The sequence below is a fragment of the Hemicordylus capensis genome, chromosome 2, assembly GCF_027244095.1.
Source record: "Hemicordylus capensis ecotype Gifberg chromosome 2, rHemCap1.1.pri, whole genome shotgun sequence".
NCBI lineage: Eukaryota > Metazoa > Chordata > Lepidosauria > Squamata > Cordylidae > Hemicordylus > Hemicordylus capensis.
Window position 1 is genome coordinate 260,066,778 of NC_069658.1, and position 65,032 is coordinate 260,131,809.

Genomic DNA, 65,032 nt, shown 5'->3' on the forward strand with positions numbered 1-65,032 from the left:
ATTTGCAGGCTGGCATGCAGTAACCGTAGCAGGCTGGGCTCAGGCTGGCAACAAGGCATCATCATGGCAACTTGAGGTATGCCATGCAATGCAAACTAGTTCTCTCTCTCTCGCTTCAATGAGGAAGAATGGCGAATGAGTAACTAACTTGCTGAATGAATTGAAAACCCCTCCTTGAACTTCCCTCACCCTTGTCCCTTTTCGACCCCCTGGCCCATGTGGAGTCAGTAAAGAGTGGAAAAAGGCAAAAGAGCCAATGGGGAACAAGGAGGAAATTGTCAGCAGGTCAGCCCTTGCTTTAGGTCACCGATTGGAAGGCTGGACGGGTGGGATATTCAAAGCGATGTCAAACACAAAATGGAGACTGATTCAGAGATCGCCACAAAATGGAGGTCCGAAACAAGCAAACATTTTATAGCCAAAACAGGGACGTTTTATTTTGTGTCCAAAACTTTCGGATTTGGAAAATGGGCATTTTGTTTTGTCTACAAAACACCCAAAAAGGTCCGTTTTGAGTACAAAACATTTTGTACCCGAAACGTTTCGCACATCCCTACTCTTTGTTGATTACTTTTCAATTATCAGAGCTGGAATATATGCCCATTGCATGTGTGTGCAATTCTCTGCATGTCCTGAGAAGTTTATTAGTCAATAAATCCTGAACTTTCATTATAAGAAAAGAGCAAAATTATATCATTTTATTATGAAACAACCTTATGTTAGAGACATCAACTGAGATAAGGAAGAAAGAAGAACTCTTCACCTTTTTCCTGCAAGAGTTTGTTGAAGGGTGGTGAACCTATGCAGATGAGTTATGCTATATTAACGATAGCACTTCCTGACTGTGAATTGCATTGATAGGTCAGATTGTTCCCCATACACTTGCTAACCACAGCTTGTTGCCCCTTATAACAGACAATTGCTTAGTCTTATTTCCTGCTCACAGCATGGCAGATGAACTTTTCTATGCTGACCTCCATCTGCCTTCTCAACCCAACTCTGAAAGGCAACTTCACTCAGCTGACCATTTCAGTAAGTTTTAATATTATCGCAAAATGTTAATGATGCGAAAAGGTATTGATATGTGTTTCTGTGATTAATTGTAGCATGAAGGCCTGCGTAGGATGAAATGGTTTTAGAGGAGACGATGGGTGTTCAGCTGTTTTGTATGACTGTGGACTTATTAAATGATTATGTTTAATCAAACATGAAAACGGATTCCACAGCTACATTTTAAGGAAAATGTTGAAAAACTGGAAAGTGGTAAAAGCAGTGCTTAATGTGAACCAGAGCTTGCTGGTATTTAAGCCTTGAATATTTTTCCCCCCAATGAAAAAATGAATTGCATTTTCATTACATTTTTCAATGCAATGAAAAATGAATGAGAAATAACATTTCCCACTCACTTTACAAAAGTATTAGAGGCTTAAATGTGTAAAGGTAGAGAGTCCTAAATGATTGAAAAGTGGCATATTGACTGCTATCAAATATTTCAGAGAATGTTAGAAAGAGCAAGAAGAGTAATTGTTAACTGTGTTTATTGAGATAGGACAAGAAGTAATGGGCATGATGCAAAGATCTGTTTTTAATGTGCCCAAGGTTTTGGAGATGTCTAGCATGGTTTTGGTTCTTTTTTGCTTTGTACAGCAAAGTATTTCATAGCATATCATAAACTACTTTTGATGTGACTCTGTTTTAAAACTGGTTTCTCATGTAGCACGTGGGTCTATTCTTCAAGAGAAAAGAGTCCAGATGCTACATGATCTTCTAGAACCACTTACATATTTCTTTGATCCCCACACCCAGAGGACTGTAATTGCGGAAAAGCTATTAATTAAAAATGGGGGAAATGAAAGGCTTCCTAATTCAAGACCAAACTAGATGTAACTTTAAATACATTTAGGCTATTCTCACGATGGGAAACCGGGCTGGGACCGGTTTTCCCCCATCATGAAAACCACCGGACTAGCGGGCGAGCCCAGTGGTTCTCTGGTGGCTAGCCCACCAAAATAGCCTTCCCCTTAAATGAGGTTAGTGGAGCGAACACTCCACTAAACTCTTTTTGGCAATTGTGAGTTGCCACGGTGCAGCTCTGCACCATGGCAACTTGCAAGGAGACCCCCACCAGGACACTAAAACAAGCCTCCCAGTCTCGGGGGTCTCCCCACGATGCCCCGCGCACTTGCACAGGGCATCCTGGGACATCCAGGGCCCGGGTTGCCCCCGATCCCTGCCACCCTACTGGCTCCATGGCAGAACTAGTAGTTGTGTGGGCGGCCGATCTGGCCGCCCAGTAATGAGTGGTTGCTTATCTGGCTAAGCTCACTCTCCCTGCAGAGCCCAGTAAGGCTCTCCACACTTTTCATGTAGAGAGCCTCATTGTTTAGCCTTGTATATTTATTTCTTGTTTTGGTAACATGCAGCTGTGAGCCCCCCCTCCCCCGCCATCTGGATTGGGACCATGGCACAGGGGCAGTTATTAGTCTTTCCTGCCAGCATTTGTTTGTCTCTCCCTAACTCCTGCCCTCAGCTATTATGTACGGCAAGCAGCAGCTTCAAGAGCAACTAATAGCTTTGGCGGGGCAGTGGAGAAGAGATAGGCTATTTGGGGTGGAAAAAATTGAGTTGGAGCAAAGATTTAAAACTATCTGCGTCATAGTTTGGCTCTGGCTGTTTTTGGTTTGAAAAGATACAGTGGGTCCCAAGGATTTTACTCAAAAGTGCATTTAAAGTCACTTCAAGTAAAGGGCATTTGTGAACATACATTTCCATTCCAAGGAGGGTTTCTACTAAGACCCACCATCTATGCACAAACTGCTATCTAAACATGCCATGTGGATGATAGGTTATTAAGGCAAACTCAGTTTACTGAGATGAGGCTTCACTGAAACAAGGCTAGATCCGAGAATCTTGGAATCATTATGAATCTGGCTCAGTCTTTGGGAATCATTGAAAGGGCAGCACTTGGATGGAATCCTTTATGGTCTAATCTATTACTCAATGGAAAATGGGTGTTGTTATTTTAAAAATAAAAGATTAAAAAGAAAACAGAGGCTTTTCATCAGGAGCAAAGCATAGAATCTTGTACAGTGAAAACAGATCTTTCCTTCACTGCTTCATAGCTGAATGAGAAAAACTTCATTGTGTTAAGAGTTCAGCAAGTCTTTTTTTCCCCTTCAAAATTCTTACCCACAAAATGAAAAATATGAAAATAATTTTTAAAACATTGCTTGTATAGCATTAAATAAGCATTTTGTCTAATGGTAGCAATTCTATTGATTATAGAGCTAGCAACAAAATAATGTTACAGTATGTGTTTTATGGTTTTACATCTTCTTTAGTGCTTGTAATATTTTAAAAACTACAGAACAAGAAAGGCGAAGATTAAACATTTGAGGAAGTTTACATATTTGAGAAAAAATCATTTGCATTTATGTATAGATTATACCCAGCTGTTTTTTGTTTTTTGTTTTAAAGTCATATAGGTTAACAACATTACTTAAAGGTTTGATGTGTATTTCCTGCCCACCCATGCTTGAATATATTTAGAAAGTTTTGCCATTTGGTACATTTCCTGGAGTTCCACAGAGCATTCTCCAACAGAGAATACTGCTGCCATGTGCCATTTATTAGTAACTAAAATTTTGACTAAAGGTTCTGATAAAAACTGATATTCCTTGAATGCAGACTTGAAGGTTGCTCACATAACCTTTTACTGGGCTAGGGAGTAGGGATGTGCGAAACGTTACAGATAAAAAATGTTTTGTACCCCAAACAGTCCATTTTGAGTGTTTTGTAGACAGAACAAAACACCAATTTTCCAGATCCAAAAGACTGGTATACAAAACAAAATGTCCCTGTTTTGGCTACAAAACATTTTGTTGTTTTGGACCTCCATTTTGTAGCAATCTCTGAGTCAGTCTCCATTTTGTGTTTGACATCTCTTTGAATTTCCCACCCTTCCAGCCTTCTGATTGGGGACCTAAAGTATGGACTGACCTGCTGACGATTCCCTCCTTGTTCCCCATTGACTCTTTTGCCTCTTTCCACTCTTTACTGACCCCACACTGACCAGGGGAAGGGTCGAAGGAGCAAGGGAGGGGGGAGTTCAAGGAGGGGTTTTCAATTCATTACGCAAGTTAGTAGTCGCCATTCTGCCTTTCTGCCTCATTGAAGAGAGAAAGAGAACTAGTTTGCAGCATTGCATGCCTCAAGTTGCCATGATGCCATGCCATTGCCTATGCCTGCCTTGTTGCCAGCCTGAGCCCAATGGGTGCCTGCCAGGCTGCTACAACCCAGATTCCAAAGGAATTGGGCAAAGGGCTGATTATCTGTGATTTGTTGAAGTTTACACGTCTTTAAGATTTCCTCCCATAGGGAATAATGGAGGTTTCAGCAGCCCCATAACTCCACTTGGGGGGCATCGGGGTGGCCCAGAGTGAGTGGTGGTGTAGTGCACATAGGGTGCCAACCACCCACATGGGTTGCTAACCAATGAAGTGCTGGGTTCTGTTGTTTCTGAGGTGTCCTGAGTGTAGATTCTCTGGTAGCAAATGAGATTCTCAATGACAAACCATGAATCCACTCTCATATTTTTAGATTGTGAGCCCTTTGGGGACAGGGATCCATCTTATTTATTTGTTATTTCTCTGTGTAAATCACCCTGAGCCATTTCTGAAAGGGCGGTATAGAAATTGAATTATTCATCATCATCATCATCATCATCATCATCATCATCATCCCCCCCCCCCAGTGAGGCACTACCTTGGCATGGTTGTGGGGCTTGTGTGCTCTGAGGAAGGTGAGAGCTATGCTAGAGGTCCAACCATACTGGACAGGTCTCACCAGAGGAGCCAGACAAAGAGTGCCTCTCCCATCAACAATATGGTGAGACGTAACTTTAATAAATCTATGCCGGATCGGTCATCGCCCGGGTCAACAAGGACCGCACCAGGTGCTATAGTCCCTGGACATCTGGTGGCAAGTGGGCAACAGGACTCAGGATCTTCAGGTGAGCAACCAGGGCTGAAGACAGCAAAGTTACTGGAAGAAACATCGCTTAACCGAAAAATATATACGAAAAATGCCAACAAGGAAATAATGATCTGCTATTACAAGTCTAGTTCAACTAGAAGAGGTTATTTTAAAAGAATGTACCAAATTTGGAAAGAGAAGCATCCAGATACAGAAATAACACAACAAAGGCTAGCAAACCAGAGAAGATACAGAATAAGAAATAAAGTATTCACAGGAGTTGAGCTGGAAGAACTGCAAAGAGCAACACAGGCTCAAGATATGGAAGAAGAATTACCACCAATTGAAGAAGTTGCTCAGGCGCAGGTGGAGGAAGTGTTGGAAATCGAGGATGCCACTGTTACAGAACTGTTTCAAAATCAAAAACAGGCAACCTCCCCTTTGCCTTCACCTCAAAAACCCAAATGCCGTTTAACAGAAAAGCAACAAGAACTCAAGCAAAAAATAACTGAGCACATGAATCAAACAACCACCAGGGTTCGACTTCCAGCTCTAAAAACAGTTGCCATAAAACAACTCGCTCAGGCATTAAAAGATGTCAATGCTGCACTTGCAGAGATAACCAAGAATTTGCAAGAAACAAACCAACTAATGTACAGTGCTGAAACAATAACAACACAAGAGCTTGGATATAAGATCAGTGGACATGTAAAAAAAGAAAGCAGTACATCACCTAAATGGAAGATTAGATTAGAAAATAAACTCTCCAGGCTTAGATCAGATGCTAGTAAATTGAAAGATATGAAAGAAAAGAAGCTGAAGAATGAAAACACCAAACAGTATCTGATCCAAAAATACCACCTAGATTCAAGGAAAATTAGAGAAGTCCTGGAAATAATAAAGCAGCAAATAACAGCAGTGTCAAAGAAGATTAGCAGGTATGAAGCCAGAATTACACAACAAAGGCAGAATCTCCAATTCCAGTCGAATCAGAGACGTTTCTACCAAAGCATAGAAGGAGAAACTGCAAGAAACCTAGAAACACCAAATGAAGAAGCAGTGCAATTCTGGGGGAAATTATGGGACAATCCAATAGATTATAATAAAAAAGCAGGCTGGATGAAAGAGGTCAAAAAATGTAACCAACAAATGCAAGCTCTAATAATAACACCAGAATTAATAAGTGAAAGAGCAAAGAAAATGAAAAATTGGACTGCGCCAGGCGATGACAAACTGCATGGCTTTTGGCTTAAACACCTAACAAGCCTTCATAAACAACTATCAAAACAGTTCAATCACATTATGAAAGGCGGTGATATTGAACAATGGCTAACAACTGGGATAACTTATCTCATCATGAAAGAACCAGCAAAAGGTGCAGTTCCAAGTAATTATAGACCGATCACCTGCCTGCCAACCATGTTGAAATTATTAACTGGAATAATAGCAGATGAAGTGATGCAACACTTATTAACTAACAAACAGCTTCCAGTTGAACAGAAAGGAAATTGCCCGAACACCAGAGGCACAAAAGACCAGCTGCTGACTGACAAAATGATTTTAGAAAATTTTAGAAAATTTATTTTAAAAAAGCAATGAGCATGTGGAGTACACAGTTAACAATCAATAGCGAGACACTTGGACAGGTTAGCATTAGAAGAGGCATTTTCCAAGGGGACTCACTATCCCCTCTGTTGTTTGTAATTGCCATGACCCCACTTTCACAAATACTAAACAAAACAGGCCTTGGATACCAAACATCTAAAACAACAAGTAAAATCAACCATCTGCTGTACATGGACAATCTGAAGTTGTATGGAAAGTCCCAGTCAGAAATCGAATCACTGCTAAACACTGTCCGTATATTCAGTAGCGATATAGCAATGGAGTTTGGACTAGACAAGTGTGCTGCATTAATAATGAACAGAGGAAAAATAAGAAAAACAGAAGGAATAGAAGTGCCCAATGGAAGCAATATCAAGAACCTGGAAGAGAAAGAACGTTACAAATACTTGGGCATTCTCCAGGCTGATAACATTGCACACACTGAAGTTAAAAGAAAAATTGGAAGTGAATACATCAGGAGAGTTAGAAAAATCCTCAAGTCCAAACTCAATGGCGGGAACACCATACATAAACACCTGGGCTATACCTGTTATCAGATACACTGCAGGGATAATAGACTTGACCCAGGCAGAGCTAGAGACGCTAGATCGTAAGACCAGGAAAATAATGACCATCAACCATGCTCTGCACCCCCACAGTGATGTAGATAGGCTATACCTCCCTCGCAGCTCAGGTGGAAGAGGAATGCTACAAGTCCATCAAACAGTAGAGGAGGAGAAAAGAGGCCTTGAAGACTATATCAAGGACAGTGAAGAAGATGCACTTCAAATCGTCAATAATGAGAAACTATTCAACACCAATCAAACAAAACAGGCCTACATGAAAGAACAAAAGAACCGAGCAGAAAAATGGAAAAATAAGCCCCTGCATGGTCAATATTTGCACAATATAAGTGGAAAATCGGTCATCACCAAGACCTGGCAATGGCTTAAGAATGGCAACTTGAAGAAAGAAAGAGAGGGTTTAATACTGGCTGCACAAGAACAGGCACTAAGAACAAATGCAATAAGAGCACAAGTCAAAAAATCCACAACAAACAGCAAGTGCCGCCTTTGTAAAGAAGCAGATGAAACAGTGGACCACTTAATCAGCTGTTGTAAGAAGATCGCACAGACTGACTACAAACAAAGGCATGACAAAGTAGCAGGGATGATACACTGGAACATCTGCAAAAAATACAAGCTACCTGTAGCCAAAAATTGGTGGGACCATAAAATTGAAAAAGTTGTCGAAAATGAAGATGTAAAAATATTATGGGACTTCCGACTACAAACAGACAAACATCTGCCACACAATACACCAGACATAACTGTAGTTGAGAAGAAAGAAAAACAAGTTAAAATAATCAACATAGCAATACCAGGGGATAGCAGAATAGAAGAAAAAGAAATAGAAAAAATCACAAAATACAAAGATCTACAAACTGAAATGGAAAAGCTGTGGCAGAAAAAGACCAAAATATTCCCAGTGGTAATTGGTGCCCTAGGTGCAATTCCAAAACAACTTGAAGAGCAGCTCAACACCACAGGGGCCACAGAAATCACCACTAGCCAATTACAAAAAGCAACTTTACTGGGAACAGCCTATATTCTGCGACAATATCTATAATAACAACAACAACAACATTGATACTAAAATTCAGCCATCCCAAGTCCTTGGGAAGGACTCGATGTCTGGGTAAAACAAACCAGTCAATAACACCTGTCTGACTGTGTAAATAAATAAATAAATAATACGCTACTAGAGAATCTATACTCAAAACATCTCAGAAACAACAGAACCCAGTACCCCATGGGTTAGCAACTCATGGGGGTGGTGGGCACCATATATGCTCTACACCTCCACTTGCTCTGGTCCACCCCGGTGCACCCCAAGTGCAGTTATGGGGCTGCTGAATCTTCCATCATTCCTTATGGGGAAGAACCTTAAAGACACGTAAACTCCGTTCAATCTTTAAAAATCAGACCTCTGCCCAATTCCTTTGAAATAATTCTGGCAGCTTCCTTGCCCCCACTGGGCACTACCATCCACCCTAACCTACTCTGGGCCACCCCTTTCCCCCCCGACATGAAGCTATACTTTTGCTGAAACCTCCATTATTCCCTATGGGGAAAATCTTAAACTTCCAAAATTCACCAAAAATCAGTCCTTTGCCCAGTTCCTCTGAAATTTTTGTGGTAGCTTCCAACATTGAGCACTACCCCCCCCCCCCACTCACTAGTTTTGCCCTTGGTCATTTTTAAAAATCCAAAACATTTAGGATTTTGCAATTTTGAACAAAGAACAAAATTGGAGTGTTTCGGATTGGCTGATTTTGAACAAAGAACAAAATTGGAGTGTTTTGGATTCAGGCCAAAAATAAAACAGAAAACAAAACAGAACGCACAACCCTACTAGGGAAGGCAGGGTGGAAGGTAGGATAGCACCTTTCTTCCACTCAGAAGATCCAGCACTGATCCAAGCTGTGCAGCTCATGCGCCCACATGACGGGCTCTGCCATGAGCCTTGTGGTGTTCTGGAGGCCAGGAAAATGCATCCTCTTCTCCAGATATCCCACAATGTTCCACACAACGAGCACAGTGTATTAGGGGATTCTTCCATGAATCAGGTGCTCTGGGCGCCCAGCTCTGTTTCTGCTCAGGCTGCAAGCAGCCCGAGGAGACACATGCTTGTGCCCTTTTACCCTGGTAAAAGGCCAGGGAAACATCCTGGGCTACCCAGGGAGGCAGCACCAGGATTGGCCTCAGTCTTGGCACTTCACACGTAGGCAGGCCAAACCTGGGTAGGGCTGCTCATGTGAACAGCCTCTTGTTTAGGTAAGGTAACCGAAGATAATATTTAGCGTAGATTATGAACGAATTCAGATGGTTATGTGTTTCCCCTCCAAATCCACTGTTTTTAGGGCAAGTTCACCAAACATATAGAAAAATTGATCATTTACTGCCACAGTGCCAGCTAATGTTGGCTGTTTTTAGCCTACTTTCCTAAAATAATCGTATGAGATAACCCAGTTTTCTGTCTCTCTGTGTGTGTCTGTCCGTATGTGCATGTGTCCCTACCAACTTTGCAATGCCTGAACCAATTAGAACCAAATTTGGTACAGTTGTAGGGTCACATAGGGACACCTCAATGGCATAGTTTGTGATGATGTCATGCATCCCAGTTTAAAATGTCTTATGCATGAATGTTTGAGGTGCAAGTAGGCTAACATCTGAACTGCCTAATCAATTTTAGCCAAATTTGGAACAGTTGTAGGGACACTTCAGTGGTGTAGTTTGTGATGTCATCTACCACAATTCAAGATGTCAGATGCCTAAACATTTAAGGCAGAAGTAGGAACCTATTTGAATCAAACTGAGAACAGTTGTAGAAACACATAGGGACACCTCAATAGCATTGTTGTGATTATGTCATCCACCCCAGTTCAAGATGGTGGATGTGTGAAGGTTTAAGGTCGAAGTGGGCTAACTTGTGGACCACCTGACTGATTTGAACAAAATTTGGTACTGTTGTAGGGACACACACTTCAATGGCATAGTTTGTGATTATGTCATCTATCCCAATTCAAGATGGAGGATGGATGAACATTTGAGGTGCAAGTGGGCTATGTAGGGGAGTCCTGAGGAGGAGCTGATTACCACAGGTAAATGTGGCGACGAGCTTCATGTTGGGGCTTCCTCTGCCTGGGTCTTGAGGGGGGACGCTATCAGGCGGGGGAAGAAATAGACATCAGTATGCCCACCTGGAAACATTCACCCTGGCCCCAGCAAGGAGATGTTGCCTCGCTGTCAACAGACAGCGTAGCTTTGCAGGACTGGGAGGGGCTCTTGCAAGATCTCAAAGCAAGATCTTGCAAGATTTGCCCCAGCTGTCAGGAGCTATATAAGCAAGGACTGGCCAGTGATAAGGCGCCGTGTTGGGATTCTGGCTGAGCCTTGTGCATAGCAACACTAGGACAGGGCTGGTGAAAAGAACAAGCCCTGCCTGTAAGCCTTAAAGCTCCCACAGCTGAAAACTCTGAGGCAACCTCAACCTCCTTTGGCAGTGGAAGGATGGCTGTACCAAGAGCCTGACAGGCTAACTTGTGAATATAGTAATTATCAATTAAGATTATAACAAAAGGGAAGCAGACAGATTAGTTCTTAACAAAACTTATAGTTTCTATTCAAAGGGCCAGTTGAGATTATTCTTTCAGTGCGTGATAAGATTCCTCTACCTGTGTACATATGATCATCAGAATGGAAAATCATACATTCTCTACTCTGAATTTAAATACTAGATGTAATGTAGGATTTAGAATGTCACTATCATGTGATTAGATGATAGTATGAACTGAAATGTGGTGTTTCCCCCCACTTAACCATAGAGTTTGCATTGTAAACACTACAGTGCCCCAGAATTGGATCATGCAGTTGTTGTTGTTATTACATTTATATCCCGCTCTTCCTCCAAGGAGCCCAGAGCGGTGTACTACATACTTAGGTTTCTCCTCACAACAACCCTGTGAAGCAGGTTAGGCTGAGAGAGAAGTGACTGGCCCAGAGTCACCCAGCAAGTATCATGGCTGAATGGGGATTTGAACTCAGGTCTCTCCGGTCCTAGTCCAGCACTCTAACCACTACACCACACTGGGACTTAATTTTGGCATAATGTTTTTCTTCCTGCCTGAGGCGGAGAGTTGTGAGTGAATTTTTAATCTATGTCACATTGACTGACATACATGAAATAAGTGCTGTTTACAAAGACAAGTGTGCTATTTACAAGTTTCACCCACTATCTGGTATAAAATGTGAAAAACTCTGTGTGTGTGTGTGTGTGTGTGTGTGTGTGTGTGTGTGTGTGTGTGTGTGAAACATGAATTTATATTTTTTTTTAAATTTTGCTGTGACAAGAAAAAAGGGGCAGTTTTATCAACCAATCCTTAAGGGTCACCCCTGATCCCTTGTCTTCGCTCCCCATGTTCCAGAGCCCCATTTAGAGCCTCTTCAGTCACCCTCCCCTCATATTTCTTCCTGCTGGGATCCGTTAGAGCATTTTGCCAAGGAAGATCCCAGTCTGATTGGGGGTGAAGGGTTGACACAGAGAGGTTGCAAGAGGAGAGAGCTCAAGGTGGGGTGGGGGACGTCAGACCACACGGCAGGTCTCTTAAGGCACAGGAGTCACCCTTGCATTCTCTTCCAGCACCCCACTTACAGTTCAGTATCATTGAATCGGCCCAATATTTTGTGATGTGAAGTGCTAGCACATCATAATGAATAAATGAGTAAATAAATCTTAAGGAAAGCAATTTCCTTCAGGGTTTCCTGATTTATATATTTATTTATTGTCAGATTTGTATAGCACTCCTCATTAAAATAATTCAAGGCAGTTTACAATATATTTACAAGTTGTTCAAGTAAAGACTAATCTGCTTAGTTTCCTTTCATTATCCTTACAACTGGACTAAATTTGGTTCAGATCAGTTAGGTGGTCCACAAGTTAGCCCACTTGGACCTCAAATGTTTACACATCCGCCATCTTGAATTGGGCTGGATGACATCATCACAGACTATGCCATTGACGCATCCCTATGTGTCCCTACAGCTGTGGCAAATTTGGTTCAAATCAGTTAGAGATGGTTCACAAGTTACTCCACTTGTGCCTCAAAAGTTTACACGTCCGCCATCTTGAACTGGATTGGAAGACATCATTACAAACTACGCCACTGTGGTGTCCCTATGTGTCCCCACAACTGTACCCAATTTGGTTCATATTGGTCCAGGTGTTGCTGGGATAGTTGATAGTGGGGGACACACACAAATGGACATGTGGAATGCTGGATGATCTCATAAGCCTCCTGGAAAGTAGGCTAAAAATAGGACAAATATATTAAAACATTACAAATATTAAATATCAACTTAAAAAATAATATTAATGCAGGGGGATACTGCTAGACCCTTTGAACATTTTTGCCTCGAAGTTTTCTTTAATATAGAAATGTTCAATATTTTTATGTTCATTATTAGCATCCATGTTCTGAGTACAAATTCTACACCAGCCATCAAGATAAAAAATACCCTCACAAATATCTCTTCACATTACTAATTATTATATGGATCTCAAATCTACAGTGGCCTGTGAGTAGAAAGAATATGGGCTCTACTTGTGCTAGATTAATTGCTTTTAGTATCTACAGATGCCTTTGAGGGTTCCTGCCGGCACAAGGCTGCCCTATGGATTGGATGGGCTGGAAACATCATCCTGCTGGTCACTGTGATAGTGCTGGGTAAGTGTAAAGGTACATAAATGTGTAGAGGTTTTATCAGAACCATGGGTAGGGTAGACATTAATCTGATGGGCCAATTTCCACAGGATCCCTGGAATGACTGATTTAGGCAGCTGAATATTGCTTTCCTCTTGCATTCCTCTTTATAATTGGTTGAATATATTTTTTTTATTTAACATATTTGTAAACCGCCCAAACAAACCAGAAGAATATGTTCCTCTGGCTCATAATAAAAGATAAAGCAAAATAAATAAATACATTATTTTAAATTCTTGAGATTAGGAAGTAGTTTTGAGTTTAATCTCATGCATACGGATAAATTCAAGGGGGAAACAATTTATCACATTCTCTGCAATAAATCCCTTGGAAGGCAAAAAGACGTCTGTGAAATTATTGGCCAATACATTGGTTTGAAAATAACTGCAGATGTGCATGTTTACAATGTTGTCAGAGTCAGATAGTTTTATTAGACCCATGTCTTCCTCTTGCAACTTTTCCCGCTACTGAGATCTGTTATATATTTTGAATAATGCAAAATAAAGTCATACTTCCCAATTACCTACAGATACCAAATTTTGCATGAACAATCCTGCCATTTAAATTAGCTGAATGCAGCACTTTTCACACTGGAATATGCTGGGGTGGTGGTGGTGGTTGTTTGTTTGTTTGTTTGTATTTTTAGAAGAAATATTGAATACAAACATTACATTTTAATTGTTGTTGTTCTCAACAGATTTAACACTCAATAATTAGATCAATAATTTCAAAATGACACAATGTCCAAGGAAAAGCAGGAGATCTTTCTCATATTCAAATTTACCATATATGTTAATTAATTATTCAATAAAATGAACAATGGGCGAGTTCAGATGATACATTCAACGTGTGGTTAGATTATTATAATATCTATTTATTGGATTTATATACCGCCCTTCCTGAAGAGGTTCAGGGTGGTTTACATTAAAATCAAAAACACAGAATAAAACAATTTTTAAGAACAATCATTTAAACAGAATCTAATTGAAATTAAGATTAAAACGAGATGTCATTAAAAGCCAGGTTGAAGATATGGGCCTTTAAGCCTCTCCTGAAGGCCTCCAAAGAAGACAATCCTCTTATATCCACGAGGATATAACCTAGGGGAAACAAATGAGAAGGCCTGATGCAAGGTAGCCACCAGATTCCTCTACTCATGTGCCAATAATAATCCAAATGGAAAACAACACATTCCCTACCCTGGATTTAAATACTGGATGTAATGAAGAATTTACAAGGAGTAGTCACAATCATGTGATTAGATGACCATCCATATTGCAATGTGGTGTTTCCCCCCATAAACATAGAGTTCAAATTGTAGACAGGACAGAGCACAGGACTGGATCATCCAGCTATGTAGGGGGGACTGACTTTTGGCAAAAAAATGAAATAAAATAAAATCCCTGCCTGAAGTGGAGAGTTGTAAGAGAGTTCTTTTATTTTTCTTTTATTTATTTATTGTTAAATTTATATACCACCTTTCATTAAAATAATCACAAGGTGGTTCACATAGAAAAAATTAAAACAAGACTATAAAAATTACACAAAATATTATGCTAAAATATAAAAACAGATCTAATTATTTTTTTAAAAAATACATACATTAAAAATACCATACAATATACAAAGAAGCAGCAATGGAGACAATCACATAAAAGCCTGAGTAAAAAGCCAAGTCTTTTTTGAAAAGACATGATGGAGACCGAGGAGCGAATAGCCACCGGGAGAGCATTCCAGAGTCTGGGGGCAGCAACAGAGAAGGCCCTGTTCCGCATGCATGACAACTGAGCCTCCTTCATTGTCGGCACCCAGAGCAGAGCCCCCTCAGATGACCTCGTCAAGTGGGCAGCAACCCTTGGGAGCAGGCGGTCCCTCAGGTATCCCGGGCCCAAACTGTTAAGGGCTTTAAAGGTCAAAACCAGCACCTTGAATTGGACCCGGAAATGAACTGGTAGCCAGTGCAGCTCTTTCAAAAGAGGTGTGATGTGCTCCCACCAGGCAGCTCTAGATAAGACCCTAGCTGCCGCATTTTGGACTAGCTGCAGTTTCCGGATATTCTTCAAGGGCAGTCCCACGTAGAGCGTGTTACAGTAATCCAGCCGTGATGTGACTAAGGCATGGGTAACTGTGGCCAGATCTGCCTTTTCGAGAAATTAGACGAAACCATGCAAAGGCCACCGCCTCCACCTGAGCTTCCAAAGGCAGAGCCAGGTCCAGTAATACCTCCAAGCTGCTACCCCCATCTCTGCTACACTAACTAACATGGATGGGAAACTTTTTGTACTACATACTTAGGTTTCTCCTCACAACAACCCTGTGAAGTAGGTTAGGCTGAGAGAGAAGTGACTGGCCTAGAGTCACCCAGCAAGTATCATGGCTGAATGGGGATTTGAACTCGGGTCTCCCCGGTCCTAGTCCAGCACTCTAACCACTACACCACGCTGGCTCCGTGAACAAGTGATTGGAAGAATACATTCTACCCACATTGATCTGTTCATCTTAATCTGTTTTCCAAGTGGATATATAAAAAAATAATGATATACTTAGGACAGGGATTCTCAACCTTGGGTCCCCCAGCCCCAGCTGCCTTTGGTTTGGGATTATGGGAGTTGAAGTCCAATAACATCTGGGGACCCAAGGTTGAGAATCCCTGACTTAGGACATAGTATATAGGAAGCTACCTTATATGGAGGCAGACCATTGGTCCATCCAGCTCAGAATTGTCTACACTGACTGGCTGTGGCTTCTCCAATGTTGCAGGCAGTCTCTCTCAGCCTTCTCTTGGAGATGCTACCAGGGCGGGAACTTGGAACCTTCTGCATGTGAGCATGTAGATACTCTTCCCAGAGTGGCTCCATCCCCTGAGGGGAATATCTTGTGCTCACAAAATGCAGTCTCCCATTCAAATGCAAACCAGGATGGACCCTGCTTAGCAAAGGGAACAATTCATACGTGCGACCACAAGACCAGCAATCTCTAAATTGTGCGTTTAAAAGTTTCATCCTAACTGGCCCAATGTCTGAAGTTGAAATCCTACAAATTTCAAACTGTTATTTTATACATTAAAAATAAAATTCTATGACATACACAGGAGCCCTCAAATATACTGCCCTCAAATAGTAGTTTTGCCCATTCATGGGCCATCTGCCTGTATACCAATTTAATTATAGGAGGGGTCGTTTCAGTTATTCACAGTTTTCTATCCCTCCTCCTCCCCCCCTCCAGTTGGTATACAATTTAAATAGAACTTATCAGCTGGAGTGTGTGGAGTTTTAAAGAAGCAGCACAAGATGCAACTTGCTTCTTGGGCCACTTCTTTAAACCTCCTTGTGCATCAGCTGAAAAGTGGGGCGTGGCCATAGATGACTTCAATAACGGACCATTGGGCCCAAGTCCAGCCCCCCATGCTCTGCCATCATATGTGGAGGGCCTCCGGCAGTGCTTTTAGGAATCTCCTCCCTTCCCCCACAGCATTCTGGCAGGTCAGAACAGCTGGTGCACAGGCCCTTTAAGCAAACACTAGAGTGCTGGCAGCTAGCCTGAGCTGTGGGTGGAAAAGGAGAAAGAAGGAGCCTGGAGAGAATGCTGGGGGGGGGGGAGTAAAAAATAGCTAAGGTGTGCACTCCATTCTAGCCGTTCCAGAAAGCTCCTCTGGTCTGGAAGTGTGTGAGTGTGGGTGTGGGTGTGTGAGAGAGATCTTCTCACGTACTTTCAAGCATTGGATGTGCACGGGGTGGATTAATCTTTTTGCCACCAATAGGCAGCCAAGATTTGCTGCTGGTTGGGGAGGAGTGGGGGAGTTAAATCTTTTTAAAAACTTTTAAAAATTGCTGCTGCACAGGGGAGACCAAGGCGGGGGAGGGGGCAGCAGCAAGAGCTCCCTCCCTGAGCCCGGCTGCCTCCCAAATGACAGATAGGGCCATTTTCGGCCCATCTAGAGGCTCTCTGCACACACATGCACAGAGGCCCAAAATGGTTAATTTAAAAAGTTAATCCAAACGTTTAATTTAAAATTAACTTTAAAAAGTTAATTAAAAATTAATTTTAAAATTAATTTAGAAGTTGATTAGGATTTGGGAGGTAGGCACTGGGGGCTCTCACCGCTGCACAGTGGCAGTCTTAAAAGTTAAAAACAAAAAATTAAAAAAAGATTTAACTTGCTGCTCCTCCAGGATTTGTCTCCATAGGCTATTGCCTCTGCGATAATCTGCCTTTGGATGTGCAGATCCTCTCCCCCACCTTTCTTTCTGCCTCCCACCTCCCCCTTTATTTTTTTCTCTCTCTCCCTCTTCTTTTTCTTCTTTTTCTCCTCAGTTTCTTCTTTCCTTTCTTCCCCCTTCCATTTCTTTCTCTCTCTCCTCTTTCTCTCATTTTCGCTCCCACCTTTCTTTCACCTGTCTTTTTTCTTTTTCTCCTTCCTTCCGCCTTTTCTTTCTCCCTCCCTCCATCTTTCTTTTATTTTTTCTCCCACTTTTCTTTCACTTGTCCATACTCCCCTCTCCTCTGTCCCTCATATATGTACACTTAGCAAGGAAGTTGCCCCAGAATCATGTAAATGCTCTGCAAATAACATAGTTGCTTACATCTTCCTCTTCTTCTTTTTCTTCTTCTTCTTCTTCTTCACCACCTCTATCCTGAAGGCCCCATAAGACCATTAGGTCCAGACTTTGCAATTACCTAGCTGTGCCACTGGCAGATACTCACCTAATGGTGCAGCGGGGAAATGACGACTAGCAAGCCAGAGGTTGCCAATTCGAATACCAGCTGGTATGTTTCCCAGAATATGGGAAACACCTATATCGGGCAACAGCAAAATAAGGAGATGCTGAAAGGCATAATCTCATACTGTGTGGGAGAAGGCAATGGTAAACCCCTCCTGTATTCTGCCAAAGACAACCACAGGGCTCTGTGGTTGTCAGGAGTCAACACCGACTCAACAGCACACTTTACCACTGGCAGTGGCTATTTAAACTTTACACCTCCTGCATTTCTTAGCTGATGCATGGGGAGGTTTAAAGTTTAAATAGCCACTTTCCCAACACAGTCTGCTCCATCCACTCTCTAAGGATCTAACTCCATTGTTTTAGGATAGGGCAAGCACTCCTATATTGTGCTATCCATGAAAGTTCCCCTTGTGATATCCTCCTGAATTTCATTTTTTGAAGTTTGCTAGCAGTGTAATCTACATGAAATGACTTTGCTCAGTCAACAACAGACCTTGCCTACTAGTATCATATATTGCTCTGGTGCTTTCTTATACAAGTTTTTAATAGAAAAAGGGGCCACTACCATTGGAGTTAGTCCATCTCTCTGGTAGGACTCATGTATTCCTCCTGTAACTTTGAAAACATCCAGTAATTTGCAGTTGAGTTCTGAGGAAGACACAGTCCTGTTTCTGCATTAAAGTTAATAGTCATGACTACTTTAAAATGGGTTGACTTTTCACAGTCATTTTGTCATGATCCTGGACCCAGGACCACCACCACTCCACAACTGGGAAACGAGGCAGAGAGGTTCAAAGGATAAAAATCCTAAGACTACACCCCGGGGCAACACTGCATTGCCAAGACCCCACCAGAAAAACCAGAGCCAGCACCCTTATCACAGAATGAGGACATGGCTTACCTTCATCCTCTGACTCAAAGATGTCCCTTGGAGAACTGGCAGTGAAAGTATAGATCTGCCTGAGCTACTGGAGCTAGTGCCTACAAAATTGGGCAAGACCCCTTTAAAGACAGATGGGTGGGGCTAATCTACCCCAGGAAATGGGTGGGGCCAATCTACATCGTCAGCACCCATAAAAACCAGCAATCATCTCCAAGCTTCTGCTGGAACAGCTCTATCTTATGCTGTTTTACCTCGCTTTTTCACTCATAGCTTTTCAAAATCATTTTTCCCTGAAGAAATCCCTCCCACATCCAGATCCCTGCATCAGCAGAAGTCTTGGTTCAGCCATTCACCTTTCAGCCTTTCAGAAATAGGGTACATTTTAGCATAGTGAAATAGCAGAGGGAATCTTCTCCAACATGCTAGAATTGGATCACCTTTCATCCTTTACTATGTGCTTTTCATGCTGTTGTAGAATTGTGTCTTGTTTGTTTATTTATTTTTATTTATTTATTATAAATATAATTATTTAATTTCTTTTCCAGTTAACAGCTCACACAAAAATATGCCTTTCCAATTCTAACACATGATGAAAGGAGTTCACTCTCCACATAAAGTTATTGAAAAATGTAGCTTTATCAACACATTTTGTCTCTCAATATGTCCATTTCTTTGCTTTCCCACTTCTTAACAGCCATTCTTTAATTTGTTGCAATAGTCACAACCTTTCAGTGCTGAGCCCAGACCATTTTTACTAGGACTGAATCCTGATTACCTATCCTGGTTAAATTCTGGTTAAACAGAGTCAAAGGATTGCCCTGAAATTCTGTGTTCACATGATCAGCTGTGATAGGCTCACTAAACCTGATTAGTGATCCTTTTAACCAGGATCCTTGTGACTGTGTGAATGCAGCCTCAATGAATTTGTGAATTTGTGAAATTGTTAACCTGCCTGTGCTGTCCTTGGATCATCACCACAAAACCATGTTTTAAAATTGTGGAATAAGTTATCCCTCAAAATAACAGCTGAGGTGGCTCCTGAGAATTCCTTTTGATCGCTAGGACTCTTGAGAGATAAGGAAGGCCTTGTAGTCAGCCTGTGAAAGATCAGATCCAGTAACCTTAGCTAAGTTCTTTAATGACCAAATAGTGGGCAGCAGAAAAGCTATTGCCTGCATTTTATTTCCTGTCATCCAACCACACTTTAACACCTTCAGTTGTTCTAGCAATGTCACAGGAAAGTAAGTAAAGGTTATGTTCTCTAGATCCACACAACATGACATTCCTGTAAACTTGAGCCTAGTGAAGCTGTCTTCTTCACAATTTCACAGTTTGTTGTACAAGAAAGTCAAGTTATGTCCAGGGTAAAAAATATCCACTCTTTGCATTGGTGCTTTTGGGCAAATTTGAACATGCAGTAAACCCATGGTAAAGCCTGCTGTCTGATAAAGCTCCTGGTGCTGGCCTTCGCTGGTCTCTGCAGACCCCACTGACCATCACTATAGCAGGCTTGCTTCCCATTGCTGGCCATGATGCAGTATAATGACATCACTGCCTGGTGCCTGTTATCCCTGGGATAGGCTTGTGTCAGGGTGGTGACATCATTATACCACATTGCCGCCAGCAAAGGGAAGCAAGCCTGCTTCAGCAGTGAGCAGATGCCAGTGTCAGAGGTGTCAGGTAGAGGCCAGCAGAAATCAGCAGTGATGGGGGCTTGCAGCAGCAGTGGCAACTTGCCCCCCCCCCCCAAATTGCAGACATGGGCCGCTGCCAATATTGCTACACCTCTGTGCCAAAACATAGCTCTCCTACAAAGGAAGAGCCGTTTGTAGGAGCAGAATCACCTTTACAGTGAGATAGATGACTGGTTCTTTGGGCACACATGCTGAATTACAGAGTGTGCCCCTGTGATCCAATCTACTTGGAAGTTCTTATGTGCAAGTGTGTGTATGTCTGTGTTACACTGGATTTTCTGCCTTAATCACAAAAAATGGGCTGCTGGGAGAAGAACTTATGATATTCCTAGACCAGTGATTCTCAGTCAGGGATACATAAACCTTCTAAGGGTACTCAGAGTCTTCCCACCTCCCCAGCTCAATTACTAGTGATTAGGACACAACTCTATTGACTTTGATCAGAAGACCTGGCTGTTAAGTTACAGATTAGTGTTACAGAAATTAACTTGTTAGTGTAGTTAACTTGTCCTATTAATTTCAAAGAGGGTATTCATGAGTTACATAGTCCAGATATAAGGTAGTGACTGTAGTAATCTGTCTCATAAACATAATATTTAAACATGTTTCAGACAGAAAGTGCACACTTGTTTTTAAAAGTTTGAAACTCCCTGCTTTAGTCTATGTCACGGGCACCAACCAATTATTGGAACAGAATTTAGATTTGTTAGCAACTGAGATTAGTGGTTTGAGTGTAGTAATCAGACATTCCCTGACTACAGAGTTTTTGCTCAGGGTGCTGTGATGCCATCTATCCCATTCCACCACTACGCATCACACTAAAACACAGCTTCTGGATGAGGCATGTCTTGCCACACATAGGGTGTGTGAGCTGGTTTGAGGTCCAGCAGGCTTGACCTTAAACTGACTTGGCTCAAAGGCTCGACCTCGAGCTGAACCTTTGGAATGCGCACTCTGTTGAAATAAGAGCCTCCTCATCTCTGACAACTTTTTATAAGGAACTGAAGGCACATTTATTCACCCAGGCTTTTAATTAGATTTATAGTTTTAATATTTTTAATATTGGGTTTTAAATGTTTTCAATGTTTTAAATGATTTTAATTGTTAATTGATTTAATGTTTTAAAGCACCTAGAGACACAAGTTTTGGGCAGTATAAAAATATTTTAAATAAATAAATAACCAACTGGGCCGGCTTGGGCCCGGCTCTTGGGGACAGGGAGTGATTAAATTATTTTAAAATATGATAGACTTACCACTACCAAGGGCTTTGGCAGTTTTGAGGGGTGCTGCAGTGGCCACAGGGAGGGGCTCCAGGGGCTCCTACTCCCACCTCTGGCCTCCCCTGAGTCTCCCCAGGGACTTCAGCCCATTTTGGCCCTGTGTGAGTGTATGGTGGACATTTTGGGAGCTACCTTACATGTGCGCTGGCCATTTGTGTGACCCAGCCAGGTCATGCAAATGGCCAGTGCACATGTGCAGCAGACCCCAAAATGGCCACCCTGCATGCACAGAGGGCAAATATGGCCCTAAAATGAGCTGAAACAGCCTGGGGAGACTCAGGGAGGCTGGAGGGGGAGGGGAGCCACCAAACACCCCCCCCCCGAGCCACTGCAGCACCCTTCGATGCCACCAAAATCCTCAGTTATGTTAAGTCTATAATAATTGTTATGAATTTACTGACCTCTGACCCCTTGAGCCGGGCCCAAACCAGTTCAGATTCAAACTGAACCACGCCCAGCTCAACTGTGCACAAAAATGAACTGGACCCAATTTGGCTCGAGTCTGGTTTGATTTGATCCGAACCGGGTTTTCTGGTTTTGTGCACAACCCTAGGCTCACACTATGATTGGTGATTTATGGCTCCTTTATGTCACATAAAACCTGTTGGTCAAGTGTTTCAGGGCAGCTTCCACAAAGGAGAGACTGCAGTATGCACAAATATAACAGAGGATAACACAGGAAACCAAAAAGAACTACCAGTATGCTCTTCCTGTTCTAAGAATATCACTCTTCAAAAATATCGTTTGTGTGGACCCTCAGAAGGTAGGCTCACATTTCTCCTCTTTTCAGTACCTGAAAATTACAGGTTTGGATTAAGTGTTTGGTGTTCTATTTGCTTTAATGTGATAGTCCCTCAGGCAGTGGCTATATCCATCTGGACCCAGTCACTCCTGTATATAAAACCTTTAGCCAAATTTCTCTATCTCCTCCATTAATGAACATTTACAGAGGAAGTTGTTCTGGCTTGCGTTGCCTCTGTCAGCTATAGGTTTGACTATACAATAAGCCTTTTCTTTGGTGAGGTTCTTCTTTAATGTAGGCATATCTGACTTCAATGTCTTCCTTCTAGTCTTTCTTCTTGGATACAAGAAGAATGTAATACAAAGGCAATACAAAGTAAGCTCATTCTCACAACCAGCCCTATCTGGGTGGGCTAGCCCAAGTAGGGCTGGCCATCAGAAGCCCTTGGGTCACTCCTGAACCTGCTGCTCCCCCCATGGGCAGCTCTGGTTTGAAACCCAGGCTGAAAGTGAGGTAGGAGGACAAGCTTGAGCCTCTGACCTCACTTTCCGGCTGAGTCGTCAAGCTGACGGCACCTGCTCTGGCCCTTAAAAGAAGAAAACCCAGATTTATATTACATTCATTATGGTATGAGTTTATTAGTCACTTTTCAGCTTAAAACACCTGACTTCGAAAAGTCACACAATTTTTGTTGGGACTTACAAAAAAGAATAGCTTATTACAAATACTTTTTAAAAATGTATTACTCTTACATAAATTAACACTGAAATAAGTATTGCATTGATTGACATTACTACTTTTCAGCAGCTTCAGGCTGAATGGCTAACTGATTGTTAAAGGATTGAACAATCAGCCTAGTGAATCACTGGCCTTCCTTTAAGTTTCCAAAATACTGGTTAAAGCCTTTTTTTGTTCCACATCTCTCAGTAACTCCTCTGAAATTTGCCCCCTGCTGGTGAAAGAAGTATAACTACTGTTTTAAAGACTTAGGTAGTAGGGATGTGCAAACCACGTCTAACAGAACTGGGTTCGATGTTGAACTGGCCCGGTTTGGCAGGTTCAGTGTCCAACCAGACTGGTTCAGCTGGCCCAGTTCAGAGCTAACTGGTCCGGCTGTTTCTGCATGCTTGCAAAAGGGAATCTCATAAAAATTCCCTTTGCAAGCAAAGTGGGTGCTCTATGGGGTTGGAAATGGTGGGGGAACAGGTGTGTGTGTGGGGGGGGTCAACTTATGCACAGTGGTGGTGTGGCTTCTTGGTGGCAGGTCGACGGCAGCTCCCCAGACCCTGTCAGTGCTTCCCTCCATCAGCGCAGGTTGGTGGCAGCCTGACTCAGGCCTTCGTGCAAACACAGAGGCCCAAACCAGGCCCCCACCAGCACAGACTGATGGAGGGAACATTGGTGGGGCCTAGGGGACCTGCTGCTGTCTTGCCACTGCTGGACCGCTGCTGTTAAGGAGCTGCACCGCGACTGCAGCACATAAAGTGACCTCCCCCCCCGCCCACTATTTCCAACCCCATAGGGTTTCCCCTTTGCAAGCATGCAGAACCAGACCAAACTGGGCCAAACGGTTCAATCCAGTTCTACAGCACAAACTGAACTGCCACCAGTTTTAATGAACCTGGTAAAGGACCAGGCTGTTTGGTTCGTGTTCGGTTCGAACTCAAACCGAACTGCCCAGAGTGGTTCCGTGCACACGCCTGTTAGGTAGACAGTAAGGGAGGCAGTGATGCAGTGAAGACAAAAATAGAGGGACAAACAAGATATGCAGCAAACTGCATTTCAGAGAGGCAAGAATACTATTCAGATATTATGTTCAAGGAATGTGCAATCTCTGTACAGTTTATGCACATAAACTGTAAAGATCTGAATGTATGTATTCATTCACACATCATGTTCAAAGCACATTCAGTAGTGCCTTTCCTTCCTGTACCCTAAATTTGAGGGGGCCTGTACCCAGGTTCTCTTTTAGAGTGGATGCATGAATACAGGTGAACTCCATTTTCTGCGGGGGTTCTGTTCCTGCAGATTACCGTGGATAATGAAACTACGGATAATGGAGCATTAAAGTCAATGGGATGGGGTGGTAGTTATTTTCCCAGAATACAAAAAATCTTAGATGAAAGGGGGGGAATCAAAATGGGTGAAATAAAGTGACCTCCTCTGCTCCGTGGGCCTTCAGCAGTTCAACGATGCCACCCCCAAGTCCCAAAGTCCCCTGTGGGAGGGAGGTTTGCTTTTTTTAAAAGAGGCACAAAATGGCTCCTCTTCCTAAAATGGCAGCCAAAAATGACCTCTGAGGTCATTTCTGGCTGTCCCAAACCAGCGGATATTTAAAAATTAAATCTTTTACTCTGTGTATGCTGAGGTCAGGTGTCAATTACCTGACCACGGATATGCAAAACCCCAGATATGGAATCGGTGAATAATGGGATTTGCTGTAATCACTCACACATAAACAGTTGTGCCAGAGCACCCTTGCACAAAATTTAAGAATTGCACAAGCCTGCATGATCAATGGCCAATGAAAATAATGGCTATAGACTGTGCATCTGCATTTGTGCATTTCTTGTGTTTTGCGCAAGAGTGCACATGTGCAACCATATGCATGGTCCATTAAAAGGCAGACGGAATGTTGCGCAGTATGTAAGGATAGGGTTACTTATGCTTAATTCTGGAAGTGTTTAACTAAAATAAGCCACCAGGGACTTTTACACACAGCATGTTTTACTGAACGTTTACAGGGAGGCTTTACTGCTTATTCGAAGTTGTCCCCGCAAAAATGACACAAATAGTGGATTTTTTTACCCCAGATATAAATCCAGTTACACTCTAATGCAAATGAAAAGCCCAAATTGTGTGTGAACAGCTCCCAGATAATGCGCAGGGACTTTGGGTTAAATCTAGCCGATATGTGAATGCACCCCCTCCATTCCAGAGGAGATGTGAGTTAAAGGGCTACACAAGTCCTGTGTGAAAAGCTTCCAGGGAGAGTGATTCAAATCATGACTGCTGTGCATATAACACTCTTTTTCCTGGTGATGTTTGTTTGTTGAAAATTATCTCCCGCTAAAAGCTGCTATTTGTCCACAGTGTTTCTGTGAAGAAATAGCTACTTCAAGGGCAAGTAGCAGCTTGAGGAAGTAACTTTGGGACTGAAGCAGGCTTTCCAATAGAATGGTTCTGGAAGAAAGGGCTAACCATCTAGAGATCATGGATTCGGGCAGTATAAAAATGTAATGAATTACTAAATAACCCCTCTTTCCCCAAGTGCTGCAATCCTAAGCTGAATGCCCCTTTCCTACACCTGCCTTCAGTTAAATAGTGGGCACTTTTAGCTGCACATATAGTTTGAACCAAAGATTGTCCAGGAACAAATCTGCTGAAATCAATATTTCATATTGTTTTCCTTTAAGAAATCCTTCTTGGCTCTTCAATAAGAAAGATTTCTTAGAGGAAAACAATATGAATTGATGATAAATATGGAAAGAGCTTGGTCTGGGGCATAGGGAATATCATGCCAGAAAAATCTAAGATGAGTATTTGAAAATAAAACCAATGAAGTCAGTAGCTGATGAGCTTGTGCAGAAGAGAAGGGAAGAGAAGACAGAAAAAGCTCAACAGAATGAGAAAATGTTAGATGGTCCGCCTAGAATAACTGAATAATAATTGAGGGAATCTTTTCTCAATCTTATTATAGGGAGCACCAAGTGTAAACTCTGTCCAATGGGCTGGGTGCCACAAAGAGGAAAGTGCTACTGGTTTTCTAAAGAGAAAAATAAGTGGACTGTGGCCCGTGACCACTGTTCCAGTAAGGAAGCCCAGATGCTTATGATCCAGGACTTGGAAGAAAAGGTAAGAGAAACATTATGATAACTGCAAGACAATTATCTTGACTTCTGGCATTGAGGATAGAATTGCTACCTGTACATATGTTCTTAAAGTTCAACTGCAATTTTAGGGGCAGAAATACACACTGCAAGCCATGGTCTCCAAATCTGAGTGGGTGATGATATGGGAACAGGGTCATTTGCAGAGGATTCAGTCCCTGTCCTACTCCCCTCTTCTGAATAGCTGATTGGCAGGATCTCAGATTTCAGAAAAGAGCCTCACATGTAACATCCTGTTTGTTGGTTGGAAAGAGCAGTATACATGCAGCACACCTGTGCAGAAGAACTTCCCTGTGGAGTATCTGTTCATGGTTATGGTCCCTAGCTGGATTGGAGTGATAGACAGATCTCCGGCTGGATGGTTTGTGGGGCAATGAATGTGACTACACTGATGATGTTAGAGGGCAAAGGCTTTGAGGAAGGCCTGCATATTATGAAATATAATCTGATTTTTAAAAAGAAAAGGGAATGCAAAGAGACCCATAATAATGATAATTTCATAATATACTTGATAGGAAGTCACACGGACCATCATACAAGGGACAAGTCGTTTTTGGACTGGGCTTCATTTTTCAGCCTCCAGGAAGCAGTGGATCTGGGTTGATGATTCATTGTTTGATCAAACATTGTGAGTGTTTTCCTTTGTTTACTATGTACAGATCCTTGGGATCATTTTTATAATTTTATTCACTATGATTTTAATGAAGACAGCATACTAACCAATACTAGAATAAGTAGAAATATGAATGCCCTCCCCTTGCTGGGGCTAGTATTAAGAATGTAGGCTGATTGCCACCCTATAGAAAAGTAGCTGGGCCTAGAATAAATAAAGGGAAAACAAGCTGTTCTAGTGAGAACTAATCTGCCTACTCTCCTTTCACTATCCCTGCAACTATGGTCCAAATCAGTTAGGCATTTCACAAGTTAGCTCACTTGTGCTTCAAACGTTCATGCATCTGCCATCTTGAATTGGAGTGGATGGTATCATCACAAACTATGTGTTTGAGGTATCCCTATGTGTCCCTACGACTGTACCAAATTTGGCCCAAATCAATTCCCACTTGCACCTCAAATATTCATGTGTCTGCCATCTTGAATCAGGGTGGATGACATAATTACAAACTACTCCCTTGAGGTAGGGAGATCCCTATGCATCCCTATACCTGTAGCAAATTTGGTTCAAATCAGTTGTGGTTCACAAACTAGACATCTTGTGCCTCAAATGTTCATGCATCTGCCATCTTGGATCTTGGTGGATGACATCATTACAAACTACAACACTGAGGTGTCCCTAAGTGTCACTCACTACCAAATTTTGTTCAAATCAGTTAGACGATCCACAAGCTAGCCCACTTGCACCTCAAATGTTTTTGTGTCTGTCCTCTTGGATTGGGGTAGGTGACATCATCACAAACTATACATTTGAGGTGTCTCTTTGTGTCTCTACAGCTATAGCAATTTTGGTTCAAATCAGTTAGGCAGTTCACAAGTTAGCCCATTTGTGCCTGAAACATTTACACGTCTGTCATTTTGAATTGGGGTGGATGACATCATCACAAACTATGCCAGTGTGTCACTATGTCCCTGTGTGTCACTCACTACAACTGTACCAAATTTGGTTCAAATAAGTTAAACATTCCACAAGTTAGCCCATTTGCACCTCAAAGGTTCAGACTTACACCATCTTAAATTGGGTGGATGACATTATTACAAACTAAGCCATTAAGGCATCCCTATGTGTCCCTAAAGTTGTAGTAAATTTGGTTCAGATCTGTAAGACAGTCTACATGTTAGCCCATTTGTATCTCAAACATTCACATTTTCGCCATCTTGAATTGGGGTGGATGACATCATCACAAACTATGTTGTTGATGTGTTCCTATGTGACCCTACGACTGTACCTGATTTGGTTCATATTGATGCAGGCACTGCAAAGTTGATAGCAGGGGATACACACATGGATGAACACATGGACGCACAGACACACACAGAATGCTGGGTGATCTCATAAGCCTACTGGAAAGTACGCTAAAACCAGAATTAATTCTTCTCCATATGGAAAACCAGATCAAGGAATCAGTAACAGGATGTGGATATCATTGTGCTGATATAGCTATTTAATACTTAAGTGTGAATATAACAAGGGATCCAAAATATCTGCTTAATGATAAGTATGGGAAACTATCAGAAAGCAAGGTCATGGGTAGAAAATGGTACAAATGCAATATATTTATTCTTGCAAGATCAAATACAATAACAAGTTGTTCTAGTAAGAACTAATCAACCTACTTTCCTTTCACTGTCTCTACATCTGGACTAAATTTGGTGCAAATTGAGGTCCACAAGTTAGATCTCTTGCACTTCAAATGTTCATGTGTCCACCATCTTGGATCGGGGTGGATGTCGTCATTACAAACTGCACCATTGAGGTGTCCCTGTGTGTTACTCACTACAGCTGTTCCAAATTTGGTTCAAATTGGTTAGATAGTCCTCACGTTAATGCACTTGTGCCTCAAAAGTTTATGCATCTGCCATCTTGGATCAGGGTGGGTGACATCATAAACTGCACCATTGGGGCATCCCTATGTGTCCATTCAGCTGTAGCAAATTTGGTTCAAATTGGTTAGACTGTCCACAAGTTAGTGCACTTGTGCCTCAAAAGTTTACGTGTCTACCATCTTGAATTGGGGTGGATGACATCATCACAATCTTTGCGTTGAGGTATCCCTATGTGTCCCTATAGCAAATTTGGTTCAAATCGGTTAAGCAGTTCACAAGTTAGGTCACTTGCGCCTCAAAGGTTTATGCTTCTGCCATCTTGAATCAGGGTGGATAACATTATCACAAACTATACCACTGAGATGTCCCTGTGTGTCACTCATTACAACTGTACATAATTTGGTTCAAATCAGTTAGACAATCCACAGGTTAGCCCACCTGCACCTCAAATGTTCACGCATCTACCATCTTGGATTGGGGTAGATGACATCATCACAAACAATGCCATTGAGGTGTCCCTGTGTATCCCTACAGCTGCAGCAAATTTGGTTCAAATCAGTTAAGCGGTTCACCATTTAGCCCACTTGCACCTCAAAAGTTTATGCACCCGCCATCTTGAATTGGTGTGGATTACATCATCACAAACTATGCTGTTCAGGTGTCCCTGTGTGTCACTCGCTGGCACTGCCACTTTATTTAATTTGGTTTAAATTGGTTAGGCAGTCCACAAATTAGCCCACTTGTGCCTCAGATGTTCATGCAGCCGCCATCTTGAATTGGAGTGGATGATGTCATCAAACACCATGCCATTTGGACATCCCTATGTGTCCCTGCAGCTGTAGCAAATTTGGTTCAAATTGTTTAAGCGGTTCACATTAGCCCACTTGTGCCTCAAAAGTTTACGCATCCACCATCTTGGATCGGGGTGGATGACATCATCAAAAACTACGCCATTGAGGTATCCCTATGTGTCCCTACAACTGTACCCGATTTGGTTCATATTGGTCCAGGTATTGCAAAGTTGATAGTGGGGGGGGACACACGGACACCCACACAGAATGCCGGGTGATCTCATAAGCCTACTGGAAATTAGACTAATAAAAATGGAAGTGCAAGTATGCTGTTTGAACTGGATCATCTGTGGACTCTCTTATCCACCTGCCTGTTGACACTTTTATAGAACTCCAAGAGGTTAATGAAGCAAGAGACTTACCTTGCAGAACCCATGCTAGTTTTCATTCAGCAAGCCCTGTTCTATGTGTTAAACAATTTTACCCTTATAATTATTGTTTCATTTGCTTTGAGAACTATTGACAAGTGGTATATAAATATTAATATAAATATATAAATATTCAGAGTCAGTCCTTGATTATGCATCAATTTACCCAGCACAAATATTAAGGTAAATGGCCTGTAATTTCCTGGATCCTCGTGAATCCCCTTTTGAAAATTGCTGTTATAATGGCTATTTTCTAGCAGGGTTGATTTGATTTAAATCAAATCCATTTAAATCACGATTTAAATCGCTTCTCTAAAGTACTCGATTTTAATGATTTAAATCACAATTTAAATCACTAGTGAGGAAGATTCTATTTAATCACCATTTTTAGTATAAGTACATTATTGTTGTCTAATATAACCTTAATAAATATTCAGAGATGTAGGTTTAATTAGAAGGTACACACTATGCATTATAAACTAAAGCAATTATTTTCTGAATTGTTTTTGGATTAATTTTCATCAAAAATGGGATGATAATTTGGTCATTTTAGTACTAAAGCAGACATATATTTGTGAAGTCATTCAGGGAATGAACCAGCTCCAACTGTTCAATTAATCATGATGTTTTCCCCCCTTGATATGCCAGAACTACCACCACCAAATAGAGATGTGCGAACTGGTTTGGGGGGTTCAGGGTTTCGGTTCAGGGGTTTGGAGGTTTGGGTTAGAACCGAACACACACCCCTGCCGGTCCGGCTGGACCGGACCAAACCCCCACCCCAGTTCACAATTTAATTTTTTTTAAAAAAAAATACCTGTTGCCCTAAAGGCCACAGGTGTGTGTGTGTGGGGGGGATCCACAAAGGTTCCCCCTCCCCCGCCAGCCTCTTAAATCACTGCTGCTGACCCATTTTAATAACCCTTTATGGCCCATTCGGGCCCCTGTATATTGGCATGGTGGCCATTTTGGAGATCACCGTGCATGCTCAAATGGCCTCTGCAAGGCCTGGCATGGCCTAGGGCCTCGCAGGGACCATTTGTGCATGCACAGTGGCCTTTTTTCCCCGGCGGGACCTCTTGCATGCAAAGCAGGTATTCTGCCACTGAGCTATGGACCCACCCCCACCAGTGTGCACACACGTGAAAGTAGAGTGGGGCCTTCAGATCAAGCATGCATAGGATCAAAATTAACCATGTGGACCCCCCAAAATGTGTGACAGCCCACACCCATGTATGCCTTAGAGGGAAACACTGGGGTTGACGCTGCACACTCTGTCACTACATTTATATTCAGCTCAGACTCAAAGGAGCTCCAGTGGCACACATAGCTATGTTTATCTGCATAACAACCCTGCAAGGCGGGTTAGTCAAGCAATACATGACTGGCACAGAATGACCCAGCAAGCCTCGTGACTCCAGGGAAAGTAAAACTTTTGTCTTCTTGGCAGTGGCATACCCAGGACATTTGGGAGCCTGGACCTGAAGGGCTTCAGAGCACTCCCCCATCATGATGGTGGGGGGTGATGAGAAAGTCCCCCCCCTTTTGCACACTGCTTTTAAAAATGCCTCTGTGCAGTAGTGACACTAGCTACGGGGAGGGTGGGTGGCGAGGAGGGGAGGGGAGAGCTCCCCTTTAAGGAGGAGAAGTTTACTGGTGGGATGGGGTGCAGCGGTTAGGGTTGGGGGGGGGAACGGCAAGGATGGGAAACTTCCCTCCATTACCCTCCGTCTGTGTCTGGGATGGGAGGTGGCGAATTCCGTCCAGCTCTGCGCCCTCCTCCCAAGTGACAGCCTTTTGCCTCTCTGCTTCCTCGTAGTTTAGACAGTTTTGCAACCTGCTTCCCCCTCCTGCCCTTCTAATGTGAGACGGGAGGTCCCTCCCCTTCATCTGCCTGGATGACACAATATGATGCCCGCAGAAGCTGCCCTACAGGAGGGCAGGCAGAGGGGCTAGGAAGAAGAACCTCACTGGATCATTGCAAAAGGTCTCTTTTAGCCCGAGAGCCTGTTTCCAACATATGCCCACAAGCAGGAAGGAGGAGAGAGGCTGTCACTTGGGAGGGAGTGGAGCTGGGCAGAGCTCGCCACCTCCCATCCCAGATGTGGATGAGGGTTACAAGGGGAACTCTCCCTCCTCACTACCCCACCATGCTCCCTGGAACTGCAACTGCTGTGCCCCATCCCACCGGTAAACATCTCCTCCTTTAGGGGGAACTTTCCCCTCTTCACACACCCTGATCCTCCCCACAACTAGTGCTGCCGCCACACAGTGGCAATATTGGTTTTTGGTTTTGTAAAGGCACGCTGGAGCTAGAGCTGCCTGGTGGGGCAGGCGCAGGGGGAGCAGCAGGGCCACACATGGAGTAGCTGCAGGAGCCCCTGACCTTGGGAGCAGCCCCCTGGACCTAGGAGGACACAGGTCAGAGCCCCAAGGTCTGGGGCACCTCTGCTTCCTGGTCCTAGTCCAACAATCTAACCACTGTGTTCAATGATAAAGCACATAGGACTGAACATCACACCAATCTGGCCATGTGATTTTACCTAACATTGGAGGCTGCTGCAAGCCTCTGGGTCACTAATTGTTTCCAGTGAGAGGCAAGGTTACAGTGAGCGAGAGTGTTTACCAGGTTCCCAGCGGGCAAGGCTAAACCTCCCCCCAAGACTGCCCCCAAGAGCTGCAGACAGACCCATTGTGTAAGGAGGGGGAAGTGCTAACCAAGAAACCCTGCACTCCCAATGAGTGCCTGGAGCTGTCCAGTAAGCCTCCCGGCTGCCCCGCAACTCCCCCTTGGCCCAGCAGAAACACCCACTATCGCTCCAAACCAGGGGTGTACCAAGGTTGGAGTGGGTCCGGAGATGAGATTTTAAAATGGGCCCCTCGCTGCTTTCCTCTCCTTCTCCTGATCCCATGTCTCTGCTGCAAAAGAACATTAAGGACACGTATAATAAAGTGTAGCAGATTAACAGAGGACAGGAGACTACAGTTATAAGGTGTAAGCAACAGCAGAACTGAATAATACAACAGTATCAGCTTTGTGAAATACAAGAGGGCAATTCATGCTTGCTACCACAAGAATAGACACGGAAAAATAGACACGGGGGGGTGGGAGAAAAGTTTTCCAAAAGATCTCTGAACTCAGAGGAAGGTTCCAACCTCAAATTGGTATGTTAAGGGATGCCAAAGGACAAATAGTAACTGATTCAGAAAAGATCAAACAGAGATGGAAGGAGTATACTAAAAATCTGCACAGCAGGGACGTCAATGTCCAAGATACTCTAGAAGATATTCCCTACTTGCAAGAACCTCTAGTACAGGAAGATGAAGTTAGATCAGCACTCCGGTCATTACCAAGTCGGAAGGCTACAGGAACTGATGGAATAGCTACAGAAATATGGCAGGCAACAGAAGAAGAATCAGTCAAGGCTCTAACCAAACTATGCCAGAAAATTTGGAGAACCACACAGTGGCCAACAGAATGGAAGAGGACAGTCTACATACCATACCAAAGAAAGGAGACTTAACAGATTGCACAAACCTTCACACAATATCCTTAATTTCACATGCTAGCAAAATAATGCTCAGGATCATCCAATGCAGATTAGAGCCCTACGTGGAAAGGGAAATGCTGGATGTTCAAGCTGGTTTCAGAAAAGGCCAAGGAACAAGAGACATTGTTGCTGATGGACGCTGGATCACTAAGAAAGCCAAAAAATAACAGAAAGTAGTCAATGAGCCGAGTCTCACAATCTATGAGACCCGGTTTGGGGCGGTGAGCAGAGAGGGAGCCCTGGGCGGCTGGATCGGCTGCCCACACGATTGCCAGCACCATGATGGAGCCGGCGGGGGCTGGGGAGCTCAGGGGCCGCATGGCCTGCAGAAGCCCCAGTATGCCCGGCATACTGGGGAGACCCCCGGGGCCGGGGGCGGCTTTTCACCTCCGCTCCAGGGGTCTACTCATGAGTAGCCATGGCGCGGAGCCACGCTGCGGCCACTCACGATCAGGTAACCTGGGTTTGTGGAGCACTCACTCCACAAACCCAGGCTAAGGGGAGGGCTACTTGAGCGAGTTACCTGCTCATAAACCACCGGGCTCGCCTGTGAGCCCGGTGGTTTACACGATCAACAAAGATCAGGCTAGGCTCTCCTAGCCCGATTTTTGTTGATCGTGGGAATAGCCCCAAAATGTGCTTTACTGACTACAGAAAAGCCTTCAGTTGTGTCGACCATGTCAAGTTGTGGAATATCCTTAGGAAAATGGGTGTCCCAGAACATCTCATTGTTCTTATGAAAAACTTATACACAGGACAGGAAGCCACAGCCCAGATGGAACATGGTGAAACAGACGGGTTCCAGATCAGCAAAGGAATAAGACAAGACTGTATACCAGGGCTGCTCAACTTTGGCCCTCCTGCAGATGTTGGCCTACAACTCCCATAATTCCTGTTTGTTGGCCACTGTGACTGGGAATTATGGGAGTTGTAGTCCAAAAACAGCTGGGGGGCCTAAGTTGAGCAGGTCTGCTGTATACTTTCTCATTCTTTAGTCAATTTATATGCTGAACATATACTGAGAGAAGCTGGATTGGAAGAAGATGAGTATGGTTTTAAAGTTGGAGGAAAAAACATCAATATCCTGTGCTATGCTGATGACACCACTTTGATAGCTGAGGATGTGGATGATCTGCAAGCTCTAGTAAAGAAAGTCAGGGAGCACAGTGAAAAAATGGGACTACAATTAAATGCAAAGAAGACTAAACTAATGACAACAGCTACAGCAACCAGCTTCAGAATTGACATTGAATTGGTAGGTAGCTTCTGCCTTTTAGGATCGACCGTCAACAGTAAAGGATCCAGCAGTCAAGAAATATGCCACAGACTAACATTTGGTAGGGTTGCAATGAAGGCCTTTGAAAGGATAGTTAGATGCCATGATGTGTCTACACCTACAAAAATTAGAACCATTCAGACCATGGTTTTTCCCGTGACACTCTATGGATGCAAAAGCTGGACTTTGAAGAAGCAAGATAGAAAAAGCACATTGACGCCTTTGAACTTTGGTGCTGGAGAAGACCTTTGAGGATACCATGGACAGCCAGGAAAACAAACAAATGGATCATAGAAAAAATCAATCCAGAATTTTCACTCGAGGCACAAATGACCAGGCTCAAACTATCATACTTTGGACACATTATGCGAAGATCCAGCTCCCTTGAGAAGTCCATAATGCTGGGGAAATTTGAAGGAAAGAGAAGATGAGGACAACCAGCAGCAAGGTGGATGCACTCGATCATGACAGCAATGAATACACCACTGAGAGACTTTAAAGGCCAAGTTGAAGGCAGATCATCCTGGAGAGAATCTATCTATGTGGTCGCTAAGTCGACACTAACTTGATGGCACTTAATCTATCTGTCTATCGATCTATCAGTCACCACAAGACCAGCTCTCCTCCCCTTCTGTGGGTTCCAAAGGAAGCTTCAGTTCGAAGCTTAACAATTTTTGTCAGGGCTGTAGCATGATGGGATTAAAAAAAAACACAATATTTTTCATTTGTTCATTTAAAACAAACATTAATATGAACAATGCATCACATTAAAAATATACAAACAAAATTGTTATTAATATCAAAAAGGGCATATAAAATATCCACATCTTTTTGAACTGAAACATTTCACATCATATCTGTTAGGAATTCTCTTTGGTAAGAGATATCCTTCTATTACAGCAGAGTGCAAAGCACAGAGGCAAAGCACAGTGGAGTATGCCCACACATGCATGTTTGCTGAGAGCAAAAGAAACTTGGAGCCAGTTCATAGTTTCAAATCAATATGAGGAGTCTTTATTGGAGAACTTCATTCTAGATAGGAAAGTGGAGAGATAATATCTCTAATCTAGCTAGTTAGCTGGATGCAGAGAGATGCTGTCTGCATCTCCGCACACATGGTGCAGAGAGAGAAGCGAGTATGTGTGATAGGGAAAAGAAGGAAGAGAGGAAGGGAGGCAGGCAGGCAGGAAGTCCCTGAGAGTAGCACCCTCCATATCAAAGGGATAGTGTCACAGCAGTAGAGAGGAGGAATGACCAATGTCTTGACCCCTCTAGCCCTCTGACTCACTAGCCTGTCCCCCTCTGTCATTGAGGCATGAGGCAGCACAGAGTCCTTCACCTCCAACAATATCATCTTTAACTGCTCTGATTCCCTTCCCTGAACTCCTTGATGTTTCTTTTCTGAAAATTAGCCTCAGCCAACACATTCATCCCCATCCCCTTAATCAGGAGGTGAATTCCACCACTGCCTCCTCTTGCAAAGGAGTGTCTAGACGAAGGACTCCATCTCCAGCACTGCCCATCTCTCAGCAAGAGAGACAACTAAGTCTCCGGTATGGGCGGCTCTGCTCTGTCTCCACACTCGTCTCCAGCACGGGCGCCTCTTCACTTCCCTCCACCTCCTTGACATAGGCGCCTTTACGATTTGCACAGGTGAAGGCTTGGGCTGCTCTGCCTCTTCCTCCAGAGTGGGGCAGGGCTTGCTTGCTGGTGGAGCAGCCATGGTGTCAGTGGGCACCCATCACCCAGTCTCTTGGTTGGAGGGACGGCAGTGGCACAGCTGGCAGGATGATGACAGCAGGCGGGGCCAGGTGGGTGAGTGCCCCTGTCCGCAGGGCTGGGGGCAAAGGATGGCCCTGTCTGTGGAGAGAGGGCAAGGACTGGCCTTAGGGGCCCCTCATAGTCTGTGGGCCAGGAAACATTTGTCTCCCTTTGTCTTATTGATGGTACACCACTGCTCCAAACCAAAGGCAGCATAACAACCAGAGGCACAGCTCCGCAGGCTCTGCCAGCCTCCTAAATCACTCCGCAAAGCAGAACACATATTTCTTCTTTGCTATGAGCAAACTGAGGAGGTCGGGTGCTGATGCAGACAGTGTGGCTGAAACTCCACCCCCGCATGGGCCCAGAAGCCAATGGGCTCCACAGAAGCCTTGTGCTTCTTGTCACTGGGCTGGGGCAAATGGGCCACACAGCCCATTCGGGCCAGATTGAGAAGCATATTGGCAAGAAAATGAGCTGGAGAGAGTGTTTGTTCCATTCATTTTCTTAATGCCTGTAAATTAACTCTGTCACTGTATATTTTAAAGGTCTCACTCAGTTCCTTCCAAACTTCAACAGCATCAGAAATAAAATAGCTGTTCTTCTGTACTGTGTTCAAGGCTATGGAAATAGGCTTCAGGATCATCGCCATGTGGTCAACGTTTCTCTTAAGACCAATATTGAAAACTTTGGCTATGACCATTCCATCTATTTTTTCACAATTTTGTTCACAATTTCAAATTGCCATCAGAGTAAGCCAGTTCTTGATATACAGTGGTCCCTCGACTTACAAACTACTCGACATAAGTATTTTTCGAGTTACAAACGGCAGTTTTAGATCCGGTTTTAGATGCGGTTTTTTCGACTTACAAATTTTTAGATGGGGTTTCCTCGACTTACAAATTTTTAGATGGGGTTTCCTCGACTTACGAATTTTACATGCGGTTTCCTTGACTTGCCTGCCTGTTTACTGCCTGTTTATTCTTGAAAAGAAATGTTCCTGTGCAGTTTGCAAGTCTTACTGGGGGTCTGGGTCTTTTTTCTAGGCTCCGGAACGCATTAATCCGTTCCCAATGCATTCCTATGGGAAACCGCTTTTCGACTTACGAATTTTTCGACTTACAAATGTGCATTCGGAACGGATTAATTTCGTAAGTAGAGGGACCACTGTAATTCTCAAAGCAGTAAACTTGAGTTCCATCGGACATCCTGTGGATTAATTTGGTTCCTCCTGCTTTCTTCAGAGCAGTTGATACAAAGTGGTTATTGCAGAAGTATTTTACAATTTCAGCATTAGCCTTTATTTTTGAAGCACTGAAGTCTTTTGCTAGTCATCAAATGAGCACTGCACCCATATGTTATCAGTTTGTGGCATTCTTCACTTTCTTCTAAGTTTCTTATGTTGGATACATTTGTAGCATTATCTTTGACAAAGCTCTGTACTAAGATTTGAAATTATTTTCAAAGTTTGTTATAGTTTTTACTGCTAAGTATTTAGCACTGCAGTATGTGCATTTCCTGATGTATCAATTGTTTCGGTAAGGAAGACACTCCCTCCTTCCTTTCTTATGCAAGCACATACGTAGGGACAAGTTATATATTTTTGCAAAGAGATCAGCAATTTCACATTTGCATTCTTTAAGAACTCTCAGGTGGATGCCATCTGGCCCTGGTTCATTTCTAATTTTTCATAATGGCTTAGAACATCAGCTATTTGACTCAGTTCTTCAGCCTCCATCTCGAGAAACTGAGTTCAGGTGCAGATATATGCTCTGTGTCCTCTGCAGTGGAGGCAGATGCAAATAATTCATTGAGCTTCTCTGCAGTCTGGATCCACCTTAATGATCCCTTTAACTCCTTTGTCATCCAATGGTCAAACTGCCTTTTGATATATTTATGTAAGTTTTTATTATTTGCCTTGATACTTTTAGTCGTGTGTTCCTCAAACTCTCTTTTTCATCCCTTATAGTCCCCTTGCATTTCTTTTGCCAGAGTTTGTGTTCCTTTCTGTCCTCTTCATTTGGACAGATCTTCTATTTCCTTTCCTTTTATAGCTTCTTTAACTCTACTTATTAGCCATACTGGCATCCTTCTGAACTTAGCTATATCCTTTCTTCTGTTTGGTATACATTCTAACAGAGCTTCTATTATTATGGTTTTAAATAAACTCCATGCTCTCCAGAGTGATTAGCCCTCCAGACTTTCCCTTTCAGCTTCTTTTTCACCAAACACCACATTTAAAAAAAAAAAAAGTCTTGTCTTTGCCCCCCTCAGGGGTAATCTAACATGACATGGCACTGTCTGGATTAGGATCCATTTGTTGTTCACAATTTCAAGCTTGTTGCTTGTAATTTTTGGCTCACTTTATTAGGCAGGTAGCTGCCTGCTTCTCCAACTGTTACACCAGGCCTCATGTTACAAGATAAGTAGCCCCCTTTTTAGTTTCTGCCATCAAAGTACTTGGCAAACTGATACAGAGCTCATTCACACACTCAAAAACTATGTTCTACCTGGTTTTGGAGATGTGTGTGCTCTCAGGGTTTGGTTGTGTGGAAGGTAAGAGGAAAACCTGGGTAGAAGTGGTTGTGTGGAAGCAAGGTAGGATGAAAACCTGGGTAGCTTTTTCTCCTATCTTGCTTCCACACAACGAGGCTATTCACACGATGGGAGGAAATCGGGCCAGCAGAGGCTAGCCCGATTTCCTCCCATCGTGAGAACCACCGGGCTCGGCTACGAGCCCGGTGGTTGTTAAGTGGATCACCCGCTTAAGTAGCTGGGCAGTTAAACCGGGTTTGCGGAGCAAGCACTCTGAAAACCCAGTTTTTCTGCTCGTGAGTTGCCACGGTGCGGCTCCACACCACAGCTACTCATGAGGAGACCCCCGACCAGGAGGCTGAAAAGCAGCCTCTCAGCTCGGAAGTCTCTCCAGCATGCCCTGCATGCTCGTGCAGGGCATGCTGGAGCTTCCAGGGGCTGCACAGCCCCCAAACTCCCCAGTTCCCGCCAGCTCTGTGACAGAGCCGGCAGTCGTGTGGGCGGCCGCCCAGAGCAGACTGTCTTCTTGTCTGCTCGAGAGCGGGCTAAGCCTGCTCTCCCCGCTCACCATCCCCAGGCGGCTCCCACTGATTGTGGGAACACCTCAATCACTTCTACCCAGGTTTTCCTCTTACCTTGCTTCCATGCAATCGATAATTGGGAGCACACACAGCTCCCAAACCCAGGGAGAACACAGTTTTTGATTGTGTGGATGACCTCACAATCTGGCCAATTGTTCTGAATTATTCTGAGTCAATCTTTGCATTATTGAGTGTCCTGTGGGTTTTATGCTTTAACTATTCAGTTTTTGAGAAAGTATTTTTGTTATGGCTATGGCTAAACAGACTGATTGATTGAAATAGTAGAGTTGGCAGTGGTAAGGAAATAGATTCCCTTAGCATTCTGAGTAATCTCCCCTTACTTAGTATTAAAGTATAGTGCACATGTGTATTAAGTCATGGGCTTGATCAAGTGTGTCATCACCACTCCTGAAAGAAAGTATATCTTTAAGCTTGTCAGGTCTGCAACATACCAAGTCTGCCTTATGTTTATTAAGGAAGGTACTCACTGAAGAATTTCTTCTTTCTTTCCCCAGGTTCTCACTACCCCTTCGTGCAGATGGAACTCAGTGTGGGGCTTTTAAAGATGACCAAATTCGTTTAGAATTGTGTAGTGATGAATTTAAATGGATTTGTGAGAAGGAAGCTGTTCTCATCTAATGTGGGGCATCAAAAGGACACTAATTTTAATGCAATAATACGACACCTTTCTCTTGCCTGGGAGATCTGATTAAGCATATTGATTCAAGTGAATGACTTCCCACATTGTTTTTCTGTCTGTCTTCAACATTTTGCAGCTTTCTGTATTTGTGTGGTTATGGTATATATAGACATGACTATAAACTCTGTTCTATAGGTTAGGCTCTCTGACTTTGGAAATAGAGTATATAAACACATCATCATTCCACTTTATTCTTAGTTAACCTAGAGCAATTCCTTCCAACCTCCCTTTCACATTCTCACACAACCAGTTTGGACTCATGTTTGTAAAAAGGTCAGGAAACTAGAAAAGAATATACCCTATCTCCACGTCTTGTCTACTCTTTTCTATATCTAAGGAAAGAAATGCTTTTTCATCTGGTCATTATTAAATTTTGGTGCATGTGACAGAAGCCTGATGCGAACTTCTTTTTTTAAAGAGTGTACATTCCAATCTATGATGCTTTCCCCTTTATTTTGCAAATGTAAGAAAATATAAAACTCGGTTTAAGCTTCTTTCTAGAGATGTGATATCCACCATTTTTTTGCTTCATACATATTGTTGCCAGGTTTGCTCTGGAGTGTGGTAGTAACCACCCTTCTTGATTATGTTTTGCCTAAAGTGGGGAAAATTAGCTCCAATGGGCACAAACCAATATACAGCTATGTTTAACCTTAAAGTACCAAAGAAAGTTGATTGGGGTATGGATGCACTGGAATGAAACAAAGGATTACAGACACTGCCTTGAAAAACAAAGAGTTGCTTTATTGAAGTGTAATGGGGGTACAGAATGAGAAAAGAGGGTGATTAAGGCAAAGGATTAGCACCCAGCAGGCTTGCTGAAAACAGTTTTCACATATGGGGTTTGCAGACCCTCTTGTAATGGCTTAGGTTGCCCCTAATACACATTTACCATGTCATAGCACTGGGATAGGGGAAAGAGGTTTGGGGGTGACAAGGTTTCAGAGAAAGAGATAAAGCAAAGATGTTTTCCATAGCTACCTGTGATCTAGGTAGGGGACCTTCTCTCCAGAGGGCTGTTGGCAATGGCAAGGTGTTGGGGTGATGAGAGAAGGCTCGAGCATGAGGGAAGAAAGTGGAACCTTTGTGGGAGAGTATTTTGTAGCCAAGACATAGCTGGAGGGCATGATTGGCAGTGAGTCAAATATTCTGAGTACTCCTTCCATATAAGGTGTGATTCTGTATCAAATAGGCTGCATCTTGAGTGATTACTTGGGTGCTTCTCTTAAACAAAGAGTTGCTTAAAAGGTGTTTTGCTACACATAGCAATCTGAATAGAACGGTGAGTAATGCCAGAGAGAGATCTCCCCCCTCCTTATTCCATTCAGATCACTTCTCTCTCCTCCTTTCTAGTTGTTTAATCCTACACAACTGAAAACTGGGAGTGCACACAGCTTCCTAGTGTAGTAAATGTCCAGGCAGACAATAGACATTTAGATTCTCCAGTTTCTTCCTACTAACGCAATGTATGGATTTCAGCCTGACATATTTATTTATTATTCATCAAATATTCATAAAAGGCACATTGAACCCACATCCATAGCAACATTGGAGTGTCTATTTTCATCCTCTTCCTCCTCAGTGCATGTTTATATATAGATTTGGAATGCTAATCTATGTTTGCACTTAATAATATAGAACTGAGGGCGTTTTTTATTCTGAATTTAAAAGGTGTGATTGCAACTAGAACTATGTTTACAGTAGGTTCTCTCTTGAATTGATTTATACAGATATACAAGAGTGGGAGCCACCTAATGGTGCAGTGGGGAAATGACTTGACTAGCAAGTCAGAGATAGCCGGTTCGAATCCCCTCTGGTATGTTTCCCAGACTATGGGAAACACCTATATTGGGCAGCAGCGATATAGGAAGATGCTGAAAGGCATAATCTCAAACTGCGTGGGAGGAGGCAATGGTAAACCCCTCCTGTATTCTACCAAAGACAACCAAGGGCTCTGTGGTCACCAGGAGTCGACACCGACTCGATGGCATACTTTACTTTAAAAGAGTGGGAAGGGAAAGTCAGTGGCTCACATACTGTGCAAGTGTACATCAGCCTAGTAATGTTGCACTTGCAAGATCTGTGTAAGTTGTGCAAATTGCATTAACACAAAATCTGCACAAATTGTGTTACACAAGGGTGAGCCCTTTTATTTTCATTGACTAAGGCAGATGATGGGGTGGCGGACAGGAAGTAGCACTTAGTGATAGGTGGGGAGAGCATCTTCAAAATTTGCCCTTTCTATACCGAACTATTGCACTCAACTATTCCAATATGCATATGAATGGGAGACTTGAGGTGTGAGCACTGCAAAATATTCCCCTCAGGGGATGGAGCCGCTCTGGGAAGAGCATCTTGGTTCCAAGTTCCCTCCCTGGCTTCTCCAAGATAGGGCTGAGAGAGATTCCTGCCTGCAACCTTGGAGAAGCTGCTGCCAGTCTGTGAAGACAATACTGAGCTAGATAGACCAATGGTCTGACTCAGTATATGGCAGTTTCCTATGTTCCTATGTTCCTAATAATTTAGCAACAAAAACAAGTGGCTCTTTTATTCTACCCTACCCTACCCTACCCTACCCTACCCTACCCCACCCCACCCCACCACACCACACCTTGCTTTCAGGTTCTACAGAACTCTTCCTCAGGCAGCACATTCAGTCCTTTGTACATACTTTGTAAATGAAACCAATAATAATAATTCACACTACCGAAAACCCTGGTGGCTAGAAAGGGCTGAGGGCGGGGAGGCAGGAGTATAACTACCTTCCCCCACGTGATCTTCTATTGCCCTGTGCTGTACTGTGCTGCTGCACACACAATTGCCATTGCAATGAGCAGCATGGCATTCTGGAGGCCAAGGAAATGCTGCCTGGCCTCCAGAAATCCCACAATGTACCACGTGATGATTGCAATGCATTGGGGGGATTCCCCTGAAAGCCAGATGCTCTAGGCGCCTGGTTTTATGTCTGCTCAGGCTGTAAGCAGGCCTAGCAGACACACGACCAAGATACCCAGTAGAAATGCACACTTGTGCCCTTCTCCCTGGGTAATAGCCCAGGGGAAATTCCCAGGCTACCCGGAGGGGCAGCACCAGCATTAGCGACGGTTCCGGTGCTTCACATGAACAGCCCTACCCCAACAGGCCTTTGCAAGCCCAGGTAGGGCTGCTTGTGTGAACAGCCTCAGTATATCTTTGTCTTTCAATAATAAAATCTTAACATACTGGCGTGCTAATTCTGATGTCAGTGTATATTGTTTTTGAAATGATTATATGCATAACTAGCCTTTTTTTTTTCAAACTGAGAAAAACATTACATTGACCCAGGATGCAGTGAGGGGGAAATGGGTTGGGCCTAAATGAATGTTCTTCCCTCAGACCCATGGGCTTCGGCAGGACCTTTTTCGGGGGTGGGGGAGTGCCTTCTGGTGGACTCCAAGCCCCTATCATGTTCTAAGTGGCTACGCACACCAGCATGCACCCCTTAACCACACACCCTGCATTAATGTCAGACACAGGGAGGTGTAGCCAGTATTAAGATGAGAGATGGCTCCATCCCTCTTACCATCCTCAGCAGCTGTGGGGGTGGCATTCATACGAACCAAGTGCAACACAGAGCATTTGGCGGGGGGAGGGATTACACCACACACCTGAACCATTCACAAACACCAAGTGCCGCACAGAGCATTTTCAGGGAAATAATTGTGCAACCTCCAATGGATCCATACATCTTCTGGATTATTCACCATAAATCCACAGGTTTGGGAGAGAGTTATTTTGTAAAAAGCCCATAGTTTCACACAGCATTCTTGATTCACAAACCTGGCTGCTGGAGTATTGAGTGGCAACAGAAGCAGCCTTGGTTTACAGTTCAAACATACACCTCCTTGGATCACACACCAACTTGCAGGACATACTGTGGTTTTGTAAGGACGATTTTAAAAACAACACCACCACAACACCAACTTGCTGGACATATAGAAAAACCACACAGGCCCCATGCCATGACTTCAGACTATTCAGAAATCCTGAGATTGGCACAAAGCAGGGGGAAAAAAAAAACCCCACACAGGCCCCATGCCATGGGCTGTGGACAAATATTGCTGTTGTTTATCGGGATGTAATAATCAGTTCCACTTTCACTACATGCAAAGCACTTTATTGACAGAGGTCACTCTGGCAGCTTTACTACTGTAGGGGCGGGGGGAGTCATTTAAAAAAAAATCAATCAGTGACCAAACATCTTGAAATAAGGTGCACATGCTCCTGCTACCCTGTCCTAAATCTATGACCAATTTCAAAACCCTATGTCAAGTCATTCCAGGAGATCTAAAGTGTTGGGCATAAAGGTGGGCACGTTACTCCTTTTTATGAAGGGTTGTGAAGGCAAAGGGCAGATTTTATTAAGATGGTGGGCACATTGGGCAACACTAAGGCGGGGGAGGCAGAAGCAGCGGCAAGAGCTCCCTCCCTGAGCCTGCCTGCCTCCCAAATGACAGATCAGGCCATTTCCGGCACATTTAGGGACTCTCTGCACATGCACATGTGTGTGCAGAAGCCCCAAATGGGTCAAAAACAGCCTTATCTGTCACTTGGGAGGCAGGCAGTCTCAGGGAGGGAGCCTTTGCCACTGCCACCTCCCACACCTTGGTCTCCCAAGGCTGTCCCCACCGCACAGTGGTGGATGCTTAAAAGTTTAAAACAATTAACTTGCCCCCAAGCCCTAAAGTGGGTGGGGGGAGGCTCCGAAACCCGGCTCCTTCAGGTCTGGGCTTCAAAATTACCCAGGTATGCCACTGGGTGAGAGCTCCTAATAGGCACCCACCTCCCAAATCCTGTCGGGCCAGGCACAGTTGTTGTTGGCGTAAGCCCAACCTCTGTCATTTGGGAGGAAGGTGAGCCCGTGTGAGGACGCTCGCTGCTGTCTCCACCGCCGTCTAGGCAGGCAGCACCCTGCGCCCAGCCCACCTGACAGGATTTGGGAGGCGGGTGGGCCCACTAGGAGCTCCCGCCACCACACCCCTAAATGTTAAACAGTTATGCAATCAGTCAGGTGTGCCCCCTTCAGATAAGATGATTCCTGCCCTCCACCATGTAGAGGAAGTTGGGATCAATTTATATAATTATTTGGAGCCCTTCCTTTTAGGTCAGATTGACTATTTTGTCAATCGATTTTTGAATCTGAATGTGACAGCTAATTGTGCACATTAGAGTCACATACAACTACTCTGTTTAATGCTGTGGAACTTGCTTCTGTAGAATGGTATGCTAACACACATACATGTCAAATCAGACAATTATTTATCTACTCTTCACATTTATATCCTTGTTTTTGCCTGAGGGACAAAGGGTAGTTTATGTGGATGCTTTCTCAATAATGTTTGCTATAGCCCTTTACAGTATCCCTATGCTACTGACAAGGGACAGAAACCAAATCAAATCTGAGCTGTATCTTAAAACTACAGACTGCCCGTTCATAGTTCATACTCACATATACATGATTCATACCATAATCAGCACTAACCCTCAGCACAAACATCTCCCTTCATATGAACCACCCACTTCCTGAAATGGAATATACATGTTTTAAACAAACAACTTTCCTCAGAGGGGTTGCAGTGAAATAAAGGGGAGGGAGCCACATTCACCATCCCAAGTTTCTTGGAAGAAAGATGGGATAAAAATGAAACAGGCTCAAGTCCAGGGTCTTTTTAGGAGTGAGAACTCTCCTGCTATTGCCTACCTCGATGGCATGGTCTGAGAGCATCTTCCCACCCTACCTGCCTGCTGCTACTGGAGTCAGTCAGTGTGGCCTGCCGGGGTGTAGTGGGGGGGGGGGGCGCAGGGACGAAGCGCTGGTACTTCTTGGCTTCTCTGGCTCTTGGGGTAGGCATGGCCACGGGGGCTGTCAGGGAGAGCGCCTGCACTTCTGAATTTACAACTACATCACTGCCTGAGAATGTTAAGCATCAACTAACACCTGAGTGGAAGGATGCTCTTTTGTCCTTCTCCTCAGGCAGCAAAATATCTCTGGCCACCCCGGTAAACAAGTCCTTATTTTCCTAGCACGTGGGAGAGTCATGTTCTTTATATTCTTTCTTTGGCCAGAAGTAAATGTAGCTATCTTTGTCCTTTTAAGATACTTTGCGGTTGGTTTCCTTACAAATTATGTTTATTTTTAGATAGGGGTGTGTGTGTGTGTGTGAGAGAGAGAGAGAGAGAGAGAGAGAGAGAGTGAACACTTCTTTCCGGATAACAGAATTCAGCTCTGCGTGGGAAGCCGTACTGGCAACATTTTGGGGGCAAGGTGGGGAATCAAACAGGAAACGGGGCCTCTAAACATTTGACCACTGCTTTTTTATTGTTACTAACTCATTGCTGCCACAGTCTGTTTCGAAAAATGGTTTCTGTTTCAAATGCAGTGTCTTTGAGGAGGATCTTCAATGGGCCTTCCTTCCACGCAAATGCGCATAGGATTGCAATCTTAATTCTACTTCCTAGCTTCAGTCCAGGAACAGAATGGGGCTAGATGTGAGAGAAAGTTCTGAAAGAATTATATTCTGAGATAAAACTCCCAGTGTGAATGCAGAAGGTGTCCGTTGGGCAAAAGCAAGGATATAAATGTCATGGGTCGATAAATAATAATTTGATCATTTATCTGAGAATGACCCAATTAGGAATGTGCATAAACCAAAGTTCATGCACTGGTTTGACTATTTGAATCACCACAGGGGAGCAGCAAATGGGATCTTTAAAAAAGAGGAGAGCAGGTCCTTACCTGCTCTCCAGCACTGCATGCAGCTTCCTGCTGCAGTGGTGCTCATCCCAAGAACCCATGCACGGCACCAGCACACATGGTGTCTGCGCATGCGCAAGCACCATTTGTGTGGTCAGCAACACCATGCTGACTATGCAAATAGTGCCTGCACATGTGCAGATGCCATGTGCGTGCTGGCTCCATTCGCAGGTTCTTGGGACAAGTGCTGCCACAGGAAGAAGCTGCATGTGGTGGAGAGCAGGTAAGGACCACTTGAAATGGCCTGTTTTGAGTAGAAACATTTCAGCATCAATGTTTTGCACATCCCTGGAAAGTAGACAGCCTTCTGAAAAGTTTGGCTTCTCAACTTTCTCCAACCTGAAGAAAGATCTGGTCACAAGGGAAAGAAGCAGCAAGTTTCAGGTGCCCATTTTCCAAGCTTGCTCTTTGCTATGCTCTTTCCCCCCGTTCCTTCATCATCACACCTACCAGAAGATAATTTTCAACAACTAGATCTGTTTCTAAACAAAGTGCACAATGATATACCATAATAAGATCAGTCATCTTTCTTCAAATCACTTCCTTTATTGTTCACACATGTGGGTGTGTAAAGGAGGGCAGGTATTATAATTGGGCTTCTCTTTGAAATCTTGGGTGAGTTGAGTTTCAATGTGTCTGGGTCTGTCTGGAGATGGGGAGACAGGGGGTGTATCCACTGATTATGGGGCAACTATTCAAGTGGTGGTGGGGAATAGAAGGAGTTGCATTGACAGGTCAATGGGGCGTTGCAGGGGAAGGGAAATCAGAAACTTAATTGCTGTCTCCCCTTCTGGCTGTCCTGCCAGCTCTTTGACCATGGAGAGCAATGCTAACCACCCACAGAACCTTGTCTTGCTCCTTTGTAATGCCAGGTCGGTCCAGAATAAACTTGAAATCATCCATGATTTGATTCTGAAGGGGCTGACCTGGTATGTGTTACAGAGACTTGGTTGGGGGAGGCTGTTGGCCTGGTCTGGTCCCAGCTTCTTCCTCTAGGGTATTCTGTTGAGGAGTAGGTGAGGGACCACGGGCGGCGAGGTGGAGTGGCTGTGGTCTACAAGAGCAATATCTCCCTTGCCAGGATCCCTGTCAAAGTGACTGACCATATTGAATGTGTGTACCTAAGTTTGGGGATCAGGGATAGACTGGGACTTATGTTGGTGTACCAATCGCCCCGCCACCCAATGGAGTCCCTAACTCAGCTGACGGACTTGGTCTCAGGTTTGGTGTTGGAGTCTCCAAGGCTTGTGGTGCTGGGGGACTTCAATTTTCACTTTGGGACCAATTTGTCAGGGGCAGCTCAGGAGTTCATAGTGGCCATGATGACTATGAGCCTATCCCAGGTGGTCTTGGGACCGACGCATATTGCTGGTCACATGCTTGATCTGGTCTTCCACTCTGAACAGGGTGGTGTTCCATGAGTGGGGACGCCTGTGATTTTCCCTTTGTCATGGATGGACCACCATCTGGTTAAGGTTGGACTCACGACCACGTACCACCTCCAATGGGGCGGGGGGCCCATTAGAATGTTCCACCTGAGAAGGTTACTGGATCCAATGGGATTCCAAGGAGCCTTGAAGGGATGGCTGTGCTGGTGACCCTATTGACATTCTGGTGGAGAACTGGAATAATCAACTCACCATGGCACTGGACACAATCGCTCCTAAGCGTCCTCTCTGTCCCGCTTCAAAACTGACCCCTTGGTATACAGAAGAACTATGGGGGCTGAAGCGGTGAGGTAGACGACTAGAGTGCAAGTGGAGGAAGACTCAGCTCGAATCTGACAGTTTATTTCATAGAGAGCATTTGAAGATCTATGCTCATGCGATATGTGCAGCAAAGAAGCGATTCTTTTCCTCCCGTATTGTGTCTGCAAGTTCATGTCTGGTGGAGTTGTTCAAGGTCGTGAAGGGGCTAATGTGCAGCCCTTCCCCCTCGAATCAGTACTTAGAACCAACAATTACACACTGTGACATTTTTAACATTGCGGGCAGGCTATGGGGTGGAGACTGCCTTGGTCAGCCTGATGGATGATCTCCAATTGGGAATTGACAGAGGGAGTGTAACTCAGTTGGTCCTTTTGGATCTCTCAGCGGCTTTCGATACTATTGACCATAGTATCCTTCTGGAGTGTCTGAAGGGATTGGGGGTGGGAGGCACTGCTTTTCATTGTGGCTCCACTCCTACCTCACTGGAAGATTCCAGATGGTGTCTCTTGGAGACTGTTGTTCTTCAAAATCTGAACTTTTGTATGGTGTCCCTCAGGGCTCTGTATTGTCTCCGATGTTGTTTAACATCTACATGAAACCTCTGGGAGAGATCATCAGGAGATTTGGTGCAGGGTGTTATCAATATGCCGATGACACCCAAATCTATTTCTCCATGTCAACATCATCAGGAGAAGGCATAACCTCCCTAAACACCTGCCTGGAGGCGGTAATGCGCTGGATGAGGGATAACAAACTGCGGCTGAATCCAGATAAGATGGAGGTACTTATTGTGTTGGGTCGAAACTTGGGAGACGATTTTGTTCTGCCGGTTCTGGATGGGGTCATGCTACTCCAGAAGGAACAGGTGTGCAGGTGCTTCTGGATCTGAACCTCTCTCTGGTCTCCCAGGTTGAGGCGGTGGCCAGAGGTGCTTTTTATCAGCTTTGGCTGATATGCCAACTGTGTCTGTTTCTTGAGATGAACGGCCTCAAAACAGTGGCACATCTGCTGGTAACCTCTAGGCTGGATTACTGCAATGTGCTCTATGTGGGGCTGCCTTTGTATGTAGTCTGGAAACTGCAGATGGTCCAGAATGCGGCAGCCAGTTTGATCTCTGCGTCATCTAGGAGAGACCATATTATTCCTGTGCTGAAGGCGTTGCACTGATTGCCGATACATTTCTGGGCAAATTACAAGGTGTTGGTTATTAGGGGTGTGCACAGAACTGGCTAGCCATTGAACGCCCCCTCCCCCGGTCCGGGGGGGGGGGGGTTTCATGATTTTAAAGAAAATTCAAAAATTTTGTTAGTACCTCTAGCCCCTTCGGGGGGCTTCCTAAAGGCCTGGCATGGCCCAGGGCTTCGTAGAGGTCATTTGAGCATGCACAGTGGCAGGCAAAATAGCCACCATGCTGAATAACAGAGGCCTGAACAGGCCAAAAAGGAATATTTTATGGGCTGTGGCAGTAATAAACGAGGCCGGCCGGGGGAGGGGGCACCTTCACGGGCCCACTACCGCAGCCTTCAGGAAGCCCCCTGAAGGGGCTAGAGGTACTAAAAAAAAATTGTGAACTGGTGCGGGGGTTCGGTTCTGGTCTGGACAGAACCGGGATGGTTCGGTTCAACCCCAAACCCCCAAACCAGTTCATACATCCCTACTGGTTATTACCTATAAAGCCCCAAGAAGCTTAGATCCTGGGTATTTAAGAGAACGTCTTCTTCTCCATGAGTCCCACTGCCTGCTAAGATTATCTGGAGAGGTTCGCCTGCGGCTGCCACCAACTCATCTGGTGGCTACTCGGGAACAGGCCTTCTCCATTGTTGCCCCTGGTCTTTAGAATGAGCTCCTTGTTGAAATAAGAGCCTCCTCATCTCTGGCAACTTTTAAAAAGGCACTGAAGACACATTTATTCACGCAGGCTTCTAATTAGATTTATATTTTTAAATAATGTTAATACTGGTGTTTAAATGTTTTTAATATTTTAAATGCTTCTAATTGTTAATTGATTTAATGTTTTAAATGATTTTAAATGTAAACCGCCCAGAGATGCAAGTTTTGGGTGGCATAGAAATATAATAAATAAATAAATAAATAAATAAATAAATAAATAAATAAATAAATAAATAACGTGTCTTCCCCCTTTCAGCACAAAACACACATTTTCCAACCTCAAAGACAATTTTCTCATTCACACCTCCTACGGGAAACACCCACTCACACATCTTTGAAGTTGATATCTGAAGAAATACGTTTTGGTGCAGGTTGCAAGCTATATTTGGAACTGTGTTCTAATCACTGGCTTCAGGATCTTGCTACAGAATCATTGACGCAGTATGTTGCACCAGCCACACAAGCATGGCTTAAAATGGGGACTTGGCCCATTCATAGAGGATAAGTCTGCTAGTGACCCTTAGCCATGACAGCTAGAAGGTGAACCACCGTGTCAGAGGCAAGAGTATTGCTCTGGTTAGCAGATGCTGGGGAAATGGATAGCTATCTGCATCATGCCTGACTACTGAGCTTCCATGGAACATCTAGCTAGCTTAGAAGGGCTATTTCATTGAATCAGACTAGCAGTTTTAATGTCTTAACATATTGCTTTGCATAGAACATGTTGGTATGCTAAGCAAAACATTCACTAACCCAAAACACATATCCTACTGCCAGTTCCTAGAATCTGATGGGCCATCTTTCCCTGATCTTGGGGCTGTCCAGTGGGGTCCCTCATGAACACTATGGATCATAGTCCTGGAAATCCCTGATAATTGGGCAAAGTGGGACCTTTTAAAGTGGTGACTGGTGAGCTGGTCTTGTGGTAGCAAGCATGGATTGTTCCCTTTGCTAATCAGCATCTAATCTTGTTTGCATTTGGATGGGAGACTACATGTGTGAGCACTGTTAAATATTCTGTGTAGGGCATACATGCAGCTGATCTGGGAAGAGCATCTGCATATTTGCATGCAGAAGGTTCCGAGTTCCCTCCCTGGCATCTCCAAGATAGGGCTGAGAGAGGCTCCTGCCTGCAACCTTGGAGAAGCTGCAGCCAAACTGTGTAGATAATACTGAGCTAGATGGAGGGGACCAGTGTTCTGATTCGACATAAGACAGCTTCCTATGTTGCTGTTAGTAAGGGACCATATTCAGCCCAGCATTAAAAAAAATTTTTTTTAATATGCCACTGCATTTTGTATGATCTCCAGGCGGCTCACAAAACAAAGCCAAAATACACCATATTCAGTATTAAGACACATAAAAATTAAAACTCAAAAATATCAAAAATATACACATAAAACTTTAAACTATAAAACTCTTTAAAACCTAGGCGAATAAAAAGGTCTGTACCAGATGCCTAAAATCATAATGACGGCCCCAGGTAAACCTCACTGGGGTGGGGAGGCTATTCCACAAATGAGGTGCTGACACTGAAAAGGCCCTCTCTCTAGGGGCCACCCGCCTTGCCCCATTTGGTGGGAACACTCTCTGTCTCTCCAGTGGCTGCTGCTGGTGTGTACCTATACTTCTTTTAAGAGTATGAGCCACTTTGGGACAGGGAACCATTTTTCTTATTTCTTTTACTATGTAAATTGCTTTCAGAATGTGTTGAAAAGTGGTATATACATATTATTAAAACTAATAATCTGCATTGTGCAAGGAACAACATCACAGATATGGCAGATCATGGCACATCATTCCTCAACACATGACCACACATGTACTGATTAGATAGATATACCTGTTTTCCTATTTTGTGTATCATCTGTGGCAGGTCGCCCGCCGAGTACGGCGGTGACTGGTGGCTGGCAGCAATTCGGCTGTAGCGGCCCGAGCGGCGGCGGATCACCTGCCGAGGAGTGCAGCAGAGCGACGCTGAGGCCTGCAGTCTGGGGGGAGGAACAGTTCTAGAAGTGGAGCCAAGGGGGTAGAACTCAATGGAAAACCCCCCACATTAAAAAAATAATAATTGTACATTTAAGGTATACAATTTGAAAAGCAACAGTGAGCTTCCTGTGTGCTTGTCTTTTTACTTGTCTGACAGCAAAAATAAAGGCCAAGTCAGTTTATCACTAGCTGGAAGTATTTAGCTATTGATTTATGTTTAATGTTTGTATGCATGCGCGTGCGCACACAGCATCTCAAGCGGTGAGACAGTAGCTCTGAGATCACATCTTCTAACAATCCCACAACAAACCTGCCAACATTTGTAAAAGGCAAAAGGGGGAGCTGAAATGGTTTCTGCACCATGAGAACCTGCAATGACGTGGAGGGACTAGCAAAAACTAAAGGATAGCACAACCAACCAATAGCAAGTATTTACCTGCAATGAAGATGTGCACTAATGGATACTGAAAATTGGGAGACTATCACAATTTTCACACTCTTTAAAATACATTTTGAGTTTTCCAGATTTAATTAATGCATTTTACACTAATTACTTAAAGTATAATTTGATATTAAAGGGCACAATCTGGCCAGAGTTAAGTACTTTACATTTTGACAGATTGGATAAGTGAGAATTAAGGCTGTGCTCAAATCTCTTAAATCAGTAGAAGTCAAAAGTGGCTGAGTCATGCCCAAGGTCCTTAAAGTGTTTGGCTGAACAGAATTTTATTCTTAGGGACTCCGTACCTTGCATGTACCCTGTGCATGTTCTTGTACTACTAAGATGTGGGAAGTTATACAGTAGAGTCAGAACAGGAAAATGATAATGCTAAGCTCAATTATTGCCATGGCAACAGGGCCAAACCCGCCTCCCCAAGTACTTGCACTGGTGCAGCATAGCAACTATAAAACTTGTGCATTCGTTAACAACATACATACTGGAACATTGAGCTTTAATCAGTTTGCTCCAGTAGATTGACCAAATAAAGCTTTATCGTTATTTATTATTTATTATTTATTATTTATTTATTCAATTTCTATACCACCCTTCCAAAAACGGCTCAGGGCAGTTTACACAGAGAAATAATACATAAATAAGGTGGACCCCTGTCCCCAAAAGGCTCACAATCTAAAAAGAAACATAAGATAGACACCAGCAACAGTCACTGGAGGTACTGTGCTGGTGGTGGAGAGGGCCAGTTACTCTCCTCCTGCTAAATAAAGAGAATCACCACGTTAAGAGGTGCCTCTGTGCCAAGTTAGCAGGGGTTGATTATTTAGTTGATTATCCTATAATGTGAGGATACACATTAATCCCTGAAGATGAGAGTTAAGGGCACACTTGTTTCATAGTTTGAAATTATTTTGCTTCTACTGTAATAGGAAGAACGTGATACTCCCTGTAATAGGACATTAAAAAGAAGATTAGAGATGGTGCCTTCTAAGACTGAATAATAACTTAAAATCAGTATCTCAAAAAGGCCCACACTAATAAAGTGTCAGGAATATACAGTACACATTTATTTACATTTGAATCAATTACTTTGGTTAAAAGGCAAAAGATTGATAAACTAAAAAGGGTTGGTAGCCTTCGTCCATGCCAAGTGCCAGAGCTTGTAACCCAAAGAAATTATAGGATGCCAGCTAGTGCAAGATCTGTCACAGAAGCAACCCTCTGCCAACAGTATTCTGTGGGTATCTTGCAAGCTAAGTGGTTCAGTGGCATTTTAATCAGATATACACTTGCATACACATCAGCCTTAATAAATGGATTCTCATGAGAAAAGGAAGTTAAAAAAAAAACCTGACACAGACCACTTGGATAACGTGATGCTGCATATGTTCCTGTAGGTTGTGGCTCGGAGGTGCTCTTCGGCACCTCTTCTGTTACTGTTCAGCCTCCTTCAATACACACAATCCACTTCCTCTGCAAATATATTAATGGCTGGGGAAATAGAATATGCAGATCTAAACATTCAGGACATATCTTCATTTTCAAGGTTACCACATCCCTGTCAGCAGCATCCCTGTCAAAATTACAGTAAGTGCTTTATTAATATTTTGTATATTGATTGTTCATGACAATTAATTCATGGGGAAATTCTAGAATTCAGAAACAGATTTACCTTGTACGTCTCCACTAGATCTCTACTATCTCCTCTTCCACTGTTGAAACTAGATAACTGGGTATTCTTTTAAGTGGTGTAGTTTTCTTTTAGGTGTTTTTTTTTAAAGAGTACTAAGGGAGATCTGATTCATTTATCATATTTATATTGATTGATTGAGTGAGTGAGTGAGTGAGTGAGTGCCGTCAAGTCGGTGTCAACTCTTAGTGACCACATAGATAGATTCTTTCCAGGATGATCTGTCTTCAACTTGACCTTTAAGGTCTCTCAGTGGTGCATTCATTGCTGTCGTGATCAAGTCCATCCACCTTGCTGCTGGTCTCCCTCTTCTTCTCTTTCCTTCCACTTTCCCCAGCATTATGGATTTCTCAAGGGAGCTGGATCTTCGCATATTTATATACCGCCTGAGATATAAATCTCTAGGCGGTGTACATAATACAAATTACAATATAGAAATAAAAACAAACAAAACACTTTCACAGAATATAAACAATTATCAACAATCCACATTTCACAGCACAGTATAACAATTAAACAGTTTGAAATTAGTTTTAATTAAAAGCCTGAGAAAACAGGTGGGTCTTAAGGATCTTTGAAAAAGAAATCAGAGATGGAGAAGCTCTTTTTTTGACAGGGAGTGATAAAATATGAATGGTATAGAGAAAGTAAATACTTTTCTCCTCCTCTTGTAGACCCTCTCATAATACTGAAATATGGGGGTATTATGAATGAAATTAACTGCAGTAATTGAAGTACTTCTTCACCCCAAGCATAATTAACTTATGAAATGTCCTACCATATAATGTGATGAGGGTCACTGGTTCTGATGGCTTTGACAAATTCATAGAGGAGAGGTCATGGTGGCTAAATGGAAGCTCCACATTCAGAGAAGAGTGCTGCCTACATGAAACTGCTGGGGAAAGTCATCAGGGGTTTGGGGTTGGATGTCATCAATATGCTGATGACACTCAGCTCTACATCTCTGTTACATGTGTTCAGTTTTGGGCATCACATTTTAATAAGGACATTGGTAAACTGGAATGGATGCAGAGAAGGGCAGCAAAGATGATGAAGGGTCTGGAAACCAAGCTGTATGAGGGATGAAGCTGGGTGTACCTGGAGAAGAGGAGACGAAGGGGAGGTATGATAGCGAGCTTCAAATACCAGAAAGGCTGTCACAGCAGATAAAGAGTGGACTTGTTCTTTGTTTCTCCTGAGGCCAGGATAAAACCACTGGGTTGAACTTGAAATTACAAAGAAAATGATTCAGGCTACATACTGGGAGGAATTTCCTAAATGTAGGATCTCCTTGACAGTGTGTGAGTCAATCTCACACAGTAGGAACATAGGAAGCTGCCTTATACTGAGTCAGACCATTGGTCCATCTAGCTCAGTATTGTCTACCCAGCAGCTTCTCCAAGTTTGCAGACAGGAGTCTCTCTCAGCCCTACCTTGGAGATGCAAGGGAGGGAACTTGGAACCTTCTGCATGCAAGCATGCAGGTGCTCTTCCCAAAGTGGCCCCATCCCCTAAGGGGAATATCTTCCAGTGCTCATACATGTAGTCTCCCATTCAAATGCAAACCAGGGTGGACCCTGCCACAAGATCAGCTAGTGGGCTCTCCTTTGCTGGAGGTTTTCAAACAGATACTAGATGCCCATCTGTCAGGGATGCTGTAGCATTCCAAGCACTAAGCAGGGTAAGATACCTCCTGGGTCCCTTCCAACTCTAACACTGAATGTTACTACAACTCAGCCAGGTGTGGCTGCTGACATCCTGAGCAAGCATTTGATCAGCGATGGGCTGGGTGGAGAATAGTAAACTGAAGCTCATTCCAAGTGAGACAGAGGCGCTGCTGCTGGTGACCGGTCCGTCTCTTCAGGGTAGTCGTATTCCAGTTGCTCTGGCTGGATCACATTCTCCTTAACAGGTGCACAGCCTAGGGATGCTGCTTGGTCCAGCTTTGCTTCATTATGCTTAGGTAGTATCGTTGGTGTTCATTGCCTTTTCCCAGCCCAGCTGCATCCCTAGATATAGAGAGTTGCTCTTATCATCATTATCCATGCTTTTGTGATTCCCAGCCTAATTACTGTAAGATGTTATGTGGAGAAAACTTTTAAAATGTCCAGAAATTACAGCTGGTTCAAAAATACAAGAGCCAGACTATTGACCGGGATGGGCCAACATGAGCATATCATGCCCATGCTGGGAGAGCTGTAGTTTTTTACAGTCTGTTATTGGGCCAAATTCAAACTGTTGTGTTTAGCCTTTAGACCCTTAATATGTTGGGACCAGGATCATGGGTGTAGGGTCCATTGGACAAAGGGGGGAACAAATGTCCCCCGGCCTGGAGGATCAGGGAGGCCCACAAGCCTTGGCATGCACCCCACTGCCACCTCCCTTTCCTCACCGGGCGCTGGTGCCCAGCAGCTGGGGTGCACATGCTCTTTCCTAGCGCGATGGGAAGAGAAGAAGTGTACGGGGGCTGGGCTTCCTTTCTCTTTCCTCCCCCATGCTTCCTCCTCCGAGGCAGTGGACTGCTCCTGCCGCCTTCAATGCTCCTGGCTGCCGCACCCATGTTGCCTGGCCCCAGTGTGCTGCCGCCGCCCCCAGCACAACAATGCAACCCTGTTCCAGCCTGGCTTCATGCTGCTGCTGGCCACCGTCCCACTCTGCACAGAAGGTGAGCCAGCAGAGGGGAAGGCTGGGGGGTGGGGTTAGGTTGCCCCACCCTTGCATCTGATTTCAGATGCAAGGGGCATGGTTTGGGTACTGGGGCACATGTGACAGAAACCCCATAGCTCCAATATGTCCCCTGGCCGCCGGGAACGTCGCTACACCCCGGACGAGGATATCTGAAGGATCACCTGCTATATACAGTAAATCTGCTATATATAAAGCAGTTGAGAGCCTCTTCCCCAAGTACCCCCCCCCCCATCTTTAGAGGTAAGGTGGGTGTCTATTGGGGAAGTATTTTTTTCAGTGGTGGGGCCCAAACTCTGGAATTTTTTCCTGAGACATGTACTGTACTTCTTGCACCTTCATTGTTCTTTCAGTGCCAAGCAAATTCTGGCCTGTTTACAAGTGTTTTTAATATTTCATTTCATTTCATTCATTACATTTTTATACCACCCCATCTGTCATCTCTGGGAGGTTCACAACACACAAATCAGAGACAACACAAAACAGTTTAAAACAATTTTTAAAACCTTGAATAAAGGTAAAGTGTGCCGTCAAGTCGATTTTGACTCCTGGTGCCCACAGAGCCCTGTGGTTGTTTGGAAGAATACAGAAGGGGTTTACCATTGTCATCTCCCATGCAGTATGAGATTATGCCTTTCAGCATCTTTCTATATCGCTGCTGCCCAATATAGGTGTTTCCCGTAGTCTGGGAAACATACCAACTGGGATTTGAATCAGCAACCTTCTGCTTGTTAGTCAAGCATTTCCCCGCAAAAGTAAGTCTGAAGGCTTCTCTTGAGGGACAGTAATATCAGTATGTTGTAATCCCATCTGTGTGATTTAATCCCATTTTAACCAGCTGTGGAATTTAGCATTTTATTATCTGTTTTCTGCTGTATTTCACTATTGTATTTCATGTTTTATTGTTGTATTTTTATAATCGCTTTGTTGGTCTCTGTGACATTAATTTGGATAAAATTGATATAAGCCCTTAAAGTCAATAAATACCTTCATGCCCTCTTTGTAAGCTTCCCCAAAAGCATCTGACTAGCTATTGTCTGAGAGAGACTGATGGACACAAAAGATCTTTGGTCCAACCCAGCAGGAATTGTTGTATGTTCTTATGTTTTCTTTTTGTGGTTCTTTGCACTATTGGCTTTCAGCTTTTCCATATAAAGAGCCACCTTTGTCTTCAAACTTGCAAAGTGGGCATTAGATCTAATTTACTATATTATTTTATCTTTACTATATCAAACTTTTAAAGTTGGAAGGACTCTTGGAGGTCTTCTGATCCAACTCCTTGATCAGTATTGGAATCTGCTATAGTATCCCTAATATATAATCAATCTCACTCTCACTCTCATATTCTTTTTCTATCTATCTATTTATTTATTTAAATATGGTCTTGGAGCACTGGTATGACCCACTTTAGGTCAGGTCATAACTCACCAGTGGAAGATCTTACATTAAGAACACATCACAGCTGATATGTGCTATAAAACTATCATACTTCTTGCCTTTCATGAGAGTGCCAGTGGTAAATAGTAGCTATGGGTGGGGGGTGGGGTGGGGGGTATTTTCATAAGGACTATAGAGCAGGAGTAAAGGGTTGAAGCATTCCCACATATGATGGTCCCTATCCTGCTAATTACACTGTGGGCCATGCAAGGGCTCATATTTCTCTGGTTCTCTTGCTTGAAGTTTTCTCAATTTATGCCAAGAAGAACATTTAAGGCTGGTTCTCTGCTCAAGTTGTATTTCTATAAATCCAGTAGAGCCTGCATTAAATGTAGTTGGCCTTCAAATTATTTATTCAGTTAAAGTTATCTTGTCCAGAACTATTAAATTTCCTGTGTAAAAATTGTTTCCTCTGAGTGTGTGCTTGCAAAGTACTAAAGGGTACTGTGCTGCCGACAAACAGAGGTGATTTGTTTATTTATTTAGTACATTTATATACCTCCCCATACAAAAAGGTACCTGGGCTGTTCACAATATGAAACCATTAAAATATTACCATAATTAAAACCATTTAAAATACAATAAAAACTCTAAAACCAAAGCTTTAAAACTATAAACTAAAAAGCCTGACTAAACAGGTATGTTTTTAGGTCCTTCTTAAAAATATTCAGAGAAGGGGAAACTCTAATTTCATTAGGAAGCACATTCCAGAGTCCTGGGGCAACCTTAGAAATGTAGCAATAACATAGTGGGTAAAAATGCATTACGTGTTGATACAGGTCAGGATGTTGTGCATACTGTTTGCAATATATTTGAACTTGGTCATCTGTTCATTAATCACATCTCTTTCCATATACATATATGGATATACATCTCTTTCCAGGCCTCTTTTTAACTCAGTGTGTTGATGCACCCCTTCTAACTGTGGGAAAGCATTTTATTACCATTATAACTCTGATTTCTTTTAACATTTTTTCTCTGGTGAACTCCCACTCCACTGTAGCCCATTGCGTGCTTTCTTCTCTCTTTGCGTCGCCACAATTTTCTCTGTAAACCCTTCTTCATCCTGTCTCCACCCCATAGTGTTATTATTTTCCCCACCTCGTAGTTTATGACCTTTTCTCTCTACCTTCACAGCTCTGCTTGTCATGCCCTCTTTTTCTTTAACCCAGGGGTTCTCAAATGTGTGTCCTCCAATGTTGATGGACTACAACTCCCACCTTCTCCAGCCACAAAGGCCTTTCATTGTGGCTCAGAATGATGGAAGGTGTAGTCCAACAATGTCTGGGGACCCAGATTTGAAAACCCCTGCTCTAACCCATAGCAGTCTTTTCTCTCTTCTCCATAACAGGTCTGTCTGCACTCCAGTCTCTGGATTCTTCCAAACTAGCTTTTTAGTCTGGAACTGCCATCCTTCAATCACATATGCAGATAATCTAAATGGCCTTGCCACAACCTGTCCTGTTGTATGCCAAAGTATTATGAGTTGTCCTCTCAGCTTTTCCAGTCTTATTTACTGCCCGCCCCCACATAAAACACAATTGCAATTTCAGCAGCAGCAGTGCAAGGCTGAAGTGGGCCCTGGGACAAGAAGTGAAGGTAGACCCCTGGACCCTCTGGTTCCCCCTTCTCCCCCCCACCCCATGCCAGTGTCTTTGCTGCAGAGGAACTCTATCTATCTATCTATCTATCTATCTACTTTAAATTTTTATACCGCCTTTCATTAAAACAATTTCAAGGCAGTTTTCAAAACAGTTAAAACAATATAAGACTATAAAAGAGTTACACAATAAAAATACTAAATTGGAATATAAAAATACAAAACCATATTTAAACACACACACACACACACACACACACACACACACACACACACACACAATGAGACCATAAAATACAGAGCAGAAGATACAAAAACAACACTCATATAAAAGCCTGGGTTAAAATCCAAGATTTCACTTGCTTTCTAAAAACTGTGATGGAGACTCCTAGGATGAGACTCCTGCGATGGATGCCCACTAGGAGAGCATTATTCAAAAAACTGGGGGGAATAACTGAGGAGGCCTTGTCCCATGTGCACAACAGCCGAGCCTCCCTCATTGTTGGCACGCGGAGCAGAAGCCCCTCAGATGTCCTCGTCAGGCGGGCAGCAACCCTTGGGAGCAGGCGGTCCCTCAGATATCCAGGGCCCAAACTATTTAGGGCTTTAAAGGTCAAAAGCAGCAGCTTGAATTGGACCCAGAAACATTGTGAAAGACAAAACATGCTTGGAATGTCCTTTCTCTCACTTCTATGCAAGCCAGCAGCTTGCCCATGAGTCAGGGAGGCGGGGCAGAGAGTGATGCTGTTTCCCAGCCATTCCCTTGTGCCCAGGCGATTTGTTCCCCCCCCCCGGCCCCCACCTTGGTCAGTTGTAGCTATGCCCTTGAATGATACTGCACCATTAATTAGAAGCTTTTTACTCTGGAAGGAATGACTTTCTCTGTATCTAACTGCTTCCTGTTCAGCATGACTGACTTTACTGGTGAATATCTGATAAATTGCTCTCTTAAATGTCATTTATTACATTTATAAACATCCCAAAACCTCAATCTCAAGGTTGTATACACAACTTAAAACAATAAATAAAACTCAACTAAAACAAATAGAAAAGTATAAGGTATTAAATATAGTTTTAACATTTAACAGTTTGAGCCGGCGGGGCCTTTAAATACTGGTTTCTTTTCATTTGTTCTTTATTTTATAATGAAATATTATATGAGGTATAATTTATTATATGAGGTATAGAGAAAAATAATAATAAAACAGTAACTGGGAACGGAAACTGACCAGCTCATCAGTAATGCTGGGATGGCCCTCAGCAGGAAACAATCAGAGGCAGAAGCCACAAGGAGGAAGCTTCTAATTGAAATGGTGGTGGTGGTGGTGTCAAAGACCTCGGCTGAATAGACCTTATTTCTGAGTATATGAGGCTATAAGAACAGGCCTGCTGGATCAGGCCCAAGGCCTAGCTTGTATAGCATCCTATTTCCCACGGTGGCCCACCAGATGCCTCTGAGAAGCCCACAGGTAAGGGGTGAGGGCTTGCCCACTCTCCTGCTGTTGCTCCCCTGAAACTGGTATTCAGAGGCATCTTGCCTCTGAGGCTGGAGGTGGCCTCTGAGTAGACATTGTAGATCTTGATCATGAAAAGTGATATTGACAGATCATATATATATAGTGCTATATACATTATGTGGATTCACTGGCTGACATCCTTACTAAATTACTTGACTGAAGTCCCATTGAAATTAAGTAGCAACTCCCAAACTGATTGATTGATTGATTGATTGATTGATTGATTGGATTTTTATACCACCCCTCCCAATTTGGTCCCGGGAAGTTTACAAACAAAACAAAAACAGTTAAAATCAGTCAACAACAAAAAAAAAAATCTTAAAAATACCATAAAACAATGAGTTAAAAAACAATTTGAAACCCCTAAAAAAACCAGTACATTAAGAAAAAAACCCTACAACAATTTAAAAACCCTGGAAGGCCAGGCCAAACAGATAAGTCTTAAGGGCTCTCCTGAAGGTCAATAAAGAGTTCAAATTACATATTTCTGCCGGGAGCACATTCCACAGCTCCGGGGCAGCTACAGAGAAGGCCCGCCTCTGAGTCGCCACCAGACGAACTGGTGGTAACTGGAGACGGACCTCCTCAGATGTCCTTAATGTGCGGTGGGGATCATACAGAAGAAGGTGCTCTTTAAGATAACCTGGACCTAAGCCGTTTAGGGCTTTAAAGGTAATAACCAGCACTTTATATTTTGCCTGGAAACATATCGGCAGCCAGTGCCGATATGTACTATTACATATCGTAAAACAATAGTAAAACAAATAGTACTATTGAATAACTTTGAATGCCAGCCACTGTTTCAATTCTGCATCAAGCTGACTGCAGACCCAGCAAGGCTCTTCCTGCCACCACCAGCCTCACTTTGCCAGGCATGAAACAGTCTAATGGCACAACACAAGGGGAGCCATGGGCGATCCCTGGACACTGGCAGCCCAGGAACATTTGGTCTCACCCCCACCCCCCGCTGCTCCATTATTCCTATGTGCCTGATCATAACTCTTATACAGATCTAAAATAATAATCTTAAATCTTATCGTCAGATCTATGATTTTTGATCATAAATCTTATACAGATCTAAGCTTCTCCACTAAGCATCCCTCAGAATAGGTATTTATTAAAACAATCCAACCAATGTAACCCTCTTCCAAAACTTGGCAGGGATGCCCCAGAGGCAGCACTGCCTCCCCTCCCACCCTACGCCTCTTCCTTGCAGTTGAGAACTGCGGTGACGCCAGGCTTTTAGGGAGCCCATGTTACTCCAGTATGTTATTCTAGTAGACATATTTGGCCCTATGAATCCTCAGGCCACCTGTGGTTGCCTGCCTGGCTTTTGAACATGCCTTGAAGCACTTGCTCCCACTTTTACTTTTAAAACATTCATGTTGTTTTCCTGCTTTGCTATGTTGGGGGGAGGGGGGAGAGCTGTAATAGCTGGCATTACTAGGGGCAAAGAGCATGGCAGTGCTGCCATACCACAAAACAGACTTGCCTAGCTAGTAAAACACATCATTCAACCATCCTTATTTCCACTAGCAGCCTGTGAACGTGCCTCGGGGGGGGGGGTCAGGAGGTAGCTTTAAGAGTAAAGTAATTCAGGACTCACCTCGCTATTGGGAGCTGCAACGTGCCACCCAGCAGCCCCTATGGCGGGGAAGCACCTATGCCACTCACTTGGCCGCTGGCGGGGCCTAGACTCCATGTAAGGCAGGTGAGTGGCGAAGGCGCTTCCCCGCTGTAGGGGCTGCTGGGTGGCACATTGCGGCTCCAAATAGTGTTCAGGAGCCGCGGCAGCAGAGGTGAGTCCCGAACTACTTTACTCTTAAAGCTGCCTCCCACCACTCCAGCCCCCGAGGCACATTCATGGGCCACCACTGCTTATTTCAGAAGGACAGTGCCATATCTGTCGCTTGCAATCCTTTTGTGCAAATAGCAGTATTTAAGTGGCTACAATTAATATGTTTTACATAGTCCTTCTCCCCTTAGAAAATGTATTAGCAGGCTAGTTTTCAGTTAACACAGAACTTTATTCTGAATGTAGCTGCCTAAGTTTGGATTACAAATTCTTAATGCTCAAGGGAGATGTTACATTTTGTGAGCCACTCAAAAAGGATGGGTGGATTAGGCCTATACTTAAATTTGAAAGGGAGAATTGTGGCCTGAATGTGCATACCAGGTTTCTGGGATCTGTCAGTATCAAGAGAGATCTTGGGGCTATTCTCACGATCTGCAAAAATCGGGCTAGGAGAGCCTATCCCAATTTTTGCAGATCGTAAGAACCACCAGGCTTGGCTGCGAGCCTGGTGGTTCTAGAGCGGGTAACCCGCTCAAGAACCCCTGCCCCCAAACCAGGTTTGCAGAGCAAGTGCTCCACAAACCTGTTTTTCTAGATCATGAGTAGATGTGGTGTGGCTTTGCTCTGTGTTTACTCACAAGGAGACCCCCAGAGGGGAGGCGAAAAGCCGCCTCCTGGCTCTGGGGGTCTTGCCAGCATGCCCTGTGCGCTCAGGCAGGGCATGCTGGAGCTTGCAGGGGTCGATCATCCCCCGCTCCCCCCAGCCCCCACCGGCTCTGTCACGGAGCCGGAAATTGTGTGGGCACCTGATCCAGCTGTGGGACCTTTATTTACTCTAAGTCCTTTTTGCACTACACCACCAACAACAAAGTAGCCCCTAATTCATCTTTTATACCCTCACAAACAGCGTCTCTCGCATCTTTTGTCTCACGCTCCACCAGGAGCTCCTTCTCCAATGAGAAGGTCAAGTTACCAAACATCTACTGACCATACGCTTTATCTCTGGGAGCAGGGTAATGCTCCTGCAATGAAAACGATGGCCTGTCCTCTTTCTTCCTGAAGAAAGACATTATGGGTTTCCAAACCCAAATCTGCTCTGCAAGCCCTGCTACACTTGCCCTCTTGGTCAGCGCAGTCGCACAAGGACAGATTAGAGGACCCGCAATTCTCCACCAAATATGTGGGACCTTTATTTACTCTAAGTCCTTTTTGCACTACACCACTAACAACAAAGT

At 43.6% G+C, this 65,032-nt stretch overlaps 1 protein-coding gene across 3 annotated transcripts; it reads left to right on the forward strand.

Moving 5' to 3' along the window:
* Window positions 1-903: 903 nt before the first annotated feature.
* LOC128341725 (killer cell lectin-like receptor subfamily B member 1) lies at window positions 904-40,732 on the forward strand. 3 transcript variants are annotated; one of them, XM_053288170.1, is made up of 6 exons: window positions 904-1,032; window positions 12,776-12,865; window positions 22,098-22,247; window positions 25,927-26,081; window positions 26,632-26,744; window positions 40,054-40,732. In XM_053288170.1, the coding sequence occupies exons 1-6, from the start codon at window positions 948-950 to the stop codon at window positions 40,175-40,177; spliced, it is 717 nt and encodes a 238-aa protein (XP_053144145.1). In that variant the 5' UTR covers window positions 904-947; the 3' UTR covers window positions 40,178-40,732. The 3 variants fall into 3 exon arrangements, 2 of the variants coding, with proteins under 2 accessions (XP_053144145.1, XP_053144146.1); XM_053288171.1 differs by lacking the exon at window positions 22,098-22,247 and having other exon boundaries at window positions 923-1,032; XR_008314526.1 differs by lacking the exons at window positions 904-1,032; window positions 12,776-12,865; window positions 22,098-22,247 and adding an exon at window positions 22,267-25,462.
* The last annotated feature ends 24,300 nt before the right edge of the window (window positions 40,733-65,032 follow it).

What these genes read in the sequence shown, in the direction of transcription:
- LOC128341725 (XM_053288170.1), top strand. Translation starts at nt 948, where the DNA reads ATGGCAGATGAACTTTTCTATGCTGACCTCCATCTGCCTTCTCAACCC. An exon ending in GGTCACTGTGATAGTGCTGG is followed by an intron (nt 12,866 to 22,097) that starts GTAAGTGTAAAG and finishes CTGTTGGTCAAG; the next exon opens with TGTTTCAGGGCAGCTTCCAC. An exon ending in TTTGTGTGGACCCTCAGAAG is followed by an intron (nt 22,248 to 25,926) that starts GTAGGCTCACAT and finishes ATCTTATTATAG; the next exon opens with GGAGCACCAAGTGTAAACTC.